Below are 72089 nucleotides of genomic sequence, written 5' to 3'. Positions count from 1 at the left end.
TGTATGCTCGTTCTCAACCAGGATGTAATGATGATTATTGATGTATAAAAGTTGTTATTAACGTTTATGTTTTAGGGATGTTGCTTGAGATGCCATCGGTATACTTAAAGAGATCGCCGTAGGGATCTCTTCTAGCCATAGTTTAATGTGAATAGGTTGAAGTAGAGGTCTCATCTGGCCATGGCTTGACGTTGAGAATTAGAGCAGTGAATGTTCATTCTCAACTAAGATTCAGGTTTCAGATACATTAGTTTAAAAGGTTTTAAGTACACGTTTGCTTGGTGTATTTTAAGTTCCAGTATTATGTTTACAAGCTTTCAGTTTAAGCATGAGTTTTACGTTTTATTAAGTCACTCACTAGGCTTCTAGCTCACGCTGTCGAATGTTTTCCTTTCTAGGTAGCGGTTAGTTCCCAGAAGACTTTTCAGCTGTTGCTCTGCCACTCAAAGAAACAGGTTGGGGGAAGCGTAATTGAAGACCTGTATTAGCTAGTACACATGTGTCTGTCTAGTGACTAGTATTCTTGATGAGGCTCACTAGGTGGTAATATCCATGTATAATCAATGTTGCAGAACCCTGTAGTGTAAATGTATTAAGTTCTGAGTTAATATGTATGTATTCAGGGTTTGAGTATTAGTTAACAAGTAAAATAGGCAGTAAGTGCCAACAAAAGGGTTGGTAACTGTTGCAGTCATTATTCCGTCCAGATTAGGAGGGTAATCTGGTGCAAGGTGTGACATATACTAACTCCGATTTTCATATCGCTATAGACTCTAAGAGATCTACTTCAGGATCAATGTTCACTTTAAATAGAGGAGCAGTAGTATGGAGAAGTATTAAATAGATCTATATTGCAAACTCCACGATGGAAGCAGAATATGTGGTAAGGAAGCAGTATAGCTTAAGAAGTTCCTAAATTATTTGGAAGTTATTCTAGACATGCGTCTGCCAGTCACTTTGTATTGCGATAATAGTGGGCCAGTAGTGAACTCCAAAGAACCTAGAAGCCGTAAGCGCGGAAAACATATTGAGCACAAATATCATCTCATCAGAGAGATCATGCTAAGAGGAGACATTATTGTGAGACAAGTAACGTTTGAGGACAATATTGCTGATCCATTTACAAAGGCCCTCTCGACTAAGATTTTCGAGGGTCACCTGAAGAGTTTAGAACTACAGGTAGAATAAATAGGGCAAGTGGGAGAAATTGTGGGTATGGGATGACCTAGTTTATTGTATTTAATTTTCTCTCACAACACTCAACTTTGTTGTAACCCACTAGGAGTTTTAGTCCAAGTGGGAGTTTGTTGGGTTGTATGTCCTAAAACTCATTGTTTTGTAAATAGTAAACATATATTAAGTTTATTTAGACAAGTGTTGTTGATTGTTTAATAACTCTAAATCCAATAAACTGTGAACCCTTGGCTATTGTCATGAATACTTGGACTTTATGTAGAAACATAAACTTGATCAAGTTCGAGTAAACTAGCCTAAACTGTCTATAGTACTTGGATTAGGTTGGATACTTATTTCTAGAGATACTATCGAATAAGGCCTGCTTTATGATTGTTACTAACGTTGTAAAGTGTCATAAACGATGTGATCAGTTCGTTCATGTAGAGACATGTGAGTGGGGGTGTTCTACACGATGAGATTGTGTAAGACAGACCACGAAATAATCACTGTTACATATTAACACCATTTATTGTTAACACTAATTAATTTAACTTATTGATGACCTAGATAACTTGATCTGAATCCCGAGCTGTCTATGAACTCCTATTTATTCGCAATTGTCCCTTGATCTGCATAGGTGTAGGTAAGCTCAACATCGCTGCACAATGTGCCTCCCATTTCAGGGATAAGACCGGGTAGATGGCTAGGGACATAGAATTTGCAAAATGGAATTCGCTCCTACCCATTTTAGGGATTGTAGAAAGGTTGTTCCCTTAAGAGCTGATCATGAGTCTTGAACAAGAAGCCCCATCCTCTCAATGGCCTAAGAGGGAATGGATTTAATGATTATGATCTTAAATCAATTGTTCATTAGAAGGGCAGTAGTCCTTAAGGAGAAAAGATATAACTTAGGGGTATTTCAGTATTTGACCTAGCTGAGGTTACGAATAACCTGTGAAGGATCAACTTATTGATGATGGTTATATCAAATGGATACATAATATATCTACAGTGAGGGGAGCGCAACTACAGGCTATAGTGGCCAGTCATGTTAGTTAACGAATGTTGATTTACTATTAAAGAGATTGCCCAGTTAGTCTTGAAAACACCAGTTTCTTCTATATTTTGGACCTTAGATCCATGGGATCGTTGGAGCTCATGATCTATAGGTTCATCGGGTCTCATTGCTTGCTCAATACGGACAAAATTGAAGAACTAGGTGAAGTAAGAATTTGAAATGTTCAAATTCGTGTTTTAAGGAAAATTATATTTTATATGAGATATAATTTACAATTGAATAATTGAATAATTAATTAATTATTTTTTAGAGTATACTTGACCATTAGCATGAAAGTGTTTTCTAAAACTTGATTAATATGATTAATCAAAGCTAGGTGTCAAAGACAATTTAATATTTGATATTAAATTTACTTATTTTATTTAATTTGTTTTAATTAAAATAATTTTTAGAATTTGAAAATTGTATTTCATTTTTTTAATAAAAAATTAGTTAGTGGAAAAATCCAATGGTTGGATTTTCCCACTTACTAAGTGGACTTTGAAGTGGCACTTCTCAAGCTTGACATCTAGAGATTACATGCTAGTGGAGTTTGAGGTGGAAGACATGCAAGATGAGATTTTGCATGTGTTTTCTCTATAAATGGCTTTGTTTTTTAAATTTGCAAGACTAATGCTTCAACAACTTTTGACCTAAACTTTTCCACCTCAACTCTCATTTACTCTCCTTCTTTCTATAGTGAAATTCCCTTATTTTCACTAACAAAATGGTCCTACAATCGTGTTCTTAAACCAAAGAATAACGGGAATTTACCGTTGGTGGTGTCGTTCGTGCACGGGAGAGGAAGTTTGCAGTGGAGTCTCCAAAGGTTCTATTTTCTACCCTTTTGCATGTTTATTCTTGTTTTTATTACAATTAGAACGTTGTCGATTTCATCACTTCCGCTGTGCATGCGTTCTTTATGTTCCATCAAGTTGTCCATTAGAGAAGCACTGATACTTAAGAAGTTAGAGGTAACCTAAGGTAAAATAGTAATTTGATTCATTTGGAGTTATGAACACTTGTAAAGGACCAACTTGCTATTATTAGTCTTTATCCATGGACACAGAAATATATTTGTGGTGAGAAGAGTGCAGCTGTGGGTCTTTAGTGGAGTGTATCCACAGTTAACGAATATTAATTAATTTGGTTAATGAGTTTAGCCAATTAATCTCATATCGTTGGAGCTTCTGATCTACAGGTCCACCAGGTCCCTTTGTTAGCTCACTAAAGGAAATTAAAGAGGGATGATTTGAATTGTTCAAATCAATTTGAGGAAATTGTATATTAGTATGATTAGTATGTAATTAATTATGGATATGATCTATAATTCAAATTAAATTGGAAAGAAGCAAGTGAATAAGATTCAAATAATTAATTCAAGTGAATTAAATTCATAAAGAATTAATTAATAGAGAGGTGTTTGATGAAGTGGGAAATGGAGTTAAATAAATATGCATTTATCGTGCGTTCTCCATGCGTTATTGGTCATGTGTTGCATATGCAATATTTGTTTAAGAATGTATGCAATGACCATGCGTTCCTACCACAAGTTTTCTTGCTCTCTCGCCAAGTATAATGAGATCGCAAGTTTCTTGGGTGATCCGAGGTCGAACTCAAAGACTTGTAGTTAAATGTTATGAAGTAAAGTGTTTGCGACGAAGAATAAAAGAATATTGAAAGCTATGGGCTATGCACTACTCCTACTCATAACTAACAGATTAAGCAGTGGAAGTATGATTGTGAGAGATAGAGACACGACACCGTTAACATGTAATAAAATGCATGGAAAAATAGATAAAATGGCGGGGATGACTTCACCGCAACACTAAGCTTGATTACAAGGGTAACCCCAGCCAGCGCAAGCTATGCGATTATGCTATACACACTTAACGAAGATGCATGCGATGTATATGCGATAGTGTTGAGAGGCCTTATTTCTAAGTCTCTATTCCTACTCACGTGCTCTCACACCTAAACAAGATGACCACATACCACCATATTCTACTTCTAGACGCATGTAATGCATTGATCACAAAATGTATTGATCTCTTAAGCCACAATGTAATACAATAAAAAGATAGAAGAGATATGGAGGGCCAGATGGGCAATGTCTTGCTTCCATCAGATGTGTGTCAAGGCTGCCGGTGGTGCCATGGATGGGCCGTGGAGTAGTCTCTCTTGAGATCTATCTCCGGTGGGGCTCCGGTCGTCACTCGGAATGGTTCGAGGAATGAAGAACTCTCAAGAATATCTTCTCACACTTTCGTCTGGATCACAAGGATCTGCACGAAAGTAGAAGCTCGGATGATTTGAAGTTGGGCTCTAAGGCTTCTATTTATAGAGTTTGATTGCCGACAACATTAATGATCCTCTCTGAAATTCTGCAGCTAACGGCGTGATGAACCTACTCTGAATCTCTGCTGCTAACGGCGTGGTAGGTGAAATGTCAACATCACCTTTTGATGCTCCTGAGGTATGCTTTCATGCTTGGGTTCCGAAGTATCATCGCATTCCACCACCCTTGTGGTCATCCTTCTATTATGGTTATACTCTGTAGCCACAACCTCTATGCGATGGACGCATGCGGTTAATGGCCGCAACATCCATGCGTCGAGCGTATGCGATGCCTCTGCGATGGTGAGATTCACCGCAGCGATTGATTCCTGCGTTAGCTACAAAATTAGACAATTGGACGCAAAATAAAGCATAATAGTGGGTTAGCCGAGATTTTCATTGCTGACCGATGCAAGCTCACTTTCTCATGAATTCTTAGTACAATCACCGCATATTCTACTTAACAACCCTCATAATTCTAAATAAAAAGCCTATAATAACGTACATTTCTACCCGTCATCACACCCCTCAAATTAGAATCATGCTTGTCCTCAAGCATGCCTTATACTCAAGAAATTCATAATTCACCCTCTGACTTTCCTTTGCGATGACCAGCCTCTCAAAATATAATTTACTCATACCTCTAACCATGGTAGCAGCGCTCTCCTCAACTTCGGCTACTTCTTCAAAGAGATCTTTTCTAAGCTTAAATTTGGCAAGCCTCTACTAAAAAACTTTTTACTCATGCTCTGCAACTTTGCTTTTAGCTTTTAACAATGCGTTCATTCAAAACAATTTAAGCTCTGCGATTTATATTAGAATATGGCATTGAAACTGGTTACGCTCTTCGTTTTGGCTTGGCCCCACAGGTGTCATGCGGATAGCCAACCTCGGTTGCGTGCCATATTCAACTCAACTCTTGCCTTGGCTTAATTTGGGCTTGCGCCCGACAGAGGAGTTACTCTTATGCATTGATCATGGCCACTTACTTTCGTTTTGGCTTACCTGCACGGGTGTCATGTGAAGTATCCAACTATGGGTAAGTGCCTTTCATAACTTAACTCTTATCAGCTTGAGTTTTCTTTTTGCGCTGACAGTGGAGTTCTTATTCCCAAACATTTTTTTATCTCTTCTTTTTTTTTAAAAAAAAAAGCATCGCAATGTAGTGAACGCATTTTCCGGGACCACTGCCACCCCCAAACTTAGAGAGCAGCAACGCTCTCATCGAAAAGCTAAAGACAAAGTCATTAGGAATGCAGTAACAAATGTTTGAGTAGAGATTTACACACAACAAAACTTAGGATTGTCAAACCTTGAAGAAACTATTAAAAATAAGGTGAGCCTTGCGAGGTTTAGTTAGTAGATGTAGTGAATTATACATACCATCATAGATGCATCGCAAAGGAACGCAATCAGACAAGGAGAATTTCACAAGGATAATGCATAAAAGATAACAAGAAAAGAACCTTCGAGTAGAATAACACTTGCGACCACGCCTTAGAATTCATGCAGTAAAAAGCCATGCGTTGATTGATGGAGAGGATTCTTCCGCTGTAACTTCGTACCGAGGAGAATTATTGTCGCATCTACAAGGAGCAAACGCACCGCATCCAAGAAAGCAACTGCATATCCAAAATAACATTAAAAATAAACTAACTAAGAAAGCAAGGTAAAGATAGAATAGAAGACGTCCTTGGAGAATTTTGAGTGAGGTCATCGCAAGGAGTCACCTATGTAGGATATTGCTCTCAACTGCTTAGGTTAAGAGGCTAGCCCTGACCATTGGAACTTTCGGCAATTGTTGGGCACATACTGGTTGCTACGTGCTTATAACTGCCTTCAGCTCATGCGACTGATTGCCTTCCTATGTTGAGGTCAATACTGGCTTTCGGTGCATCGCTTACACTTCAAATATTGTTTGTAGCTTGATTGCACAAGCTACAATACTCCCAAGGTAAAAAGGTTGCCTACAAAAACACAAAACTCAACAAACTATTAGCTGCCAAGTCCCTGGCAACGACGCCAAAAACTTCATAAAGTGGGAAATGGAGTTAAATAAATATGTGTTTATCATGCGTTCTCCATGCTAGTCATGCGTTGGATATGCAATATGTGTCTAAGAATGTATGCAATGACCATGCGTTCCTGCCACAAGTTTTCTTGCTCTCTTGCCAAGTATAACGAGATCGCAAGTTTATCGGGTCATCCGAGGTCAAACTCAAGGACTTGTAGCTAAATGTTATGAAGTAAAGTGTTTACGACGAAGAATAAAAGAATATTGAAGGTTATGGGCTATGCACTACTCCTACTTCTAACTAACAGATTAAGCAGTGGAAGTATGACTGTGAGAGATAGAGACACGACACAGTTAACGTGTAATAAAATGCATGGAAAAATAGATAAAATGGTGGGGATGACTTCATCGCAACACTAAGCTTGATCGCAAGGGCAACCCCAGCCAGCGCAAGCTATGTGATTATACTATACACACTTAACGAAGACGCATGGGATGTATATGTGATAGTGTTGAGAGGCCTTAGTTTTAAGTCTCTATTCCTGCTCACGTGCTCTCATACCTAACAAGATGACCGCATACCATTATATCCTACTTCTGGACACATGCAATGTGACCGCATACTTTCATATCCTATCTATAGGGTGCATGCGCTGTGTAATAGCAAACGGAGCTTATTCCTAAGTCTTCATTCTTGCTTATACGATCCAATCTGACTCTCCCAAGCCTAGATTTGGTTTTTAGACTACTCTCCCAAGTATGCCTAAATGATGAATGATGCGCTCATAAGACAAGGTAATCACATAAAGCTTGGTTGACATAAGATTATTCCTATCTCTAGGAACACTACTTATTTTGCTTAATGCGTTCCACCACTTACTCTTCCGGGCAGTTAGTTATCGCTGATCAGCTCATAGATAAGCGTTGCTACAGTATCGCACTAAGCAAATAGGATTTTCTCACAACACTCGCGCAATGCACACCTCTCGGTGGTTTGCTACATGCTTCATATGTCTATGCCATATGATTAAGTATGCGATACTCTAGCAGTCTTACTTAGTTGTGCAATGAAAGTAAAGAATGATAAGAAAATGAAGATGAAATCGAAGGAAGTAGAGAAATGCATTGATCACAAAATGTATTAATCTCTTAAGCCACAATGTAAACCAATTACAAAGATAGAAGAAATATGGAGGGCCAGATAGGCAATGTCTTGCTTCCATCAAATGTGCGTCAAGGCTGTTGGTGGTGCCATGGATGGGTGGTGGAGTAGTCTCTCTCGAGATCTATCTCCGACGGGGCTCCGGTCGTCACTCGGAATGGTTGAAGGAACGAAGAGCTCTCAAGAATATATTCTCATGCTTTTGTCTGGATCACAAGGATCTACCCGAAGGTAGAAGCTCGAATGATTTGAAGTTGGGCTCTAAGGCTTCTATTTATAGAGCTTGATCGCCGAAAACATTAATGGTCCTCTCTGAAATTTCTGTAGCTAACAGCGTGATGGACCTGCTCTGAATCTCTGGTGCTAATGGCGTGGTAGGTTGAAATGTCAACATCACCTTTTAATACTCCCGAGGTATGCGTTCATGCTTGGGTTTCAGAGTATCATCGCATTCCACCACCCTTGCGGTCATCCCTCTATTATGGTTATACTCTGTAGCCGCAACCTCTATGCGATGGACGCATGCGGTTAATGGCCGGAACATCCATGCATCAAGTGTATGCGATGCCTCTGCGATGGCGAGAATCTCCACAGCGATCGATTCCTGCATTAGCTATAAAAATAGACAATTGGACTTAAAATAACGCATAATAGTGGGTTAGCGAGGTTTCCATTGCTAACCGACACAAGCTCACTTTCTCATGAATTCTTAATACAATCACCGCATATTCTACTTAACAACCCTCATAATTCTAAATAAAAGGCCTATAATAACGTATATTTCTACCTGTCATCAGTGTTGCACATACACATATGATGTTTATGTTAATTAAATATATATAAATTGGATTTAATATATAAATAGGTGCTAATTAATTAAATAAGTGTTATTTAATTAATCGTGCTAATTAATTGAATAAATGTTATTTAATTAATTGTGCATAAGAAAAAATTGGTAAAAAGCTAGAAGAAGGGGTTGTTATTTAATATATAAATTGTACAATTTTATGCATCTTCGTTCTTCGTATTTTTCGAAAAAAAAAATCAGTTTATATGTGAATTATTAAATATGCATTTTGAATAAAGGTTTGCAAGATTGAATGTTTTTTTATTTTGGCACTTAAATTACTTCTAGTATGATTAAAATGTAAGGCCCATTATAATTTTTTGGCAATTTAATTCTTGCTTCGATGTAAGTTTGTGTCGATCCAAAGAGCAACGATTGTTGAAGAGATGGAAAGAAAACGGAGGTGTTTGGGGCAAGTTTGGAGACGAAACGAGCAGAACAGAAGTATTCAGCCATTCAGTGTTGCGACGCTACTATCGCAGCGTTGCAACGCTGAAAAGTCAGGTGCCACGCATCAGTTTTGTCGTAGCGTCGCGACACTGAAAAGTTAGGCGCAACGCATCAGTTTTGTAGTGTTGCATCACTCTGAAGTTTGACGGAGTCCTAGCAGCATGCGCACGAGAGAAGGCAGCAGCTGAAGTCCTCTTTTGACCTAGTTTTGTTTTTGTTAATTAAGTTGATATAATAGTTATATTAATTTAATTAATTAATTTTGCATTTTAGTGCCAAAATCGGTCCAATTTTTGCTGTTTAAATTAATTTATTTATGCATTGGATGTATGTTTAGATTAATATTTGAATTCATATTACATATTATATATATCATATAGATTAAAAAATACCCACCTTAGGATAAACATGTATATGCATCATAATTAAATATAAGGGTTATATTTTATGAATGCATGATTAAATTAGCATGCTCATGTATCATGATATAAGTATTATGTTATAATGATGTATGATTACACTAAGCATATCCATGCATCATGCTATATATTAAAATTTTTATAATAAATAATGGAATAATGTATATGAATGCTTGTTTTTCATGTATGATTTATATAAGTGTTATATTTATCAAATGAAAATGGAATTTGCATTTAGCATGACACTACTTAGATAACATAATTGTTATATTTAATCGATGTCATTAGATGCAAATTTTATAGGTTTTAGTAAAGCATTAAAACATAAGTGCTATAGTTTTAATGAGATAGATTAAAATCTATAATCAAGAGTTGCATGCAAACATAGGTCCAAATTAATTTTAAATAGTTTAAAATTGATCAACCTAGACTTATGATATTTCTAATGGGATTAGGAATAGGTTAATCTTTTTAATCTGTTGGACTAAAACGAGTTTAACCAAAGATTAAATTTATAAAAGAATTGCCTATAAGGGACCTTTGTCTGAGAAATGTGTTGTCTAGGAAGGAGTATTTAAGATGACGAAAACAGAACACCTCCACGTGAAAACCGACCTGGAAGGTGAATTGGACAAATATTTTATAAGCATGCAACAAATGATTGATTTTATTAAAGATTTTAATAATTGAAATCAAGTATTGTTAAATCATTCAATATAAATGTTATATTCAACAAATTAAAATGACTTGGATAAATTCATTAGTCGGGTTTTAACATCACTCATGTTAACATCATTAAATAGCATACTTTCAAATTTACAGGAATCAATGGATGACTCATTTAAATGCTAAGCCTTGACATGAAAACTCAAGTAAAACGCATATAGATTTCATTTAAAAATTGTCTTTAGAAGCATCAATCATGCATTAAACTCAATTTCCATTACTAAAAGCATGTGTTGAACATTGAAGTAAGAGCAATTATGCGTTGAACATTCATAAATAAAACACTTAGAAAATATTTTTAAACTAGTCACTCACAGTACTTTGGGTTACCTCCTTAAAGGATTGTAGGCCTCCTTATATGCATCTGCCATGTAAGAATAACAAGAGTTTTAGTTAATGCCTTAGCTTCCTCTCAAGCTTATCTTATTATTGAAAATAACACATGTTGAACTTCAACACTAGTTTGACGCATCATTTCCTTCCTTTACTATGTAATGTATCCTTAGTATATTGTATTTAACGCATAATCTCACTTAACCAATTTTTACCTTACGACCAACTAGTGTGTGTGGCAGTTTACATAAGATAGCCTTATGCATCAAAATTTGCTAACTTTGTGTATGTAACAATGGCTTGTTCACACTTAACGTTTGCTGGTCAACTGCTTGCTTATGCGTGGATTGTAGCTGCCTGCCTGTTCATCCAATCAAAATTTTGGATTTTCACTTCCAGCTTGAATAAATTAAATTCCAAATGCAATCTCATGAAACTTCCTTCTAAGAACTTATTTCTAAACATCTCCACTACCTTACCTTCTGATTCTTTTCCCCCAAGTTTGGAATTCACCAATTTTTACAACTTGACCGCGTGACATTAGATTCTCGAACACTTGAAGAAATTCTTCAACCTTCAGCTCAATTTCATGGAGAACTTCTTCCAACAGCTTTGAATTAGCTTCCTCACAGCTTAAGCTTCAAATCAGGGACAACTCTCCTCCCTTAGCACACTCAAAATGCCCAAATCGAGCTCTTCAACTTCAAACTCCCTTTATACTAAGGTTGCATGCTCATGGAGTTCCTCAAATTGACAAATTGCATACTTAACTTATTAAGGCCTCTAAGAATGTCACATTGGTTACTCTAAAGAAATGAGAGGTGGTTTGTTCTATGACCCTCAAGAAAATAAGATGTTTGCATCGAAAAATGCTACGTTTTTAGAGGAAGACACATGAAAGATCATAAACCATGAAGCAAAATAGTATTAAGTGAAGCTACTGAAGGATCAACAAGGATTGTTGATGTAGTTAGTCATTGATCAAGAGGTACTGAAAAGGCAACATTTCATGTCAGTCTCGTCTTTCTTAATCATTGAGAGTACCTCAATGCAGTGGAAGGGTTGTAATACAACCTGATCGTTACTTGGGTTTAACTAAAACTCAGGTTTTCATACCAGATAATGGTGTTGAAGATCCATTATCCTATAAATAGGCAATAAATGGTGTAGACAAGAACCAATGGGTCAAAGCCATGGACCTTGAAATGGAGGCTATGTACTCCAATTTAGTATAGGAGCTTGTAGATCCACCTGAAGGGGTTAAACCCATAGGGTGTAAATGGATCTATAAAGAAAGAGAAATGTGGCTGGAAAGGTGCAGACCTTCAAAGCTAGACTTGTAGCAAAGGGTTATAATAAAAGGGAAGGGGTTGACTATGAGGGAACTTTTTCCCTTGTTGCTATGCTTAAGCCTATAAGACTTCTCTTGTCCATAGCCACATATTATGACTATGAGCTATGACAAATGAATGTTAAAACTGCTTTTCTGAATGACAATCTTGAACAGAATATCTTTTATATCTTAGCCCGAGGGGTTCATAGCCAAAGGTCAGGAGAAAAAAGTTTGCAAGTTGAATCGATCTATTTATGGGTTGAAATAGGCATCCAGATCTTGCATTAGATTTAATACAACGATTAAATCCTTTAGTTTTGATCAAAACATTGATGAATCTTGTATCTACAAGAAAATTATCAACGATAAATTAGCTTTCTTAGTACTTTATGTGGACGATATCGTACTCATTGGGAATGATGTAGGGTACATTACTGACATTAAGGAATGGCTAGCAGCTGAATTCTAAATGAAAGATTTGGAAGAGGCGCAGTATGTATTTAGGATCCAAATTATTAGGGATCGTAAGAAAAAATGTTGGCTCTGTTCTCAGCAACTTATATCGACAAAATATTGACTCGATATTCAATGCAGAACTCTAAGAAGGGTTTATTACCTTTCAGGAAAAGGGTTCACTTGTCTAAGGAATAGTGTCCAAGAAGTTGAGGATATGAGACATATTCCCTATGCCTCAGCTATGGGCAACTTAATGTATCCTATGCTCTGCACTAGGTTAGACATTTGTTATATAGTGGGAATAGTTAGTAGATACCAGTCCAATACAGGGTTAGACCATTGAACTACGGTTAAGAACATCCTCAAGTATCTTAGAAGAACGAAGGACTATAAGCTGATTTATGGAGCTAAGAATTTGATCCTTGAAGGATACATTGACTCTGATTTCAAAACTGACAAGGATTCTAGGAAATCCACATCAGGATCAGTATTTTCCCTGAACAAGGGAGTTGTAGTATGGCTTAGCATCAAGCAAGGATGAATTGTAGATTCCACTATGGAAGCTGAGTATGTAGTTGCTTATGAAGCAATAAAGGAAGTAGTTTGACTTAGGAAGTTTCTAAGCAATTTGGAAGTGGTTCCAAATATGGAATTACCCATCACTTTATACTGTGACAACAACGATGCAGTAGCCAACTCTAAAGAACCTGGCAGTCACAAACAAGGAAAGCATATTGAGAGGAAGTATCACCTGATATGGGAGATTGTGCAACGAGGAGATGTGATCGTCATGAAGATTGCCTCAGAGCACAACATTGCTTATCCATTTACGAAGGCTCCCTCAGCTAAAGTGTTTGAGTGTCATCTAGAGAATCTAGGTCACGAGACATGTACATTGTATAATCTAAGGCAAGTGGGAGATGTGTAATAGGTATATGGATCCCCTAGTTTATTGTATTTATTTAGCATTATTCCACCTTTCGGATTATGATATTATGTACAACCCACTAACTAGAGTTTTAGTTAAAGTGGGAGTTTGTTAGGTTTTATGCCCTAAAACTCGTGGATAGTAAGTGTTATTACTTAACCGTCATCAATAAATAGTTATAGATGTTAATTCAATAATTGTCATTGTGTTTTTTTTTTTCTATTTTGTCTAAATAACCCTAAATCCAATAAACTAACATCCAAAAGGCTGCCATATGAATCTTAAACTGTATATGGAAACAGACTGGGATCAATGTTCAAGATACAACCTAAATAATTTATAGTAGGGATAAGGCTTGGTACCTTATCCCAATAACACTATGGATACGACCCATTTTGTATTTGATACAAATGCAATTATCCAACGTGTTCGTGTAGGTGACACGCGAATAGGGTATCCTATGCAATGAGTTTGCATAAGACCGGACCACGAAATAATAACCACTAGATGTAACACCGTTAATTAGTTAGGTTTCTATTTTAATAGAATGACCTAGGCAACTTAGTCTTAATCCTGAGTATATTATGAACTTCTATTCAAGAGAGATTGTCCTTTGATTTGTATAGGTGAGGATGGCTAGTTCGCCAACTCAATATGCTTACCATTTTAGGGAAAAGATCGAGTATGGAGCTGGTAACATAATAATACAAGATGGAATTTACTTTTTCCTATCTCCAGAGTAAGTAGATGAGTGTTTCCTTAAGTGGTGTCTCTGGAACTTGAACAAAAGGGCTCTACCCTCTCATTGGCCCAAGAGGGGTTTCTGTTTATTGGTTAGACCATAAACAGGTTGTTCATTAGAGGAACACTGATACTTAAGGAGTCAGAGGTAACCCAAGGGTAATATGATAATTTGACCCAATTGGAGTTTTGAACACTCGTGAAGGACTAACTTGCTGTTATTGGTCAATATCCTTGGACACAGAAATATATCTATAGTGAGAAGAGCGCAGTTGTGGGTCTTTAATGAAGTGTACCCACAATTAACGAATATTGATTAACTTGGTTTATGAGTTTAGCCAATTAATCTCATATCGTTGGAGCTTTTGATCTACAAGTCCACTAGGTCCTCTTGTTAGCTCACTAAAGGATATTAAAGAGGGATGATTTAAATTGTTCAAATCAATTTTAGGAAATTGTATATTAATATGATTAATATGTAATTGATTATAGATATGATCTATAAATCAAGTTAAATTGAAAAGAAACATTTGAATAATATTCAAATAATTAATTCAAGTGAACTAAATTCACAAGTAATTAATTAATAGAGAGGTGTTGCACATGTACATATGATGTTTACAATGATTAAATATATATACGTTAAATTGGATTTAATATATAAATAGTTATTTAATTAATGTGCTAATTAGTTAATAAGTGTTATTTAATTAATTGTGTTAATTAATTAAATAAATATTATTTAATTAATTATGCACACACATGCTCATTATATCTTTCATATTATTTCAATTATTTTCTAACATTTTAGCTATATGTTTACAAGAATTAAAAACATGATTAGGTGGACTTAACATGATTAACTAGTAAAATAGGTTAAGGGGTTTACAATTGGTCTTCCCCTTTGAGAAATTTTGTCCTAAAAATTTTCCTTAAGCTTAATCATGTGAACATGTGTGAATATTTGCTTTTCATTTGCTCCTTATCTTCCCATGTGGCTTCCTATATTTCATGGTTCCTCCATATGACTTTAATCAATGTGATAGTTTTATTCCTTAACACCTGTTCATTCTTGTCTAGAATATGAACTTGTTCCTCTCCATATGATAAGTTTTACTTCAACTATACTGGCTGATCATGAAAAATATGAGTAGGATCTGGTACATACTTCATGAACATAGATACATGGAAAACATCATGTATTTTTAATAACTAGTAGGTAAACTAATTTGTAAGTTGTTGCCCCGATTCGTTCAACTATCTCATAAGGTCCTATATTTCTTGGGCTCAACTACCTTTCCTGTCAAACCTGGGTATCCCCTTCTATGGTGATAGCTTAAGAAATACTCGGTCTTTAATCTCAAATTTGAACTCTCTTCTTCGTTTGTCTGTATAACTTTTATGTCTTTCTCGAGCTATTCTCAAATTTTTCTCTTATTAACTCAACACTATACGAAGTCATTTGTATCAACTCTGGCCATAATAATTGTCTTCCATCAACCTCATTCCAACAAACTAGTGTTCCACCAACCTCATTACAACAAATGCGAGTAATTAATACTTTTAAAGAGATTTCCTTTTGCTTATGAAGCATATTTTTTAAATTCTCTCCATGATGGTGGAAGCTTATCAATTATGTCGGCAACAATAAGATTGTCTCCAATCTTAATCCCTTCAGATTCTTCTTTAGCCATTATCATCTGAAACTCTTATGCATGATCTACTACAGACTTTCCATCTACCATTTGAAAGTGAAAGAAGCGACTTACTGCATATTTTTTTCGCGCGTGCTTCTTCAATATCATATTTACTCTGCAAAGCTTTCCATATTTTTTTGACAGATGTGAATGTATATCATAATAATCATAAAAATGATCAATAAAAAAATTTAAAAGACAATGCCGACATTTGTATTCATCTTTCTCATACTTATCAATTTTCTCTTGGTATCCCATGAACTCTTTAAGATCCATGCTTTCAGTATTAATCTTCTTGGGTTTTATTTTTCCTTTCTGAGAGGACATAAACCAGTTTGAGAAGATTAAGGTAGAACAACATTTTCCCTTTCCATCTCTTAAAGTGTGCTCCTTAAATCGAAATGCTTGTTGAGATCTCCGACATTCTCATTTGATTTCTCAATAGTAGACTCCATCTCTAAATCTCCTTAAAATTAATGGGGAAATTTCAAATAACAGAGAAAAATGAAGAAAATATTGAGAAAACAAATACGTTAACAATTAGGTTCAGGCACGAATATCTTACTCTTTTTAAGGAGATTCAAATTCTCTATAAGATATAATATCAACTACCGATGTAATAAATTATTCTCTGGCCTGTCCTCTCCAAGTTACAATAACTCATCTTAAAAGTTGTGTACTTCAAACGACTCTACATTGAAAGGTTGAGCTCAAAGCTCTACAACTAAGAATATCCTTTCAACTAAGAATACCCTTCTTCTGATCAATTATTCAAAAGCTTTTCTTGTTGAAGTTGTATATCTTAGGAATAGATGGTACCACTACGTGCACTCCAAAAGAAAGTCCAAAAGAAAAAATACTAAAAATGTAACAGTTTCTTTTAATAAAAGATGATCATATTGAAAATGTAACAACAGTTTCTTCGATTTTTCTTCAACATTAAAAACCTATATAAACTTAGATAATGTTCTTTTATTAGTAGAGATAAAGTCAAATTTGATAAATATTTGAGATAAATGTAGTAAATATATGTCATGTGTACGCTCTTTTACAAAAAGTTAAATTATCGACGTAGAATTAAAAATTGAAGTAAAAACCCTTAACTATGGCCGTAGGAAATTCTCTAAGAAGAGAAAATCCTCCAAAAATAGGCGTATGCCGGTGCATGCGACGAACACACGGTATTCTTTAGTAAAAGGCGAGAGAATAGTTCGCCTTGTGTTCACTGCCCGGCTAAATAGACAAATTTCTTAATAGCTTAACAGATCAAAGTACCCTTATGTAATAAACTTTAAAAAAAAAGTTGTAAAACCAAATTGTATTTTGTGGCTAATTTAAATATTAGATCTAATTTTTTTAATAATGGTTCTTTTTGTGTTTAGCATACACAAGTTTTACGATATAAATTTTGTATATCCGTTTTAGAGGACTCAAAGTTGGGAAAGGAAGGCAGCACAAAGATCCAAGAAAAGAAACTGGGGGCCTTGAACCCTCTGTAGATCAAGAAATACTTTTCTTTGCGTGTTTTGTACAACTGACAACAAGACCAAAGCAAAAACGAATGAGAAAGAAGCTTGAGATTATTATCGAGAAAATGATGTGACAATCGCTGAACATTAATTCAATAAATGTTATTGTACTGTTTTCTATTTTGTCTTAATAACCTTAAAATCGAATAAACTAACATCCAAGGTTGCCTTATGAGTCTTAAATTGTATGCGAAGATATATAGGGACCAATGTTCAAGATACAGCCTAAAAGGTCTATGGTATAGGGATAAGGCTGGGTACCTTATCCTGGTGACACTATGGATACGATCCCCTTTGTATTTGATACAAACACAATGATCCAATGCATTCGTGTAGGTGACGCCCGAGTGGGGATATCCTATGCAATGAGTTTTCATATGACCGGATCGCGAAATAGTAACCACTAGATGTAACATCGTTAACTAGTTAGGTTCCTATTTCAATAGGATGACCTAGGCAACTTAGTCTTAATCCTGAGTATATTATGAACTCCTGTTCATGAGGGATTGTCCTTTGATTTGTATGGGTGAGTGATAACTGGTAGAAATACAAGTTATTGTAGCCTTTTATTTAGAATTATGAGGACTAACAAGTAGAATATGCGGTGATTATACTAAGAATTCATGTGAAAAGTGAGCTTGCATCGATGAGCATTGAAAATCTCGACTAACCCAATATTATGCGTTATTTTGCATCAAAATGTCTATTTTTTGTAGCTATCGCAGGAACCGATCGCATGTGGTGAATCCCAAACCATCACAAGGGTGATCACGTACATTCATCGCATGGATGTTGCAGCTATTAATCGCATGCGTCCACCGCATAGAGGTTGCGGCTACAGAGTAATAACCATGATAGAAGGGTGATCGCAAGGGTGGTGAAATGCGCTGGTACTTCGAAAACCAAGCATGAACGCATACCTTGGGAGTATAAAAAAGATGATGTTGACATTTCACCTAAAACACCGTTAGTAGTAGAGATTCAGAGTAGGTCCATCACGCCGTTAGTGGCAGAGACTCAGAGTAGAACCATTAATGCTGTCAACGATTTAGCTCTATAAATAGAGCCTTAGAGCCCAAATTCAAGGCATCCAAGTTTCTGCCTTAAGGCAGATACTTGTGATCACAGATGAAAGCGTGAGAAGACATTCTTTGAGAGTTCTTCATTCTTTCACCCATTTCGAGTGACAATCGGAGCTTTTCCAGAGATAGATCTCAAGAGAGACTATTCCACCGCCCTTCCATGGCACCACCGGCAGCCTTGACACACATCTGATGGAAGCAAGATATTGCCTACATCTTGCCCTCCATCTCTCTTCTATCTCTGTATTGTATTAAATTTTGGCTCAAGACATTAATACATTTTGTAATCAATGCATCTCTTTATTTCCTTCAACTCCATCTTCATTAACTTCTTCTTTATCATCCCTTACTTTCATTGCAACGAACTAAATAAGATTGCAAGAGTATCGCATACTTAATCATGCGATATAGACATATGAAACATGTAGCAAACCACTGAGAGGTGTGTGTTGCGCGAGTATAGTGAGTAAATCCTCTTTACTTAGTGTGAGGTTGTAGCAACGCTTGTCTATGAGTTAATCAGCGGCAACTAACTGCCCGAGAGGGTAAGTAGTAGTGGAACGCATTAAACAAAGTAAGTAGTATTCCTAGAGATAGGAATAATCTTATGTCAACCATACTTTATGTGATTATCTTGTCTTATATATGCATCATTCACCCTTTGGATATACTTGAGAGAATAGTCTAAAGATAGAATCTAGGTTTGAGAGATTCGGATTAGAATCGCATAAGCAAGAAGTATAATCTTAGACATAAGTTCTATCTGTTATTTACACATCGCATGTGCTATAGAAATAGGTTATGGTGGTATGTGGTCATCTTGTCTAATGAAAGCAAGAATGGAAACTTAGAAATAAGTTCTATCGACATTTTCGTATATGCATCGCGTGCGTATATTTATGTATAGCATGATCGCATAGCTTATGTTGGTTGGGGTTACCCTTGCGATCAAGCTTAATGATGCTGTGAAGTCTTCCCCTCCACTATTTTATCTATTTTTCCATGCATCTTATTACGCGTTAACAGTTGTCGCGTCTTTACCAACTCTCATAGTCAGACTTCCATTGCTTAATTTGTTTAATTAGGAGTAGGAGTAGCGTATAGTCTCGTTATACTTGGGAGAAAGCAAGAAAACTTGTGGCAGAAACGCATGGTCATTGCATACACTTTTAAACGCATCTTGCATATTTCTTAGTCCAACGCATGACCATCGATGCATGGAAATCAACGCACATCATAAGACGCACGCATATTTNATACATTTTGTAATCAATGCATCTCTTTATTTCCTTCAACTCCATCTTCATTAACTTCTTCTTTATCATCCCTTACTTTCATTGCAACGAACTAAATAAGATTGCAAGAGTATCGCATACTTAATCATGCGATATAGACATATGAAACATGTAGCAAACCACTGAGAGGTGTGTGTTGCGCGAGTATAGTGAGTAAATCCTCTTTACTTAGTGTGAGGTTGTAGCAACGCTTGTCTATGAGTTAATCAGCGGCAACTAACTGCCCGAGAGGGTAAGTAGTAGTGGAACGCATTAAACAAAGTAAGTAGTATTCCTAGAGATAGGAATAATCTTATGTCAACCATACTTTATGTGATTATCTTGTCTTATATATGCATCATTCACCCTTTGGATATACTTGAGAGAATAGTCTAAAGATAGAATCTAGGTTTGAGAGATTCGGATTAGAATCGCATAAGCAAGAAGTATAATCTTAGACATAAGTTCTATCTGTTATTTACACATCGCATGTGCTATAGAAATAGGTTATGGTGGTATGTGGTCATCTTGTCTAATGAAAGCAAGAATGGAAACTTAGAAATAAGTTCTATCGACATTTTCGTATATGCATCGCGTGCGTATATTTATGTATATCTTGCATATTTCTTAGTCCAACGCATGACCATCGATGCATGGAAATCAACGCACATCATAAGACGCACGCATATTTACTCTCCATTTTCCATGCATCAGTGAGAGTCGCTAGTTTGCCGACTCAATATGCCTACCATTTTGAGGACAATACCTAGTGGGGAGCTGGGAACATAATAATACAAGACAGAATTCGGTCCTTCTTATCTTCAGGGTAAGTAGATGAATGTTTCCTTAAGTAATGTCCGTGGGACTTGAACAAAGAGCCCTACCCTCTCATTGGCCCGAGAGGGCTTTTTTGTTTATTGGTTGGGCCATAAATAGGTTGTTCATTAGAGGAGCACTGGTACTTAAGGAGTCAGAGGTAACCCAAGGGTAAAACGGTAATTTGATCCAGTTGGAGTTACAAACACTCGTGAAGGACCAACTTGTTGTTATTGGTCTATATCCGTGGACACAGAAATATATCTGTAGTGAGTAGAGTGCAACTGTGGGTCTTTAGTGAAGTGAACGAATATTTGATTAACTTGCTTAATGAGTTTAACCAATTAATCTCATATCGTTGGAGCTTTTGATGTCCACGAAATCCCATTGTTAGCTCACTAAAGGATACTAAAGAGGGATTATTTGAATTTTTCAAATCAATTTGACAAAATATTATATCAATATGATTAATATACAATTGATTATGGATATGATCTATAATTCAAATTAAATTAGAAAGAAACATTTGAATAAGATCCAAATAACTATTCAAGTGAATTGAATTAAAAAAGAATTAATTAATAGAAAGGTATTGCACATATACATATGATATTTATGATAATTAAATATATATACGTTAAATTGGATTTATTGTATAAATAGTTATTTAATTAATGTGCTAATTAATTAAATAAGTGTTATTTAATTAATTGTGCACAAGGAAACAATTGGTAAAAGACTAGGAGATGGGGGTGATCCTTTTCTATATAAAATCTTCTTTATGGCCCTTTTGGGGACACACAGAACACAACAGAATTGCAAGCATTCATTGTACAATTTTTTCCCTAGGCCACAAAAGAAATCCTCTCCACTCTCCCAAAAAGTGTTCCTTCTCACTCTTTTCCAATAGTTGGATACCACCTATCATTTTGTTGGAATCTTTCAGAATAACAAGGTTACTCTCGCGGTCGTGTTCAAGATTGTTCGAGGAAACGTTCATGTTCAAGATCGTTGGAGGATTCGTTTTTTGGAACATCGAGAGGATTGTTCTAGGAGCTTGGGAATCTACAAAGGTAAGAATGGTTCTATTCTTTCCCTACACCATGCTATTTACATGTTTGTTCTATGTATATTATATTTTAGTTTACTATTTTGTTTATGTAAAAATTGATTTGTGGGATACAAGGCGTTCACCACACTTCCACTTGGGTCCGATTTAAAATATTTGATTCAAAATATTCAATCAAACTCATTTAAATGTTAAGTCATGACATGAAAACTCAAGTAAACACATGGAGATTTCATATTAAAACTGTCTTTAGAAACATTAATCATGCTTTAAACTCAATTTCCATTACTAAAAGTATGTGTTGAACATCTAAGAAAGAGAAACTATGCGTTGAACATTCATAAATAAAACACTTAGAAAATATTTTGAAACTAGTCACTCACAGTACTTTGGGTTACTTTCTTAAAGGATTGTAAACCTCCCTATGTGTGTCTACCCTGTAAGAATAACAAGAGTCTTTGTTTAATGCCTTAGCTTCCTTTCAAGCTTATCTTATTATTTAAAATAACGCATCTTCAACTTCAACCCTAGTTTGACGCATCGTTTCCTTCTTTTACTATGCAATGTATCCTTAGTATATTGTATTTAACGCATAACCACACTTAAGCAAATTTTTACCTTGCAACTAACTAGTATGTGTGGTAGCTTACACAAGATATCCTTATGCATCAAAATGTGTTGGCTTCGCCTATGCGACAATGGCTTGTCCACACTTAACATTTGCTAGTTAGCTGCTTGCTTATGCCTGGATTGCAACTGCCTACTTGTTCATCCAATAAAAATTATAGATTTTCACTTTAAGCTTGAATAACTTAAATTCCAAGTACAATCTCATGAAACTTCATTTTAAGAACTCATTTCTAAACATCTCCACTACCTTACCTTAGAATTACAGCTTCTAATTCTTTACCCACAAGCTTGGAATTCACCAATTTGTACAACTCGACTGCGTGGCCTTAGATTCTTGAACACTTGAAGAAATTCTTCAACCTTCAGCTCAATTCCATGGAGATCTTCTTCCAATAGCCTTCAATTAGCTTCCTCACGGCTCAAGCTTCAAATTAGTGGTAACTCTCCTCCCTTAGCACGCTCAAAATACCAAAACCGAGCTCTTCAACTTTAAACTCCCTTTTATACTAAGGTTGCATGCTCATGGAGTTCCTCAAATTGGCAACTGGCATACTTAACTCATTTTTAAGGTCTCTAAGCACGCCACCTAGCTCACTAATTAAATGTTTAAGCTGAAGACTTAAGTCTCTTACCAACACCTAAGTTTATGTTCTTGCTAGCATTCTGCCTAGGCCAACGCATACCACGGCTAACGCCGCATCCCCTTTTGCTCATGCATCACCATTCAACACATATATGATGGAGTTAACATGCAATTAGCGGAAGAAATACGGATTATGCATAAGCCTTCTTCAAAGTAATTAAGACAACATGCTCATAGAATAATAAAAAGGGTTTCTGTCATACCTTTGTAAAACTCTTTAATTCAGCAAATCCAGCTCAAATCTCCTCAACAAATCCTTATAGGCCACCATTTGATCTTCCTTACTATTCTCGTGGACCTTAGATTGATTTTTAGGAATCAAAATGAGTTCTAATTTGAGGGAAATTTGGAGGAAAAATGACTGTTTTTCAGCTTCAATAGTTGAATAAGCCTTCTTCAAAGCAAAACCAGAAAAATTTATTTGCATGTCTCATTTCTCAGCCAACAACACTTAGTTTTGTTCAGTCTCTTCATGCAATCACATTGCATAATTTGAAGACAACACCTCCTTGTTTGAATTAGTGGAATAGTGAGTAATTTGAAAGCCAAAAGTGGGGAAAACCCATTAAAGCTCATATTTCCAATATTTTCAATTTTTATTTTATTAAAAATAAATTCTTAAAATTGAATTTTCATTTTCAATTTTAGTTGATTTTTCATCAATAAATTAATATCAAATCAAATTTCAATTTTGGAAAAAATTGTAAAATTAATTTTAACCAAAATTAATGCTAATAATTAATTTTAATAAAATTAATTCTAAAAAATTATTAATTAAACTATTTAATTAACTAAATTAATTTAATATTAAATATTAAATTAATTAAACACCAATTCCATGGACATGAATCTCTATTTATGTAATCAATATTTAAATGAAATTTAAATATTGTTCATTTCTCCAATTTCGTTTAATTCAATAACTAAACATGTAATTATTGAAGGAACTCCGTTTATAGAGGACCTTTGAGCGGAAGCGGATCATCCAAATCCCATTGTGATTGAACGCATATATTTACAGTCATAGAAAAACAGATTATGCATAAATCTTAAATTACAACATGATTTGAAAATAAAAACAAAGGATTAAGAGATTATACTTTTGAAGAGCCGTTCTTCAAGATCATCCCTCCAACTTACTTTTTCACGAACGCGTCGAATAACTCAAACACTCCTCGAACCAATAAGACACTACCACTTGGTGACCTTAGTATTCTCGGTGTGAGAATCCAGGAGTGGTGGGCTCTGGCTAATTTTGGTTAGAGGGGAAGTTTTGAGTTTGAGGAGAAAGACGAACGAGTAGACGAATAATACTATCGTATAAATGAACAAGTCTATCGCATAGACAAGTCTCTCAATCGTGTAGATATAAGGCTATCGTATAGTCTCTCAAGCAATCGTGTAGTTACTCGATTGTTAACTCGATAGTATTTCTTGTCTTACGGAATAATTAGAAAAACATTTTCTTTTATTCCATTTTTTTCCATAAAACCAAATAACTACCCACTAAGGGTGGTTATAAGTTAATTATCAAATAATTAATAAATATAAATAAATATGATAACTAGCCTATCATATTATATTCATAACCTATAGTCTTAATATTGAATCATATACAATATATAAACCATAGTTTTTTTTCTCTATTTTATGACATTTAATATAAATCATATTATATTAAATTTAATAGCTATGAATCTAATTCATAGAAAATATATTTGCATCATATTCAAACATTAGTTCCTCCAATCAAACTATAATGTATCATATACATTATGTCAATTATATCATATATAATTAAATTAATTTAACTATATCATATGCAATCAAATTCCCTCTTATTAATTTGAACATTTCAAATTAACCCAAAAACTGATTCCTAACTTAAATCCATTGAGTTACCAAGGGGTCCTTATGAACCTGTAGTTTGAAGCTCCAACGGTACGTGAATAACAGATTAAACTCTTTAATCACATTATCCACCATCTGTTAACTATCGGGCACTCTACTAAAGACCGACAACTGCACTCTTATTGGATATAACCAATCAACAGTACAATGACCCTTCACAAATCACTCGTAAGTACAACTAGGCCAAATTATCGTTTTGCCCATGTAGTTACATCTAACTCCTTAAGTACCACTGATCTCTCGGGCTAAGAGAGGGTGTGGCGCCACATTGTTCAAGACCTGGGATCAACCCTTAAGGGACCAATTTATCTACTTACCCCTACTTCGGGGAAGAAGTGAATTCCATCTTGTATAGCTGAGTTCCCAGCTCCCCAATTAGACGAATCCCCAAAATGGTAGATGTGTTGAGTCGGCGATCTGGCCACTCTTACCTATGCAACCAAAGGACCACCCTCATAGGCAAGAGTTCACAACTCACTCAGGATTAAGGTCATATTACCTATAGTCATCCTAGTGAAATGAAAGTCTCAATTATGAACGGTGTTATATAACAAGACTAAACATTTCGTGGTCTAGTTTTATACAAACTTCTTTGTATAAAATATCCCCGCTAGCATGTCTAGTACATGAATGATCAGGATCAGATCATTTGTAGCACTTTACAACATTTGTAACACCTACAAAGCAGGTCATACTCGTAGTGTCACAAGAATAAGGTATCCAACCTTATCCACATACTACAGACCATTTAGGTTATCACTTAAACACGATCCACTTGTATGTCTTCACATACATGTTTAAGTTACAATGACAACCATGGATCTTATTTTATTGGTTTGTGGTTAATACAACTAAAATATCACATATTTCATAGATAGAAGTGAATAAAATATCATATATTATTAATCACAGAATGTTTGTTCATACAAGTATTTACAAACTATAAGACCCTACGAGATTTAGGGCATCAACCCCAAAAATTATATCGTATATAATTACTTATTTTCTTAACTCAAATTTGAACGTTTCAAATTAACTCATCACTCTACTCTAAGGTTTAATCCATTTGTGAGCTAGTATAGGGACGTAATGGACCTATAGATCATGGGCTCTAGCGATCCAAGATTAATTGGCTAAATTCTTTAAATCGAATTAATCAACATTCGTTAACTACGGGACACTTCACTAAAGTCCAGTAGTTGCACTCCCCTCACTGTAGATATATTTTTGTCCACTTGATTTTATCATAATCAGTAAGTTGACCTTTCACAGGTTGTTCGTAATAACGGCTGGGTCAAATGCTATTTTACCTTCAAAATTACATCTTACTTTTTAAGTCCCACCGATCTTCTAATGAACAATTGGTTTGTGATCCAATCACCAAACCGGGTTCTCGGGCCAATAAGAGGGTGGGGCCCCTTGTTCAAGACCCTGAATCAGTACTTAAGAGAACAACCTCTCTGCTATCCCTAAAAACGGCAAGGAGTGAATTCCATCTTGCACCCTATGTCCCCAGTTATCTACTCGGTCTTACCTCTCAAAGAGGAGGCTTATTGAGACGGTGCTGTTGAGCCAACCCTCACTTATGCAAATCTAAGGAAAATCCCGAATAAACAAGAGCTCATAGTTAGCTCAGGATTAAGGTCTAGTTATCTAGGTAATCGATTTGAAATAGTCAGTCTTAAATAGTAAATAACGTTATAAAGTAAGAGTGACTTATTTCTTGGTCTTGGTCTTATACAAACTCTTTGTATAGGACACCTCTACTCGCATGTCTTCACATAAATAATTTAGGATCACATCATTTTTATTAAATACAAAGTGGGCCGTAGACGATAGTGTTACCAGAATAAGGTACTCAACTTTATTTGTATGCTATAGACCATTTTGGCTATTTACTCGAACTTGATCTATTTTATGTCTCCACATAAAGTCTAAATACTCATGTAATAGCCATGGATCTTAGTTCATTGGATTTAGTCTTTACAAGTGCAATATACATATTCAATAACAATTTTATTGAATAAATGTCAATAACATCTTTATTGCAAATAACATATGTTTAATATTACAAACTACGAGTTTTAGGACTTACAACCCAACAATATGCTGGTTTTACCCTTAGATAGTCATGTTTAGGCCTATTGCTCATAAACGCGTCCCTTACCTTTAACACGCCTCAACACTTCTCATCTACCATGCGTTCACTTAGGCAAACCCAAATGCCCGCATACTATCCATCCTAGGTCTTCATTGACCTCTAAAGGCCCTTGATGCATACCTCCAGTTACACTTAGTCAACTTTCCATCCTTAGGTTCTTAAGCCCACGTGTTCCTCACATGTCTTAGCTTTCTAAAATTTGTCTAAGTGTTGGCTGCTCTTTTCTACCTAAGAGCACCCCATTTCAAGACTTAGAAAATTTTCCTCATCTTCACCTCATATGCATAGCCATTATAGCTTTTATAATCTTCAACTACTACAAACATTATAATCAGATACTTACAAGAACTTATACCTATAATTAGGATAATTAACACATAATTAAGAGAATTTAAACTTAATTAACTAGTAACAAGTTGAGGGGTTTACAATTTACCTTCCCCTTAAAGAAATTTCATCCTCAAAATTTGCTCAAACTCCTCATGTGAACAAGTGTGGATATCTGTTTTTCATCTTTTCTTCAGCTTCCTATGTAGCTTCTTCAACTTCATGATTTCTCCACAAGACTTTTGTTAGTAGAATAGTCTTGTTTCTCAACACCTACTCTTTCTTGTCTAAAATATGAACTGGTTCCTCTTCATAAGACAAATTTTCCTTCAATTGCACTAGCTAGTCTTGGAGAATATAAGTAGGGTCGAGTACATATTTCCTTAACATAGATACATAGAAAACATCATGTATCTTAGATAACTCAGTAGGTAATGCTAACCTGTAAGCTACAAGCCCCATGCGTTCTATTATCTCGTAGGGTCCTATATATCTTAGACTCAACTTACCTTTCTTACCAAATCTGAGTATCCTCTTCCATGAAGACAATTTTAGGAATACTCGATCTCCAATTTCGAACTCTAACTCTTTTCTTCTCTAATCTACATAGCTCTTTTGTTTGTCACGAGCTATTTTAGATTTTCTCTTATTAACTTAACATTTCCTGATGTCGTCTGAACAATTTCTTGTCCTATAATCTATCTTTCACAAACCTCATTCTAGCACACTGGAGTTCTACAAGTCTTCCATACAAAGCCTCATATGATGCCATACCAATGCTGGAATTGTAACTATTTTTATAAGAAAATCCCCCAATGGTAAATGTGTATCCAAGCTACCTTTAAACTGCAATGCACAAGCTCTCAGCATATCTTCCAGGGTCTGAGTCGTTCTTTCTGACTGTCCATCCATCTGTGGATGAAAGACTGTACTAAAATGTAGCTTAGTACAAAGTGCCTTTTGCAAACTAAGCCAGAAAATTTAGCTTAGTACCAAGTGCCTTTCTCAAGTGTTACTGACAAATCTTAAGAGTTGGAACCTCGTTCAAGATTATGCCAATTTGTTTGTTACCCTAAGGAAACGAGAGGTGGTCTGTTCTATGACCCTCAAGAAAATAAGATGTTTGTATCGACAAACTACAGTTTTAGAGGAAGAGCACATGAGCGACCATAAACTATGAAGCAAAATAGTATTAAGTGAAGTTACTGAAGAATCATCAAGGGTTATTGATGCAGTTAGACCTTGATCAAGAGGTACTAAAAAGCCAACACTTCAGGTCAGCCTCGTCTTTCTTAATCATTGAGAGTACCTCGGTGCAGTGGGAGGGTTGTGATACAATCTGATCGTTACTTGGGTTTAACGGAAACTCAGATTGTCATACCAAATGATGGTGTTGAGGATCCAGTGTCCTATAAATAGACAATGAATGATGTATACAAGGACCAACGGGTCAAAGTCATGGATCTTGAAATGGAGTCTATGTACTCCAATACAGTATGAGAGCTTGTAGATCCACTTGAAAGAGTTAAACCCATAGGGTGTAAATTAAAACAAAAAGAAATATAGATGGAAAAGTACAAACCTTCAGAGCTAGACTTGTAGCAAAGGGTTATACTAAGAGAGAAGGGGTTGACAATGAGGAAACTTTCTCCTCTGTTACTATGTTTAAGTCTATAAGAATTCTCTTGTCCATAGCCATATGTTATGACTATGAGATATGAAAAATGGATGTCAAGACTACTTTTCTGAATGGCAATCTCAGGAGTATATCTTTATGTCTCAGCCCGAGGGGTTCATAGCCCAAAGTCAAAAGAAAAAAGTTTTCAAGTTGAATCAATCCATTTATGGGTTGAAACAGGCATCCAAATCTTGAAACATTATATTTGATACAATGATCAAATCCTTTGGTTTTGATCAAAACATCAATGAACCTTGTATCTACAAGAAAATAGTCAACGATAAAGTAGCTTTGTTAGTACTTTATGTGGATGATATTCTACTCACTGGGAATGATATAGGGTACCTTATTGAAATTAAGGAATGGATGGCAGCTGGACTTCAAATGAAAGATTTGGGAGAGGCGCACTATGTACTTAGGATCCAAATTATTAGAGATCACAAGAACAAAACACTGGCTCTGTCTCAAGCAACTTATATCGATAAAATGTTGACTTGATATTCGATGCAGAACTCTATAAAGGGTTTATTATCTTTCAGGCATAGGGTTCACTTGTCTAAGGAACAGTGTCCTAAGACACCTCAATATGTATAGAATATGAGACGTATTTCCTATACCTCAGTTGTGGGCAGCTTAATGTACGCTTTGCACGGCACTAGGTCAGACATTTGTTATGCAGTGGGAATAGTCAGTAGGTACAAGTCTAATACAGGGTTAGACCGATGGACTGTAGTTAAGAACATCCTCATGTTTCTGAAGAGAATGAAGAACTATAAGCTGATGTATGAAGCTAAGAATTTGATCCTTGTAGGATACACCAATTCTGATTTCAAAACTAACAAGGATTATAGGAAATCCATGTCCAGATCAGTGTTTACCCTGAACAGGGGAGCTGTAGTATGGTATAGCATCAAGCAAGGATGAATTGTAGATTTCACTATGGAAGCTGAGTATGTAGTTGCTTATGAAGCAGGAAATGAAGATGTTTGGCTCAGGAAGTTCCTAAGCGATTTGGAAGCAGTTCCAAATATGGACTTACCCATCACCTTATACTCTGACAACAATGGTGTAATAGCCAACTCTAAGGAACCTCGTAGTCACAAACGAAAAGCATATTGAGAGAAAGTATCACCAGATACGGGAGATTGTGCGACGAGGAGATGTGATCGTCACAAAGATTGCCTTAGAGCACAACATTTCTCATGCATTTACGAAGACTCACTCGGCTAAAGTGTTCGAGTGTCATCTAGAGAATCTAGGTCATGAGACATGTACATTGTATAATCTAGAGTAAGTGGGAGATGTGTAATGGGTATATGGATGTCCTAGTTTATTGTATTTATTTAGCATTATCTCGCCTTTTGGATTCTAATATTATGTACAACCACTGACTAGAGTTTTAGTTCAAGTGGGAGTTTGTTAGGTTTTATGCCCTAGAACTTGTAGATAATAAGTGTTAATAATTTATCTAGTTTGTCTTAATAACCCTAAAGCAAAAAAACTAACATTCAAGGCCGCCTTATGTGTCTTAAACTGTATGTGGAGACATACAGGGATCAATGTTCAAGATACAGCCTAAAGGGTCTATAGTATAGGGATAAGGGTGGGTACCTTATCCTGGTGACACTTTGGATACAACCCACTTTGTATTTGATACAAACACAATGATCCAATGCGTTCTTGTAGGTGACACGCGATGCAATAAGTTTGTATAGGACCGAACCACGAAATAGTAACCACTAGATATAATACTGTAAACTATTTAGGTTTCTATTTTAATAGGATGACTTTGGCAACTTAGTCATATTCCTGAGTATATTAAGAACTTCTGTTCACGAGAGATTGTCCTTTGATTTGTATGAGTGAGGGTGACCAGTTCGTCGACTCAATATGCCTACCATTTTGGGGACAAGATCGAGCGGGGAGCTAGGAACATAATAATATAAGATGGAATTCACTTCTTCCCGTCTTTAGGGTAAGTAGATGAGTGTTCCCTTAAGTTGTGTCTCAGGGACTTGAACAAATGGCCCTAGCCTCTCATTGGCCCGACAAGGGTTTCTGTTTATTAGTTGGACCATAAACAAGATGTTCATTAGAGGAACACTGATACTTAAGAAGTTGGAGGTAACCCAAGGGTAAAATGCTAATTTGGCCCAATTGGAGTTATGAACACTCGTGAAGGACTAGCTTGCTGATATTGGTCTATATCCATGGACACAAAAATATATCTGTAGTGAGAAGAGTGTAGTTGTGGGTATTTAATGGAGTGTACCCACTGTTAATGAATATTGATTAACTTGGTTAATGAGTTTACCAATTAATCTCATATCGTTCGAGCTTTTAATCTCCACCAGGTCCCCTTGTTAGCTCACTAAAGGATATTAAAAAGGGATGATTTGAATGGTTCAAATCAATTTGAGGAAATTGTATATTAATATGATTAATATGTAATTGATTATGGCTATGATCTATAATTCAAATTAAATTGGAAAGAAACATTTGAATAAGATTCAAATAATTAATTCAAGTGAATTAAATTCATAAAGAATTAATTAATAGAGAGGTGTTGGACATATACATATGATGTTTACGATAATGGAATATAAATACGTTAAATTGGATTTAATATATAAATAGTTATTTAATTAATGTGCTAATTAATTAAATAAGTGTTATTTAATTAATTGTGTTAATTAATGAAATAAATATTATTTAATCAATTTTGCATAAGAAGAAAATAGAAAAAGACTAGGAGAAGTGGATAACTCTTCCAATAGTTGGATACCACATATCCTTCAATTGGAATCTTTGAGAATAACAAGATTACTCTCATGGTCACGTTCAAGATTGTTCGAGGAAACGTTTGTGTTCAGGATCGTTGGAGGAGTCGTTCATTGGAACATCAAAATGATCGTTCTAGGTGCATGGGAATCTACGAAGGTAAGAATGGTTCTATCATTTCCCTACAACATGCTATTTACATGTTTGTTCTACGTATATTCTATTTTAGTTTACTATTTTTATTTATGTAAAAATTGATTTGCAGGATGCAAGGCGTTTACAACGCTTCCATTGCGCGATCCAATCACTTCAAAAGAGATATGAATTACGAAAATGTATTTAAATTACAACAATTCATAAGAATGTAAATATATCGTTTTCTTTTTTTGTTGGTAACGAAGAATGGTAGAGTAACAGGCATCACCAATCAATATTGAACACCGATATCATAAACATCTACTACCGAAAATCAGATTTACACAAGGCTGAATTATCCATCTAAAGAGGGAAGGGGAAGAAGAACTAAAATTCTGTAAGATGATAAATAATTTATGCATGTGAAATTTTCATTCACAAGCCCATTATCCCATGATTTGAAATTATATGCCTTTTAGAGGACTTAGAGCTGGGCAAGGAAGGCAGCACAAAGATACAGGAAAAGAAACTGGGGACCTTGAACCCTATGTAGATCAAGCAAATACTTTTCTTTGCGTGTTTTGTATAGCTGACAGCAAAACCAAAGCAAAAACGAATGATAATGAAGCTTGAGATTGTTATAGAGAAAGTGACGTGACACGTGCTGAACATTATCTTTGGTATTAAACATGAAATAACAACAACTCATTTATGAAACAAGTCAAGAAACTGGGGACCTTGAACCCTAATTGCATTTAATTTGAGTTACAAGCATGCTAAAACACAAGTTACAAACAAAAGGATTTTAGAATTTACAACCTTTGTAGAAATCCTTTTTTTCCTTGCAAATCTCTACGAATTTGACCTTCAAATCTTCAGTAGACTACCAAGAGAATATTTTCTACTATTCTTTGAAATTGAGTGGTAGAACTCTGAATTATAAAAGAATTTAGAGTGGAGTGGGGAGGGTTTGAGAAAAAATTTTGAGCTGAATTTTCTTTCTCAAAAATTCAAATTACATTGCTCCAAATTTTGATAATTCAAGTATTTATTTAGATTACTCAGGCAAGCATTAAGTAATTCAACATTTTAGTACTTCAAAATGCATTATAGAACTGGGCTAGGTGTTTATTTAGAGAGAAATCCACTAAGAAGTTCAAAAATTGGATAGTTCCACTAACTATCCAAAATTCAATTTCAACTTTTCAATTATATTTCATTTATAATTAAATTAGACATAATTTAAAATTCAATTTCTGAAATTGAATTTAAGAAAAAGAAATTTGATTTGATTTTAGATAATTAATTAAACACCTATTCATGTAAATAATTAATTAAACAAACCTAAATCCTATTCATGTAATCAATATTTAAATATATTGAACACTCTAAATACGTTTAATTTCAATAAATTTAAACGTTAATTATATCGAATATAATTATCCAAACCCTAAATTGAATTTGAACATTTCAAATCCAAATCCTAAAATTTTAATCCAAGGTTTAATCTTTTACGAGCTAGTGGAGGGACCTTATGAATCTACATATTATGAGCTCCTTAATCGGTTAAAATCTTTAATCTGAATTAATCAATATTCGTTAACTACCGAGACATACCATTATAGGTCGATAGTTGAACTCTGCTCACTGTAGATATATTTCTATCCACTTGATTTAACCATGATCAGTAAGTCGATCCTTCACATGTCCTTCATATTTACAGCTAGGTCAGTCAACGGCTTGCTTATGCATGGATGGTAGTTGCCTGCTTGTTCATCCAACCAAGAATTCTAGATTTAAATTCCAGCTTGAATAACTAAAATTCCATACTTTATCTCATGAAACTTCCTTCTAAGAACTTATTCTCAGACATCTTAGCTAGCTTACCTTAATATTCCAGCCTCTAATTCCTCTCCGCGAGCTAGAAATTTATCAACCATTACAACTTGTTTGAGTAGCCTAAGAATCTCGAACACTTGAGGAAATTCTTCAACTTTCAGCTCAATTTCATTAGAATTTTCTTTGTATAACCCTGGATTACCTTCTTCACTATTCAAGCTTCAAGTTGGTAGCAATTCCCGCTTCTTTAGCATGAGTGAAATGCCCAAACCGCTCCACAATTCGAACTTCCTTTTATAACAAGGCTGCATGATCAGATAGCTTCCTTAAGATGACATTTGGTGCACTAAACACTTATTTATGGCCTCTAATCACACCATTAAGTCCACTAACTCAGTGATTAAGCTAAATGCTCAAGTCTTCCACCAACGCCCAGGTTGGCATCTAAGCTAGTCTTCTTCCTCGGCAAACGCACATCTCAGCTAACATCGCACACCCTTGTTCATTGCATCGTTAGCCAAAACATACACTGGCTTTGTCTTAGATGCTCGTGCTTAGGCCTGCCGCTCATCAACGCCCCTCTTAACCTGTAATATGCCTCAACACTCTTTGTCATTGCATAGCCTTTTGGTAATCACATGCTTAGTCCTTTAAGGCCTCCAGCCATCACACGCCTTGTGACCTCTTAGTCCTTGCCTCGAACCAAGCCTATTAATTCTTCTTAATCATCACTCTGAGCCTACCATGCATTTACTTAGGAAGATTTAGTTGCCCGTATACCCTCTATCTTTGGCCTTTACTAGCCTTCAAATGGCCATTGACACATACCTCCTATTAGACTTTTCCAATTTCCTCCCATATACACTTAAGCCTATAGAAGATCATGTGTTCCTCATATCTAGGTTTGTTATTCCCATCTAAGTGTTAGTTCCCTTATCTCACCCGAGAGCACAACTACTAAAACTTAGGAAAAATTCTTACCTCCCTTTAACTTGACTTCATGCATACCTCCATTTGCCTTAGCCTTTCCAATTTTTTTTCTAAGTATTGGCTGCCATTTACTATCCAAGAGCACTCCATTCAACACTTGAGTGATTTTTCCTCATTTCTACCTACACACACATACTCATTAAATCTTCCATACTATTTCAACTATTTCTAACATTATAGCTACATACTTACAAGAATTAAAAACATGATTAGGGGGGCTTGACATGATTAACTTAACATGTGTTCCTCATATCTAGGTTTGTTATTCGTTTGTCTGCATAATTTTTATGTTTGTCTTGAGTTCTCAAATTTTTCTCTTATTAACTTAACATTGTACGAAGTCATTTATACCAACTTCGGCCCTAATAATTGTCTTCCACCAACCTCATTCCAGCAAACTAGTGTTCCATCAACCTCATTCCAGCAAATGCGAGTAGTTAATACTTTTAGAGAGATTTCTTTTGCTTATGATGCTTATTTTTTGAAATTATCTCCATGATGGTGGAAGCTTATCAATTATGTTGGCAACAATAAGATTGTCTTTGATCTTAATCCCTTCAGATTCTTCTTCACCCATTATCATCTGAAACTCTTCTACATGCTCTACTATAGACTTTCCATCTACCATTTGAAAGCGAAAGAAGCGACTTGCTACATTTTTTTTTTCACGTCTGCTTCTTCAATATCATATTTGCTCTGCAAAGCTTTCCATATTTTCTTGACATATGTGAATGTATATCATAATAATCATAAAAATGATTAATAAGAAATTTTAAAAGACAATATGAACATTTGTACTCATCTTTCTCATACTTATCAATTTTCTCTTGGTGTACCATGAACTCTTTAAGATCCATGCTTTCAGTATTAATCTGTTTTTTTTTTTTTTTTTTTTTTTTTCCTTTCTGAGAGGATATAGGCCACTTTGAGAAGATTAAGGTAGAACAACATTTTCCAACATTTTCCCTTTTTATCTCTTAAAGTGTGCTCTTTAAATCAAAATTGCTTATTGAGATCTCTGACATTCTCATTTGGTTTCTCAATAGTAGACTCCATCTATGAATCTCCTTAAAATTGATGGGAGAATTTAAAATAACAGAGGAAAATGAAGTTAATATTGAGAAAACAAATACAGGTTGAGGCATGAATATCTAGGAAATTCAAACTCTCTGTTGTATGTTGTATCAATGGTGCAACAAATATTTCTCTCAACTATTTTTTTTTGAAGTTGTATATCTTGAGTGCAGAGTATATAAATCAACTACATGATTGGAGACATCTACTTTAGTAATGAATCCAAGATTTTTCTTGAACATTGAAAGAGCTATATAAACTTAGATAATATTTTTTTATTACTAAAGATAAAATCAAATTTGATAAATATTTGAGATAAATGTAGAAAATATATGCCATTTGTATAGGCTCTTTTGCCAAAGAGTCAAATTATCAACGTAGATTTTAAAAATTGAAGTACAAAAGCTTAAACTACAGCCATAGTACCTCGATGCAGTGGGATTTTTATGATATAATATGACCATTACTTGGGTTTAACTGAAACTCGAGTTGTCTTACTAGATGATGGTGTTGAGACTCCATTGTCCTATAAATAGGCAATGAATGATGCAGACAAGGACCAATGGGTCAAAGTCATGGACCATGAAATGGAGTCTATATACTTCAATTTAGTATAGGAGCTTGTAGATCCACCTAAGGGGTTAAACCCATAGGGTGTAAACGGATCAATAAAAGAAAGAGAAATGTAGCTGGAAAAGTATAGACCTTCAGAGCTAGACTTGTGCAAAGAGTTAGTTAGAGGGAAAGGGTTGACTATAAGGAAACTTTTTCCCTGTTGCTTGCTTTAGTCTATAAGATTTCTCTTGTCCATAACCACATATTATGACTATGAGATATGACAAATGGATGTCAAGACGCTTTTCTTAATGGCAATCTTGAAGAGAATATCTTTATGTCTCAGTCGGTTCATATCCCAAGGTTAGAAGAAAAAGGTTTAAAAACTGAGTCGATCCATTTATGGGTTGAAACAAGCATCTAGATCATGGAACACTATATTTGATACAACGATCAAATCCTTTGGTTTTGATCAAAACATCGATGAACCTTGTATCTACAAGAAAATCATCAACAAAATGTAGCTTTCTTAGTACTTTATGTGGATGATATCCTACTCATTGGAAATGATGTAGGATACCTTACTGACATCAAGGAATAGCTGGTAGCTAAACTCCAAATGAAAAATTTGGGAGAGCCACAGTATGTACTTGGGATCCAAATTATTAGGGAGTGCAAGGACAAAATGTTGGCTTTATCTCAAGCAACTTATATTGACAAAATGTTGACTCGATATTCGAAGCAGAACTCTATGAAGGGTTTATTATCTTTCGGACACAGGGTAACTTGTCTAAGGAACAGTATCCTAAGACATCTCAAGAAGTTGAGGATTTGAGACATATTCCCTATACTCAGCTGTGAGCAGCTTAATGTATGCTACTCTCACACTAGGTCAAACATATATTATTCAGTTGGAATAGTCAGTAGGTACTAGTCCAATACAGGGTTAGACCATTGGGTTGCAGTTAACAACATCTTCAAGTATCTTAAGAGAACGAAGGACTAGAAGCGGGTTTATAGAGCTAAGAATTTGATCCTTGTAGGATACATAACCTTTGATTTCAAAACTAACAAGGATTCTAGGAAACCCATGTCAAGATCTGTTAGAGTATACCAGCATGCAGCAGAAGCAACAAGGACCAATAAGCATTCTAATTCATTAATTTTGGCTATAAATTAAGCATGCTCATAAACTAATAAAAGGGTTTCATGACATACCTTTGTAAAACCACTTGAATCTCGAATTCAGCTGCAAGTCTTCTCCAAATCTACTAGTAAACCACCTCAAGGTCTTCCCTACTATTTTCTTAGAGCCTTATATTGAGCTGTGAGACTCAAAATAAGCTTGAATGAAGGGAATTTGGAAAACAAGCATACTACTGCAACTTGAAGAACACTTTTTTCAACCTCTCAAGCTTTTGAGCAAAAACTCATGAAGTACATCAGTTTGCATGCCCGATTTCCACTTCAATCTTCCTTATTTATTGCAGGACTATCATGCAATGAAGATTGTTGCATGAAGAGCAACTCATGCTTGGAAATTTGACTCAAGGATTTGGTGGAAAATGAGTGAGCTACTACAAAGAAGAAAATGGAGATTTCCCACTTTTTCCATTTTGTTGTTTTCAATTTTTGTTTTACAAATTTGATTTCCAAAATCAATTTTGTTTTCAAAATTGATAACTTTTATTAATTTTACAAATTAATTAATTAAATAATTTAATTAATTCTAATTAATTTAATATCAAATATTAAATTAATTTTACACAAATTCCACCATCATGAATTCCTATTCATGAATTTAATATTTAAATCATATTTAAATATTAATTTATTCTCCAATTCTATTTAATTCAAAATTAAACGCATAATTATATCACATATAATTACTAATTCCTTAAATTCTAATTTGAACGTTTCAAATTAACTTATTACGCTACTCTAAGGCTAATCCATTTATAAGCTAGTAAGGGGACCTTGTGAGCCTACAGATTAGAATTTAGGGAATTAGTAATTATATGTGATATAATTATGCGTTTAATTTTGGAATTAACTATTTCCTAAGCTAAACTCTTTACACCAAATTAACACCCATTCGTTAACTAATGGGTCATCCATTAAAGCCCATAGCTGCAGTCCCCTCATTATAGATATATTATGTCCACTCGATATAACCATGATTAGTAAGTTAACCCTTCACAGGTTGTTCATAATAACGGCTAGGTCAAATGTCTGTTTTACCCTCAAAATTACCTTTTGTTCCTTAAGTCCCACTGATCCTCTAATGAATAATTGGTTTGTGATCCGATCAATAAACTGAGTCCTTCACGAGCCAATGAGAAGGTGGGGCCCTTTGTTTAAGACCCGGAATCAACACTTAAGGGAACAATCTCTCTACTATCCCTGAAAGCGAGTAGGAGTGAATTCCATCTAGCACCCTATGTCCCCAGCTATCTACTGGTTCTTACCCCTGAAATAGAGGTTTATTAAGCCGGCGCTGTTGAGTCAACCCTCACCTGTGCAAATCTAAGGATAATCCCGAATAAACAGGAGTTCATATTTAGCTCAGGATTAAGGTCAAGTTACCTAATTGAAATAGTTAGTCTTAAACAATAAACAACGTTATAAAGTAAGAATGACTTATTTCGTGGTATTAGGATCACATCGTCTGCAGCACATTACAACTCCTTATAACAATTATAGAGTGAGTCGCATCCACTAGTGTTATCAAAATAAGGCACCCATCCTTATCCATATACTATAGATCATTTTGACTATTTACTCGAACCCGATCCACTTTTATGTATCCACATAAAGTTCAAGTACTCATGCAATAGTCATGGATCTTTTAGTTTATTGGATTTATTTCTAAAACGAAATAAACAATTCATATATTCAATAATAACTTGTTGAATTTTCAGAATAAGTTTTATTGTTTATAAACCACGAGTTTTAGGACATAAAATCCAACATGATCAATGTTTACCCTTTGGAGAGCTGTAATATGGCGTAGCATCAAACAAGGATAAATTGCAGATTCTATTATGGAAACTGAGTATGTAGTTGCTTGTGTAGTAGCAAAGGAAGTAGTTTGGCTCAAGAAGTTCCTAAGAGATTTGGATGTGGTTCCAAATATGGACTTTCCCATCAAGTTATATTGTGACAACAGTGGTGTAGTAGCCAACTGCTGTCACACCCCTTCTGAGACTACTCTCTTACCCAGGCAAGGACATGACTGCAGTAGTTATCAACCCTTTTATGACACTTACTGCCTACTAACTCTTGTTAAATAATCTAATAACAACATGCAATCTCAAACACTGCGACTGCCACTAAGGCCAAACAAACATTAACCATTAAACTCAAAACATATACAGAATTTACAACACAAGTCTCATAAGTCCCAACTCCCAAACTTAGTCCCTACATGTAACAACTACAAGATGTGTATAAATATTTACAGTAACCACCTAGCTGACGGGATACTAGAACTCCTGACTGTAAGTGGCAGAGCAGATGTAGAGCTATCTTCAGAGGATTTGACTCTTGCTACCTAGCTATAGGTTAAGTACTTAGAAATTTCCTTGAGACTTTGGCTCTTGCTATGCGGACAACACACTTCACCAACGCATGCCCACTATGCAACCAACGGTTGCTCTAAGTGTTCCTTCAGCCACACATGGTCATTCACATAGGCATATATGCGTCCAAGACTTCAACGCAACCTCCTCAACCCAAATAGTAGGTCAAACGCATAGGAGTGCTCAACCTTTAGTCTGCCCGAGCACCTACTGTGAGCTGCCAACTTACTCAATCCAAGCAGCTGCCTATTTGTTCATAGAATTCCAGATTCGATTTACTTCATTAATAACTAAAATTCTAAGGCCCATCTCAAGAAATTTCCTTCTACAAACTTTTACAATTGTCATAGAAAGCTTACCTTAAAATTTCAGCTTCAAACTCTTTGTGGTTTGTTTTAGAGCCTCAATTCTTCATCGACGGCCCGGATTCACCAATGAACTGAACCTCTTGTCACTTATTTCCTTCTCCAATCTTTCTAGTGAGATCTTCTTCCAAAAACACTACCTCTGAAACTAGACTCTCAGTGTTTTTCAACGACACTAAGAACTCTCAATTTGCACGAACGAATTGTTCAAACTGACTTTTTGAAGTTTGTCCTCCCTTTTATACTGCCTCCCACCGTTTGTCATAAATGCTTAGCATGACACTTCCAGTTCAAGTGGGGTAAATTTTGAAGCTTAGGACAACTGGTTCCTCTTAATCTATGGTTAAGAACGATTGATTCACCTACTATCGCATACTTTCAATTAGGTTCAATTCACACCATAGTTCTCATGCAAACCTATTCCAACGCATGTACTTTATGCTTTGGCCTCCTCTCGGCTTCAATCATCACAACTCCAGCCTTTTCAGCTTTGCAAAGCCTGACCAACGCAAGCTCTACTCATCGCATGCCAAGCTTGACCAACGCACAGCCAGCCATACTCCAGTGCATAGCTCTAACGCACACTGAGTAGCCAGCGCCATGTACTCAACGCCTAGACTGGTCCGCATGCACGCAAAGCCTCAATCGTCTAGCTTTGCATCCGCTCATCCTCCCGCTCATCATGTAGCGCTTACGCCCATTTTCTAGCACATCACGACCATCGTCTAGCGCTTACGCCTATCGTGTAGCGCTATCGTCAAACTCATCGTCTAGCGCATCGCCTAGCTTATCGTCTAGCGTCATAAGAAGCTATACGATCATCTGTGCGCAACGCTCCAATTCCTAGCGCCCATGCTCGTGCACATCCGATCCTGACACACGATACTAACCTCACAAGACTTGGTTTTTGCATGCCTTGCCCACGCATAGGATTGCTTGCTCTCATACTACTCTTCTTGGCATGCACAACCAACGCATGGCTTCTCCTCACTCAGCCACACTTGGCTTTCTTAAGAGCCCAACTAACCTCAACAAATAGGTAAGGCCAATGCCCATGGCTCAACTCCCACACCTAACACAAAGCCAACGCATGGGCTACACTCTTAGCCAATTTTCTAGTGTCACCCAAGAGTCAAGCTTCCAAACTTACACATTTCTTCTAACTCTTCACCCTTTTCCCTACTACTAAATATTAGTTCTCATATTAACCTACTCACCATACTAGTCTCAGTAGTGAACATACACAAGTAGGGAAATTAGGGTTCAGGGTTTACATTTTACCTCCCCTTAAGAAAATTTCGTCCTCGAAATTTTGCTATAAGTCCGTCAATTAAACAACTGAAGATACTTATTATTCATTTGCTCCTCAGTTTCTCATGTAGCTTCTTCAGTGCTATGGTTTAACACCCCCCAAATATTTTTTTAATATTTTTTATGTAATTTTAGTATTTCCTTTTATTTTTGAGGGTATTTTTGGAATTTTGGAAGTTAAGTGTAGTTGCGGAATATAATTATTGGCATGAAATTATTCAATTTGAAAATTAATGGTAGGAATTAATTTTCTTTTAAAAAGGAAAGGAATTTAATAGCATAAAGTGGAATAAGGAAAAAGATAAGTATAATTATATTTTTCCTTTTTTAGTTTTTATTATTATTATTATTATATAAAAAAATCAAACCCCCTTTTTCTTCCTCAGCATCCGGCGCCCCCCTCCAATTTCTTTTTCCTTCCAGCCGCCATCGACGCCTCACCGCACCGGTCACTCCCGCTGCGACCTCTTCCAGCAGCCGATCTTCTCAACCCATCGTCCAGACACCGTCAGTCTGACCCTAGCACTCGCCTGCCAGGTTTTTTTTAGCCGACACCTGTCGTTCGTCGACGCCTGATCGCTTCAAGCCCTACCCTTCGATCTGCACGTCTGCCGCTCGATCTGTTTGCCCAGCCCTCACGCCAGGTCGTCCGTCAGTGGAGTTGTCGCCGTCACTTAACGCCGACCAGCCACGTGCCTCGCTTGTCTTAGCCTCCGTGAGGCCATTCAACACCCCAGGCAGCTGTCCACATTCAGCCATCAAGTTTTTTTTCGTTGTCGACAGCCTCAACCATAGTTAGGTTCACTCGCCGCCACTGCGTGATCTCAAGGGAATCTTGGATTTGGGTAAGATCTTTTCTTGTTGGGTTGGGTTTCTTAAAGGATTTGTGGATGCCCATTAAGTTTGGAATGAGAGTTAACCTTGGTTGCATTATTTGACTTTAGATTGGAGTTGGAAATTGTTGAAGCGACCATCCACCGGATTCAAGGTTGTTCGATAGGTGTTTTGTCTAAGGTTTGTGATTCTTGTGGTTACTCTTGAACACCAATCAGTTTGAGGATGGTTAGATTAAATTTTATATGTTTTGATTTTGGGTTAAAATTTTTAACATCTCCTTGGTTTGGATTTTAAATTAAAGACTTGAGACATTTAGGGTGTTGCTCATCAAAGTAAAGGCCAATTATCTTTTGAAGTTTGGTAAGTTTGGAGTAAGTTGTTGGATGGTTATTTTGAATTAAGATTAATTGTGGAGAATTAAGTTATTAATTTTGAACTTTATGTATGTTCAGGTAACCAACAGGAGTGGGTTTTGGAATTAAGTTTAGACCGAGCTATAGTTTAGGTAAAGTAAAATTGGAGGTCTTTGAATAATTTGGTTAATTGAAGTTAGACTCAAAATATTGATTTAAATATTGGATTTTTCTTAGGTGTTGCTTGTCTTGAAAAGGATAAACTTGCTTGGCTTCTTTTGATTTAACTTTGAGGTAAGTAATCTTACTACTGGAACTGCCCATAGGCTAGGCATTAGATGTATGCTAGTATGATAAATGAATTTTATGGCAGAATGACAGCATGATAGACTGATAGTATAATATGATCAAAGTATATTCTGGTACAAGATCGGAATTATTTATTTATGCATATAGACACTTGAATGCTAGTATGAGATGGTATGTGCTTCCATGTGGTTGTATTTGATCTGATGATGTTAAGGTATACATGTATGTTGTAGAACCATGATGTTGAGGTATATGTGTATGTTGTAGAGCCATGATATTGAGGTTTATATGTATGTCATAGATTCGTACAGTGATGATTATGATGATGAGACTGTGCAAATGTCCTTACTGATTAGTTAGATGCCCATTAGATTTTGTGTTTTCTTCGGGATTCACCAGTTTGTGTTTCCTTGGGGATTCACCAGTTGTGTTTCCTTCGGGATTCACCAGTTTGTGTTTTCTTTGGGATTCACCAGTTTGTGTTTCCTTTGGGATTCACCAGTTTGTGTCTCCTTCGGGATTCACCAGTTTGTGTCTCCTTCGGGATTCACCAGTTTGTGTCTCCTTCGGGATTCACCAGTTTGTGTCTCCTTTGGGATTCACTATAGGTAGTGGGCATACTTAACTACAGTAGAATAGAACTCAGTCTTCTTCTTGTTTCATGTGCATATGTGTCCCATGAGGACTAGAGCAGTTTATATGTTTCACCAAAGGTGGGTATCTAGAGGACATAGACGCCCAGCCTGACCTCAGTAGTGGGGTTACTTACTGAGTATTTTATACTCATTCTTTCTCATGTTGTTGTTTCAGGTAAGGGTAGAGATGCACCAGCGATGGACAAGCAAAATTCGTGATCGAACCACTGGGACTAGTTTTTACACTTCTGCATCATGAAATTTAGAGTTCTTTTCATGTTTCTCTGAACTTTTAGTTTTGATGTTTAAAACTTACTTTTAAGAATCGTTTTTCAGACTTAATTACTATCTTTTATGATTTCTGGGTACCCTACTATTGTTTTAATATTTGAATTTAATGAAAGTCTTTTGAACTTATCTTATTTAATTAGCATTTATTTCACCATAACAAAGTGTCGTTTTGAGTTTCATGCATGCATGTATTTAGTAACAGCCTAACTTAAGTGTTATGGGGTCGGGTCATTACAGTTGGTATTAGAGCCCATGTTTTGGTTCTGTAGACTGATTTACTACGTCAGTCTAGATAGTCCCTGTGGCTCAGTAAGGATCTCTCATCATCGCCAGGTACGTCCTACTAATGAAAGTTTCAATGCATAAATGAGAACAATGATGTAATGTTTTAAATGCGTGATTTCTGAGAAAGACCCAGAAATAGGTAGTTAACGTATGAATTTATGACAGGACATGACACCTAAACCTAGAACAAGAAAGACAGTTAGAGAAGAAATGCAAGCAGAGAGAGCTGAGAGTAGCCAGAATGTTTCGACAGCTCCAAATCCGTCTGTGACCCAATTGATGAAAAGGCGATGGAAGCTAGAATTAGTGAAGTTGTTGCATCTTCTCTAATGGGAAAGCTGTAGGAGCTGATTCGTAGCACGATGGTAGGACAGACTGTCCAGACCCAGGCTCAGAAGGAACCAGTGCCACCCGAGCAGTTACAACAGACCCGACCGCAGGATAGAGACATGTAGGGCCTATCTCTTGAGGGATTTCTGGAAGTATGACCCTCACCCCTTTGTTGGATTGTTGGGGGACCCCACCAAACAGAGACGTGGTTGTCATTTATTGAGAGAATATTCTGTTTTATGAGGCCGAGAAGTCAGGCACAGTGGTGACAGGTACACTTCCCATTTTGGGGCACCATGCTTTAGTTTTATTTGACTCTGGCTCTTTGCATTCGTTTATATCTGCTGTATTTGTGAGGCATGCCATGTGAGATTCAGAACCTTTGCCATTTTCATTATCCATTTCCACTCCATAAGGAGAGATCATGTTAGCTACAGAAAAGATAAAAGCATGTCAGGTAGAGGTAGCCAATCACGCATTATATGTAACCTTGATAATTTTAGATATGCGCAATTTTGATGTGATATTGGGCATGGATTGATTAGCTGCTAATCATGCCAGCATAGATTTCTCCCGTAAGAATGTCATCTTTAACCCTCCTACAGGAGCCAGTTTTAAGTTTAAAAGGGTTGGGACCGTAGTCCTACCCAAAGCGATTTTCACATCGAAGGCCAGTAGACTATTCAACCAAGGAGCCTGGGGCTTTATGGCCAGTGTGGTGGACACTAAAGAGACTGAAGTCACCTTGACTTCAGAGCCAGTAGTAAGGGATTTTCCAGACGTTTTCCCAGAGGATCTTCCCGGACTTCCCCCGCAGCGGGAGATAGATTTTACTATTGAGTTGGAGCTAGGCATAACCCTTATTTCGAAGGCTCTATACAGGATGGCTCCGGCTGAGTTGAAGGAACTAAAGGTCCAATTACATGAGTTGTTAGACAAGGGTTTCATACGCCCTAGCGTGTCACCATGGGGTGCACCTGTTTTGTTTGTGAAAAAAAAGGATGGATCGTTACGTCTGTACATTGATTACAGAGAGCTGAACAAGGTGACCGTCAAGAACAAGTATCCCTTTCCTGGGACTGATGATTTGTTTGACCAATTGCAAGGAGCTACAGTATTCTCTATGATTGATCTTCGGTCAGGATACCACCAGCTGAGAATAAAGGACAGTGACATACCCAAGACAACTTTTCGTTCGAGGTATGGACATTATGAGTTCATAGTGATGTCGTTCGGTCTAACGAATGCACCAACAGTGTTCATGGATTTGATGAATAGGGTGTTCAAGGAATTCCTCGACACCTTGTGATTGTTTTTATTGATGAAATCTTGGTTTATTCCAAGATAGAGGCCGAACATGAGAAGCATTTGCGAAAAGTTTTGGAGACGTTGAGAGCCAATAAGCTGTATACTAAGTTTTCTAAATGTGAATTTTGGTTGAGGCAGGTGGCTTTTCTAGGGCATGTAGTATCGAAGGAAGGTGTCTTTGTGGATCCTGCAAAGATTGAGGCAGTTACGAGTTGGGCTCGTCCAACCACAGTTAGTGAGGTGCGTAGTTTCTTGGGGTTAGCAGGCTACTATAGATGATTTGTAAACGACTTCTCTCGCATAGCTGCCCCATTGACTCAGTTGACTCGGAAGGGAACAACATTTGTTTGGAATGAGGCTTATGAAAACAGTTTCCAGGACCTCAAGCAGTGGTTGGTTTCAGCCCCAGTTCTTACAGTACCAGATGGATCAGGTGGTTTTATCATTTACAGTGATGCGTCCAAGAAGGGGTTGGGATGTGTATTGATGCAGCAAGGCAGAGTAGTTGCTTACGCCTCACGTCAGCTAAAGAAGCATGGACAAAATTATCCCACACACGACTTGGAGTTAGCAGTAGTGGTTTTTGCTTTCAAGATCTGGAGGCATTACTTATATGGAGAGAAGATACAGATCTTCACCGACCACAAGAGTTTGAAGTACTTTTTCACTCAAAAGAAGTTAAACATGAGGCAAAGAAGGTGGTTGGAGCTGGTGAAGGATTATGACTGTGAAATTTTTTACCACCCGGGAAAAGAAAATGTAGTGGCAAATGCTCTAAGCAGAAAGGTGGCTCATTCAGCAGCCCTCATTACCAGACATACTTGTGCAGGGAACTGAAGAGGGCAAAGATTGCAGTGGCTGTGGGAAAGGTCACAGCACAGTTAGCATAGTTGTCGGTGCAATCGAGTCTAAGGCAGAAGATTATTGATGCGTAGTAAGATGACCCTTATTTGGAAGAGAGAGTTCGTAGAGTGAAGTCAGGCCAGGATGGCAAATTCTTAGTATCAGTGGAAGGTGGCCTCCTTTATCAGGGACGTTTGTGCGTGCCAGCAGTTAGTGATATTAAAGATGAGTTATTGTCAGAGGCTCATAGTTCCTTATTTTCGATTCACCCCGGCAGCACCAAGATGTATCGGGACTTGAAACATTACTACTAGTGGAATGATATGAAAAGAGAGGTTGCAGAGTTCGTCAGTAAGTGCTTGGTGTGCCAGCAGGTGAAAGACCTGAGGCAAAAACCAGCAAGCTTGTTACAGCCATTCAGTGTACCAGAATGGAAGTGGGAGCATGTGTCTATGGACTTCATCATGGGGTTGCCTTGGACAATCAAAGGTTTCATTGTGATATGGGTGTGGTAAACAGACTTATGAAGTTAGCACATTTTATACCTGGAAAGTCCACCTTTTCAGTGAATAAGTGGGCACAGATATACATGAAGAAAGTGGTGAGATTGCATGGAGTGCCCGTGTCCATCGTGTCAGACAAAGACCCTTGTTTCACGTCTAACTTCTGGAAAAGTCTTCAGGCAACTTTAGGGACCCATTAGACTTCAATATAGCTTTCCATCCTTAGACTGATGGGTAGACAGAGAGATTGAATCAGATATTGGAAGACATGTTGCGTGCCTGTGCCATAGAGTTTTTGGGAAGCTGGGATGCTCACTTGCATTTAATGGAGTTTGCTTATAATAACAGTTACCAGTCCACTATTGAGATGTCACCATTTGAGGCCCTATATGGAAAGAGTTGCAGGTCCCCTATGTGTTGGGATGAGGGAGGAGAGAGGAAATTGTTAGGACCTGAATTAGTTAAGGCCACAAATGAGGCAATATAGAAGATTAGGGCTCGTATGAAAACAGCTCAGATTAGACAGAAGAGCTATGTCGATGTAAGACGTAAGGACCTGGAATTTGAGACTGGTGTGAAAGTGTTCTTAAAAGTGGCACCAATGAAAGGTATTCTGAGGTTTGGCAAGAAGGGGAAGTTGAGTCTGAGATTCATTGGACCTTTCGAGGTCTTGGAGCGAGTTGGCCCCGTAGCTTACCGTATGACACTGCCTCCAGCACTATCTTCAGTTCATAATGTCTTCCATGTTTTGATGCTAAGGACGTATGTGACAGACCCGTCCCATGTAGTTGACTACGAGCCCTTACAGTTGAATGACAACTTGAGCTACAAGGAGAAGCCTATGGAGATCCTCGCCAGAGAGGTAAAGACATTGTGCTGCTGGAAAATTGCATTCGTGAAGGTCCTATGGCAGAATCACCAGTTCAGGGAGGCTACCTAGGAGTGGGAGGACGAGATGAAGACCCAGTACCCAAAACTTTTTCAGGATTGAACTTTCGAGGACGAAAGTTCTTTGAGGAGGGAAGAATGTAACACCCCCCAAATATTTTTTTATATTTTTATGTAATTTCAGTATTTTCTTTTATTGTTGAGCACATTTTTAGAATTTTGGAAGTCAAGTGTAGTTGCAAAATTTAATTGTTGGCGTGAAATTATTCAATTTGGAAATTAATGGCAGGAACTAATTTTTTTTTTTTTTTTGAAAAGGAAAGGAATTAATAGTATAAAGTGGAAAAAGGAAAAAGAATAAAGTATAATTATACTTATTTCGTTTTTTAGTTGTTATTATTATTATTATTTATTAAAAAAAAAAAATCAAACCCCTCTTTCTTTTTCCTCTAGCTGCCATCGATGCCTCATCGTACCGCATCACTCCCGTTGCCGACCTCGACCAGCAGCCGATCTCCTCAGCCTGTCATCCAGATGCTGCCAATCCGACCCTAGCCACTTGCCGCCGAGGTTTTTCCCAGCCGACGCCCATCGTTCGTCGACTCCTGACCGCATTCGAAGCCCTACCCTTCGGATCCGCACGTCTGCCGCTCGAACTGTTTGCCCAGCCCTCACGCCAGGTTGCCCATCGAGTGGAGTTGTTCGACCGTCACTTAACGCTGACCTGCCACGCGCCTCGCTCTCGTCTTAGCCTCCGTGAGGCCATTCAACACCCCAGGCAGCTGTCCACATTCAGCCATCGAAGTTTTTTTCGTTGTCGAAGCCTCAACCATCGCTTAGGTTCACTCCTGTCTCTTATACACATCTAGATGTGTATAAGAGACAGCCCATTAAGTTTGGAATGAGATTTAACCTTGGTTGCATTATTTGACTTTAGATTGGAGTTGGAAATTGTTGAAGCGACCATCCACCGGATTCAAGGTTGTTCGATAGGTGTTTTGTATAAGGTTTGTGATTCTTGTGGTTACTTTTGAACACCAATCAGTTTGAGGATGGATAGATTAAATTTTATATGTTTTGATTTTGGGTTAAAATTGTTAACATCTCCTTGGTTTGGATTTTAAATTAAAGACTTGAGACGTTTAGGGTGTTGCTCATCAAAGTAAAGGCCAATTATCTTTTGAAGTTTGGTAAGTTTGGAGTAAGTTGTTGGATGGTTATTTTGAATTAAGATTAATTGTGGAGAATTAAGTTATTAATTTTGAACTTTATGTATGTTCAGGTAACCAACAGAAGTGGGTTTTGGAATTAAGTTTAGACCGAGCTATAGTTTAGGTAAAGTAAAATTGGAGGTCTTTGAATAATTTGGTTAATTGAAGTTAGACTCAAAATATTGATTTAAATATTGGATTTATCTTAGGTGTTGCTTGTCTTGAAAAGGATAAACTTGCTTGGCTTCTTTTGATTTAACTTTGAGGTAAGTAATCTTACTACTGGAACTGCCCACGGGCTAGGCATTAGATGTATGCTAGTATGATAAATGAATGTTATGGCAGAATGACAGCATGATAGACTGATAGTATAATATGATCAAAGTATGTTCTGGTACGAGATCGGAATTATTTATTTATGCATATAGACACTTGAATGCTAGTATGAGATGGTATGTGCTTCCATGTGGTTGTATTTGATCTGATGATGTTAAGGTATAGATGTATGTTGTAGAAACATGATGTTGAGGTATATGTGTATGTTGTAGAACCATGATATTGAGGTTTATATGTATGTCATAGATTCGTACAGTGATGATTATGATGATAAGACTGTGCAAATGTCCTTACTGATTAGTTAGATGCCCATTAGATTTTGTGTTTCCTTCGGGATTCACCAGTTTGTGTTTCCTTGGGGATTCACCAGCTTGTGTTTCCTTCTGGATTCACCAGTTTGTGTTTTCTTTGGGATTCACCAGTTTTTGTCTCCTTCGGGATTCACCAGAGGTAATGGGCATACTTAACTACAGTAGGATAGGACTCAGACACCTTCTTGTTTCATGTGCATATGTGTCCCATAAGGACTAGAGCAATTTATATGTTTCACTAGAGGTGGGCATCTAGAGGACATAGATGCCAGCCTGACCCCAGTAGTGGGGTTACTTACTGAGTATTTTATACTCATTCTTTCTCATGTTGTTGTTTCAAGTAAGGGTAGAGATACACCAGCGATGGATAAGCTGAATTCGTGATTGAGCCACTGGGACTAGTTTTTACGCTTCCGCATCATGAAATTTAGAGTTCTTTTCATGTTTCTCTTAACTTTTAGTTTTGATGTTTAAAATTTACTTTTAAGAATCGTTTTTCAGACTTAATTACTATCCTTTATGATTTTTTGGTACCCTACTATTGTTTTAATATTTGAATTTAATGAACGTCTTTTAAACTTACCTTATTTAATTAGCATTTATTTTGCCATAATAGAGTGTCGTTTTGAGTTCCATGCATGCATGTTTTTAGTAACGGCCTAACTTAAGTCCTAGGGGGTCGAGTCGTTAAATATGGTTTCTCTATAATACCTTTACTAAAGGTATGGTCTTGTTCCTCAAGAACTACTCTTTCCTGTCAAGAATCTTCACTGGTTCCTCTTCGTATGACAAATTTTCTTTCAACTGCACTGGTTGTTCAGGTAACACATGGGTAGGATCTGGCACATACTTTCTTAGCATCTCCACATGAAACATATCGTGTATACGAGATAACTCTGGAGGTAACTCTAACCTGTACGCCGCTGGGCCAACTTGCTCTATTATCTCGTAAGGTCCAATGTATCTCGGGCTTAACTTCCCTTTCCTACCTAAGTATTTCTTTCCACGGGGACAACTTAAGAAATACCTTATCACCAACTTCGAATTCTAATTCTCTTCTCCGCTTATCTGTATAACTCTTTTGTTTGTCTTGAGCTGTTTTAAGATTTTCTCTTATAATCTTAACACTATTTTGACATTTGCTGAACAAGTTCTAGGCCTAATAGTTTCCTTTCTCCCACTTCATTCCAACATACCGGAGTCCTACATAGTTTCCCGTACAAAGCCTCATATGGAGCCAGTCCAATACTCAAATAATAACTGTTGTTATGCAAATTCGATCAACGATAGATGCGTATCCCAACTTTCCTTGAACTGCAATACACATGCCCTCAACATGTCCTCTAGTGTCTATATCGTCTGCTCAGATTGACCACTCATCTGTGGATGAAAAGCTGTACTGAAGTATATCTTGGTACCCATAGTTTTCTGCAAGCTAGACCAGAACTTCGATGTAAACCTAGAATCTCGGTCAGATAAAATTGAAACTAGAGCTCCAAACTGACTCACAATTCTGTCAACATACAGCTTAGCTAACCTGTCTAGGGTAAAAGTAACCGTAACGAGTAAACTTAGCTGTCTTTGTCAATCAAACAATTACCCATATATCATCATAACTTGCTGTGTCTTAGGTAAACCAAACAAGAAATCCATCGTAACATGCTCTCACTTCCACTCTGGCACTAGGAGTGGATTAAGCAATCCCGCTGCCCTTTGTCGTTCAAGATTAACTTGCTAACACACTAAACATCTATCAACATACTTTGCTATCTCTCTTTTCATACCAGGCCACTAGTACGACTTCTTTAAAGTTCTATACATCTTCGTACTGCCTGGATGCATAACATAAGTTGAACTATGTGCCTTTTCCAAAATAGCCTACTTAAGTGCTAAGGCATTAGGTACACATATTCTACCTTCCTTTAGTAGCACTCCATCTGCTCTTAATTATAGTCCATTCTCAGGCCTTTGATTTGTATGGGTGAGGTGGCCAGTTCGCTGACTCAATATTTTAGGGACAAGATGGAGTGAGGAGCTGGGAACATAATAATACAAGATAGAATTCACTTCTTCCCGTCTTCGGGGTAAGTAGATGAGTGTTCTCTTAAGTGGTGTCTCGGGGACTTGAATAAAGGGCTCTACCCTTTCATTGGCCTAAGAGGGGTAAGTAGATGAGTGTCCACCAGGTCCCCTTGTTAGCTCACTAAATGATATTAAAGATGGATGATTTGAAATGCTCAAATCAATTTAAGGAAACTTTATATTAGTATGATTAATATGTAATTGATTATAGATATGATCTATAATTCAAATTAAATTGGAAAGAAACATTTGAATAAGATTCATATAATTAATTCAAGTGAATTAAATTCACAAATAATTAATTAATAGAGAGGTATTGCACATATACATATGATGTTTATGATAAATAAATATATAGACGTTAAGTTGGATTTAATGTATAAATAGTTATTCATGTGCTAATTAATTAAATAAGTTTACTTAATTAATTGTGCACAAGGAAAAATTGGAAAAAGACAAGGAGAAGGGATTAACTGTTCTCTATATAAAGTCTTCTTTATGGCCTTTTTGGGACACACAGAACACAATGGAATTGGCAAGCATTCATTGTGCAATTTTTCCCTAAGCCACAAAGAAATGCTCTCTACTCTCCCAAAAGGTTTTCCTCCTCACCCTCTTCTAATAGTTGGATACCATTTAACCTTCTATTGGAATCTTTGAGAATAACAATGTTACTTTCATGGCTATATTCAAGATTATTCGAAGAAACGTTCGTGTTCAAGATCGTTGGAGGAGTCATTCGTTAGAACATCTAGAGGATCATTCTAGGAGCTTGGAATCTACAAAGGTAAGAATGGTTACATCATTTTCCTACAGCATGCTATTTACATGTTTTGTTCTACGTATATTCTGTTTTAATTTGTTGTTTTTGTTCATGTAAAAATTGATTTGCGAGATGCAAGGGTTTCACAATGCTTCCGCTATGGGATCTGATCCTTTTAAAAGAAATATGAAATACAAAAATTCCTTTAAATTACAACACTTCATAAGAAGTTAAATAGATTGTTCTCTTTTTGTTGGTAATGAAGAAGGATAGAGTAATAGGCATCACCAATAAATATTGGACATCAAGATCGATGACTTCTACAATCGAAAATCAGATTTACACAAGGCTGAGCTATCCATCTAAAGAGGGAAAAGGAAGAAGAACTAAAATTCTGTAAGATGATAAATAAGTTATGCCTGTGAAATTTTCATTCACAAGCCCATTATCTAATGATTTGAAATTATGTGCTTTTTAGAGGACTCAAAGTTGGGCAATGAAGGTAGCACAAAGATCCAAGAAAAGAAATTGGGGGCTCTATAGATCAAGCAAATACTTTTCTTTGCGTGTTTTGTACAGCTGACAACAAAACCAAAACAAAAATGAATGAGAATGAAATTTGAGTTTGTTATCGAGAAAGTGATGTGACATGGGTTGAACATTATCTTCTATATTAAACATGAAATAACAACTCATTTATGAAACAAGTCGAGAATAAATCAAGCTTAGGAAATGTATTAATCAAAGGTCTTAGTCTCTACAGGTGTAGTGGGTTCAGGAATGGATGGAAGTTTCTATTGAAAAATATGAAATGCATTTCAATCGACGCGAGAAGATGGAACAGTCTGATAAATTGGTAAATTTCTTTCAATGGCCCAATAGAAAGAAAAATTCATGCGCTTGACACTTAATAACATTTGGTAATTTTACACCACCGTCATTTTTAATGATGGTCAATTCATCCCCGAAGTAATGATTACTATGCACAGGGTTGTTAATCATGCCTTCATGTTGGCTTGGAATTATAGGTAACCATCTACATTTCATATTATAGTGTCTAATTCTCTTTTAAGCCACATTGAGCTCTCGTAGGGCTTTAAGAACTTCAGTCTTAATTTCACAAGGATGAACTCGAGACTGCTAAGTTAGATCAAAGAGTACAATCATATTCCATATATTTGGTAGCATCAGTTTCTAGGTTACATCTTTTGACATTATAGAAAAAGCAAGAAACCAACAGTTACTAGGTTACTTATTTTCTTTTGCTCCTCAACATCTTCAGCAAGATGCACTCTGGAGGGTGGTTGGGTAGTTTTTTCTAATAGTATAAAATGGAAATACGTGTTTCTCAGACTAGAAATTTAAAGTAGGGACAAGAAACAAGAATACCGTAGTCTCCTAAAACTCAGCTCCAAGATAAGTCACTAGAAACATGGAATCGGTTGTCCAAGAACAAATAATAAGCAACAGTAGCCTTGAATATATTCTCAATAACAATGATGCACCTCATTTTGAATTAATGATGCACCTCATTGTGAATTCGGTTACAAAGAGATTCCACCAGCTGATTCCTGTCAAATCCCATCTTTACAACTTCCTGAAGATTGTCTTCATCGATCTAAAAAAGAATAAAATAAAATAATCAAAGGAAAAAGTTTAATTGCTTGGGAGGAGAAACTAACAATTAAGAATCTATATTGAAAAACTGGAAAAGACCTTACTTATCTTATGAAGCAAGATAGATGTCGAGTATATAGGATAGTTATATGGGTAACTGGTTCTACTCTTTGTTACATAATAAACCCTTACTAATGAAGCAAGGCAATGCCCAACTAATAACTGCCTAGTAAAAAAAAAAAAAATTGTGAACAGTAAAATTGTTCCTATTTTCTTAATTGTGAACAGTAAAATATTGTTTCCAAAAAAATCCCTAATTCTTTAAAATAATAATATATAAAAAAAATACTAGTACACAAACTTATCTTTTCAAAGAAAAAAAATATTATCAAATGCATCTTGAATCGACATATATTTTTTTAATCAATCTTAATTTTAAGTGAGAACTGAATTACAATACAGAGAAAAGGAACCCCTATGATTTTGACTATGTTGAGCAGAAAAGGCAAGAATACGAGGATACATTCAGATTAAAAAAAATCCTAAGATTTAGAAAAGAAATACAAAACCATAAAAAACATTAATAGTAGTTTTCCTGCCTATAATCCAAAACAGTGAATTGAGTGGTTTTCTTTATGCTGCTCTAAAAATGTTCTCAAGATCAGAGAAATTTCATAAAAGAAGGAAAAATTTCCTAAGTAACTTAGGTCATATTTGATTAACCATTTCGTTTTTGTTTTTATTTTTTGAAAATTAAGCTTATTTCTTCCCAATTTATAATGATATGATGCATCGTTCTTAGGTACAATGATTGAGAATTCTTTAGTCAAATTCAGAACAAAAATAAAATTTTAAAAGCTACTTTTTTTATGTTTTCAAAATTTAGCTTGGTTTTTAAACTATTGATAAAAAATAGATAACAAATGAAGAAATTCAGAAGTGAAAACTGATTATAGGTTTAATTTTTTAAAAACAATAAAAATCAAATGTAGTTAGTCAAATGGGTCTTAATGAAATAGTTTTATGCTTCGTAAAAAAAAAAAGTTTTGATAAATATCAATTTATACCCCTAAACTTTCGGGTTGTATCAATTTAAATCCTAATGTAAGATGTATCAATTTAAAAACCCTGAACTTTAGGGATTGTATCAATTTAAATCCTATGTTAAGAATTGTATCAATTTAAACCTTGAACTTTAAGGATTGTATCAATTTAGACCTGAATTTTGGGAGTTGTATCAATTTAAACTTCAAACTAATAATTGTATCAATTTAAACCCTAAATTTTCTTCTGTGTATCAATTTAAACCCTGAACTTTCATAAATATATTAATTTAAACCTTAAATTTTCATAAATCTATCCAAATAAAACATAATGGAGGGTTTAAGTGATATAATTATGAAAGTTCAAGATTTAAATTGATACACTTATCGAAATTCAGTGTTTAAATTGATATAATTATTAATTTGGGGTTTAAATTGATACAACTCAAAAGTTTACTGTTTAAATTGATACAATTCTTAGTTCAGGGTTTAAATTCACACAATACCCAAATTTTAGGGGATATAAATTGATATTTTCCTAAAAAGTGATAAATAAATAAATCTAATGAACCAAGATTACGAAGTTTGACCAGAGATAAAATCTATGAACTGATAAATTGTCTCCCAATAAAATCATGAAAAACAGAGTTGTAAATAACAAGTAGAACTCGGTGTGTTTTAAAGCACAAGTGCACTGATGAGAAAAATCCTATCAAGCTTCAAAAAGTGCATAAAATGTTGTTAGTCATCGTCAATTTTGGATCTCAATCATTGTTGTGCCGTAGAAGATCTATTGTCTTGAAAGAAAAATCGACGCGACCTTGGTGCTAAATTACAAAAAATCGGTTGCTCCTCAAGGTTAACACAATACCCTTCTCAGATGTGCACTCGTCGAAAAAGGAATGGAATCGAGTGAAAACTTTGCTCAAAATTAAATCACTAAAATAGAGAGAAATAAGTCAAGACTCAAATTGTACCTCAAGGACAAAAACAACCATTTTTTACTACTATAAAATTGGACTTTAAGTCGTTTAAAACATACATTATAGGGGTATAATGTTGGTTAAAATTCGACATCGAAGATCGTGTAATAAAAGGTCTTTAATTTCGATTTAAAAACCGACATTATAGATGACCAAGATTTCAATATCAATTATCTTCAATGTCATGTCAGTTTTCAACCGACATTGAATACTATCTTCAATGTCGATTTTCATCCGACATTGAAAATCATCTTTAATGTCGGTTTTCACATACTTTTTATTAGTAACTGTCTATTATTAAATATCTGCCATGGTTTTGTTATTGAAAAATAAAAATACATGTACCTTCTTTTTTTTTTTTTACTTATGCACATGCAAATCAATAATAATTTTCTTTTTTTCGGTACATACACAAAATAAAATCATAATTGTTATATATACAACTCAATTTTAAACAAATACAAAAATTAACTAATTCACAACAAAGAAAGTGACAGATGGTTTAACTACCCATCAACAAGTTATATTGACCAATTATTGAAAAAACTCTAAAGTCTAAAGATTTATAGAGTTTGTTGTCTACTTTGAAGGATCATATAGATGACATCTAGCAAAAAAAGAACAAAACAATCCAACCTAAAGAGTAAGTGGTACTTTCATTCTCAAAACAACTTAAAAAGTTCATAAGAAGTGTCAAAGAGACTTGTTGACTCTCAAAACAACCTATAAATTGTTCCTAGATATCATTTTGATCTTCAAAACTAACTACAAATTACCTAAAAAGTACCTAAATGACACTTCAAATCTAAAAATAGCTTATAAATGTGTGAGTGAAACTTTTCACTGAACCTAAAAAGTGTCTAAGTGACACTTTAACTCTAAAAAAAACCTTAAAAATGCTTAAATGTGACTTTCAATGTCAAAACCAACCTATAAAGTTTCCAAAAAGTGATTAAGTGAGACTTCAATTCTCAAAACAACTTAAAATATTTAAGGGTAATTTGATAATCAAAACCCACTAGAAATTCTCTAAAAAAATGTCTTAGTATTAATTTGGTAATCAAAACCAACTAGAAATTTCCTAATAAGTGTCTAAGATATATTTTAACTCTAAAAAACCTCAAAATGCCTAAGTGTGGCTTTCAATCTCGAATGAAAATGTTTTGGCCATGATTCCAAAACCAAAACTCGGGATGTGAACCCTCAATCAAATACTAGGTAACACGAAATCACAATATACTATATCCATAATATAATTTCAAGGACAAAATTGAAATGATTTACACAAGTCCAATAAGAAACAAGTATTAACTCCAATTAATTTGCAAGAATCAAAAGTAACAGGCATTACAAACGAAAGACATATGTGGATCATAAGAACGTAGAAACGATGGAGACAAAGATGATAAAAAGCTTTCAAGTCTAGTGTCGAATGAAACATAAAGAGAGATTGAGATTTTGCTCACCATTTCAGTGAAATTGAGTTGACATATGAGAGAAAGTGCAGAGGCGAGCGAACTGACGTTGGTTGTGCATAGTGGCGAGCGAGTGGAACGTGGGTTGTGTGAGAACGAAGAGGGAAAGGAATGGGAGATAAAAAGCTGTCTCTTATACACATCTAGATGTGTATAAGAGACAGAGCATGACCGTGACACAGTGCAGACGCGAGCGAGCTGACATTAGTTGTGCGTAGCGGCGAGCGAATGGAACGTGGGTTGTGTGAGAGTTTGCGTGAGAATGGTGAGAGAAAAAGGAAATAGGGCGGAGAGTGAAGAGAAAAAGGAATGGGGGGATAAAAAGTGTGGGGAAAATGAAAGTGGGGTAGGTTTTTAAGAAATTGTGGAGAAAAAATAAAATTTGGGATTTAAAAGGATTATGTCCACATACACTTTTTGTCGATAGATACTAAAATTATATGTCCATGCAAGTTGTATAGGCAAAAATTAAAACTCGCATATGGAACCACATAAATTTCTCCCACAAATATATTTTCGTCTGCCCACGCATGAAAAATTGTCATCGAAAATTATATTTGTCAAAGAAATAGTTGTATTAAGTAGAAGAAATGGTCGACATAGCACACGGTATTCTTTAGTAAAAGGCGAAAGAATAGTTTGCCTTGCGCTGAATGCCCAACTTCAATATTAATATATGAAATAGTTTGCCTTGCGCTGAATGCTCAACTCCAATGTTAATATATTAATATATTAATATATGCTACAGAATTCATTTTCATATATAACAATTGGTGTATATTTCTCAAACTTAACCGGTGTGGGAAATAGAATGAAGTTAGTGTCTGCATCACACCACTCTAAAATTGAAATTCATTATGTAATTATCAAGCTAATTATCATTTAAAAATTTGTATATAATTATAAAAAAAAATGACCTTTGTGAGTTAACATAGTCTTGTTGGCCTAAACCATCATCATATAAATTATTGTTTGGTTATAATCAATTTAGTGAGCCCACATTTCATTATGATACGAAACATAGATCAACAATAACAAACATAATCAAATGGTACCCACTTTTCAGATTGGCACTAATGAATTATGTTTCCTTGAAATAAAATTGGCCTAAATTCTTTCATGTTAATTAGTAGATAATGTTCATTTATATGATTTACTAGTTTTGATTAAAAAAAATCACTTATCAACGCCATAATTTGGCTTATAACCTATGAAATGTATAATACGGTTTACATTATCAAGATTTCTAATTTGCAACTTGATATCACTTCAAATGCACTTTTCATGGTCTCTTGACGTACATAGTTCTCCCTTTGTAGAGTGATGACTTTTTTATTATTTTACATTTGTGATTGTAACGACCTGACTTTTCAACATTTACTAACAAGACGTTACTACAAGCATGCATAAATCGTAGATAAAAATTTTAACACTTTAATATATATTTAACTCTCCACCAGTTATAAAATAATTTGTTATGCTTCAATGATGTAAGGATTGTGTGGGCGTTCTGGTAATCTATGAGCTATGTTGTTATGGACATGACACGAGATCTTATGTTTGCATTTTTCATGTTGGATTGATAACTATGATAATATGATTAGGATTTATGGAATGTGGCTTATTGGTTGAATGATGCATGCTAGATTAGATGATGATTGTTAGCTTTCCTATCGGGCTATGGAATGCAGTCTATACTTATGTTTATGCCTACGTTATATTATGAACTCTTGTGACTGGATAAGAAGACTAACAAGTTCACCTAGTGGGCCCAATAGTGGGTAACTTACTGAATATTATATACTCAACCTTTCCTCTGATATGTTTTTTAGGTAAGGGCAAAGACAGACCGACGAATGACAAGAATAATCTATAATCATGCAATTGGGATCAGATAAAAACTTCTGTGCATGTTTTCATATTTTCATGTTTGAAAAGAGTCTTAGTATTTGAAATTATAAAACTTTTTATGTTAAACATTTAAATTCTTAAAGGTTTTCTAGTTTTATCTTAGGGAAACCCCTGATAAAGTAAATATGCATAAAAATGAAGCTATGAAGTTAACAGAATTATTAAGTACCCTAATTGCATTTAATTTGAGTTACAAACATGCTAAAACACAAGTTACAAATAAAAGGGTTTTAGAATTTACAACCTTTGTAGAAATCCTCTTGTTCCTTGTAAATCTCTATGAATTTCACCTTCAAATCTTCAGTAGACCACCAAAAGAATCTTCTCTGATATTCTCAACCTTGAAATTGAGTGGTGAAACTCTGAATTATAAAGGAATTTAGAGTGTATTGGGGAGGGTTTGAGAGAAAATTTTGAGCTAAATTTTCTTTCTCGAAAATTCAAATTACATTGCTCCAAATGTTGATAATTCAAGTATTTATTTAGATTACTCATGCAAGCACTAAGTAATTCAATATTTTAGTACTTCAAAATGCATTATAGAACTGGTCTCGGTGTTGATTTAGAGAGAAATGAATTAAGAAGTTCAAAAATGGGATAGTTCCACTAACTATCCAAAATTCAATTTCAACTTTTCAATTATATTTAATTTATAATTAGATTAGACATAATTTAAAATTCAATTTAAGAAATGAAATTTGATTTGATTTTAAATAAATAAATAATTAATAATAATTTAATATATAATATTAAATTAATAAAACACCTATTCATATAAACAATTAATTAAACAAACATGAATCCTATTCATGTAATCAATATTTAAATATATTGGACACTCCAAATACGTTTAATTTTAATAAATTTAAACGTTAATTATATCGAATATAATTATTCAAACCCTAAAATTGAATTTGAACATTTCAAATCCAAACCCTAAAATTTTAATCCAAGGTTTAATCTTTTACGAGCTAATAGAGGGATCTTATAGACCTACAAATAGTGAGCTCCAACGATTTGAGATTAATCGGTTAAAATCTTTAATCCGAGTTAATCAATATTCGTTAACTACCGAGACATACCATTATAGCTCGATAGTTGCACTCTCCTCACTGTAGATATATTTCTATCCACTTGATTTAACCATGATCAGTAAGTCGATCCTTCACAGGTTGTTCATATTTACAGCTAGGTCAGTCAGCAGCTTGCTTATGCATGGATGGCAGCTGCCTGCTTGTTCATCCAACAAAGAATTCCAGATTTAAATTCCAACTTGAATAACTCAAATTCCATACTTTATCTCATGAAACTTCCTTCTAAGAACTTATTCTCAGACATCTTAGCTAGCTTACCTTAATATTCCAGCCTCTAATTCCTCTCCACGAGCTAGAAATTTATCAATCATTACAACTTGTCTGAGTAGCCTAACAATCTCGAACACTTGAGACAAATTTTCAACTTTCAGCTCAATTCCATCATAATTTTCTTCCTACAGCCCTGGATTACCTTCTTCCTATTCAAGCTTCAAGTTGGTAGCAATTCCCTCTTCTTTAGCACGAGTGAATTGCCCAAACTGCTCCACAATTCAAACTTCCTTTTATAACAAGGTTGCATGATTAGATAGCTTCCTTAAGATGATATTTGGCGCATTAAACACTTACTTATGACCTCTAATCACGCCACTAAGTCCACTAACTAAGTGATTAAGCTGAATGCTTAAGCCTTCCACCAACGCCCAAGTTGGCATCCAAGCTAGTCTTCTTCCTCGTCCAACGCATATCTCAGCTCACGTCGCACACCCTTGTTCATCGCATCGTTAGCGAAAACATACATTGGCTTGTCTTAGATGCTCGTGCTTAGGCTTGCCGCTCATCAACACCTTTCTTAACCTCTAATACACCTCAACACTCTTTGTCATTGCATAGCCCTTTGGTAGCCACACGCTTAGTCCTTTAAGGCCTCCAGCCATCGCACACCTTGTGACCTCTTAGTCCTTGCCTCAAACCAAGCCTACTAATTATTCTTAATCATCACTCCGAGCCTACCATGCATTTACCTAGGCAGATTTAGCTGCCTATATACCCTCTATCTTAGGCCTTTATTAGCCTCCAAATTGCCGTTGACACATACCTCCTATTAGACTTTTCCAATTTCCTCCTTTAGACACTTAAGCCTATAGAAGATCATGTGTTCCTCATATCTAGGTTTGTTATTCTCATCGAAGTGTTAGTTCTCTTATCTCACCCGAGAGCACAACTACTAACACTTAGAAAAATTTCTACCTCCCTTTAACTTGAATTCATGCATACCTCCATTTGCCTTAGCTTTTCCAATTTTTTTTTCTAAGTATTGGCTGCCATTTACTATCCAAGAGCACTCCCTTCAACACTTGAATGATTTTTCCTCATTTCTACCTACACACATACTCATTAAATCTTCCATACTATTTCAACTATTTCTAACATTATAGCAACATACTTACAAGAATTAAAAACATGATTAGGGGGACTTGACATGATTAACTTAACATGTGTTCCTCATATCTAGGTTTGTTATTCGTTTGTCTGCATAACTTTTATGTCTGTCTTGAGTTGTTCTCAAATTTTTCTCTTATTAACTTAACATCGTACGAACTCATCTGTACCAACTCCGACCCTATAATTGTCTTCCACCAACCCCATTCCAGCAAACTAGTGTTCCACCAACCTCATTCCAGCAAATGTGAGTAACTAATACTTTTAGAGAGATTTTCTTTTGCTTATGATGCATAGTTTTTAAAATTATCTCCATGATGGTGGAAGCTTATCAATTATGTCGGCAACAATAAAATTGTCTCTGATCTTAATCCCTTCTAATTCTTCTTCAGCCACTATCATCTGAAACTCTTCTACATGCTCTACTATAAACTTTCCATCTACCATTTGAAAGAGAAAGAAGCAACTTGCTACATTTTTTTTTTTTTTTTTTGCGCTTGTTTCTTCAGTATCATATTTGCTTTGCAAAGCTTTCCATATTTTCTTGACAAATGTGAATGTATATCATAATAATCATAAAATGATCAATAAAAAATTTTAAAAGGCAATACCAACATTTGTACTCATCTTTCTCATACTTATCAATTTTCTCTTGGTGTCCCATGAACTCTTTAAGATCCATGCTTTCAGTATTAATCTTCTTTAGTTTTTTTTCTTTTCTTTTCTTTTCTAAGAGGACATAGGCCACTTTGAGAAGATTAAGGTAGAACTATATTTTCCCTTTCCATCTCTTAAAGTATGCTCTTTAAATCAAAATTGCATGTTGAGATCTCCAACATTCTCATTTGGTTTCTCAATAATAGACTTCATCTATGAATCCCCTTAAAATTGATAGGAGAATTTCAAATAACAAAGAAAAATGAAGTTAATATTGAGAAAACAAATACGTTAACGATTAGGTTGATACACGAATATATCGAGAAAATAAATACGTCATCAGTCTAGTGGAACATATATTGCAGAGTATATAAATCAACTTCAATAGACCTATATAAACATAGTTAATATTTTTTTATTAGTAAAGATAAAATCAAATTTGATAAATATTTGAGATAAATGTAGAAAATATGTCATCTGTGTAGGCACTTTTGCCAGAAAGTCAAATTATCAACGTAGAATTAAAGATTGAAGTACAAAAGCTTGAACTATGGCTGTAGGAATTTCTCTACGAAGAGAAAATCCTCCAAAAATAGGCGTATGCCGGTGTATGCGACGAACACACGGTATTCTTTAGTAAAAGGCGAAAGAATAGTTCGCTCTGTGTTCACCGCCCGGCTCCGTGATTTCGACAATTCCACTGCAACGGCATTTTATACCGTCCAACGCGTGTCCCATTTTTACAACTTTGCCGATGTGGGAACTACTTGGCTTACTACTGTTAACGGGCCAACCACTTTGATGGCCCAAAACAGAATTCCACTTTCCCCTTTTATACTATTTCCTACAATTTTAAGGAAAATTGGAATAGATAGCTAAAAATATCATGTATATTTTTTTTGATACAGCTAATTACTTTATGTTAATGAATTAGTTTTATTTTCCCATTTATCTTCAAGACACATAAACTTTTTTTTTTCTTTTTAGTTCTTCCAAATTTTTGAAATCTCGTGATTTCATTTTGTTTAGTTCATTTTTAAATTACTTCTTATCTTTTTTAAGTTTGTTAAGTAGGAGAACTTTTATGTGTTAACATATATACTAAAATAAGCATATCCAATTATCGAATTGATTATGCGGTCTACTTGTTTATCTAGCAATTGCAAAATTTCGAATTAGAAAGAGCAACTCTTTCTCCACCAACCATCTCTCTGATTCTCATTCATCATCCTCTCTACCTGTCTCTTATACACATCTAGATGTGTATAAGAGACAGCACCGATATCATAAACATCTACTACCGAAAATCAGATTTACACAAGATGAACAATCCATCTAAAGAGGGAAGGGGAAGAAGAACCAAAATTCTGTAAGATGATAAATAAGTTATGCATGTGAAATTTTCATTCACAAGCCCATAATCCCATGATTTGAAATTATGTTCTTTTTAGGGGATTCAAAGTTGGGCAAGGGAAATACTTTTCTTCGCGTGTTTTATACAGCTGACAACAAGGCCAAAGCAAAAACTAATGAGAATGAAGCTTGAGATTATTATCGAGAAAGTGACGTGACACATGTTGAAAATTAATTCAATAAATGTTATTGTATTATTTTCTATTTTGTCTTAATAACCTTAAAATCCAATAAACTCACATCCAAGGTTGCCTAATGAGTCTTAAATTATATGTGAAGACATTTAAGGACCAATGTTTAAGATACCGGTTAAAAGGTCTACAGTATAGGGATAACGCTGGGTACCTTATCCTGGTGACACTATGGATACGATCCACTTTGTATTTGATACAAACACAATGATCCAACGCATTCATGTAGGTGATATGCAAGTGAGGGTATCCCATGCAATGAGTTTGCATATGACCGGATGGCGAAATAGTAACCACTAGAGGTTAACTAGTTAGGTTCCTATTTCAATAGGGTGACTTAGGCAACTTAGTCTTAATCCTGAGTATATTATGAACTCTTGTTCACGAGGGATTGTCTTTTGATTTGTATGGGTGAGGGTGGTCAGTTCGCCGACTCAATATGCCTACCATTTTGAGGACAAGATCTAGTGGGAAGCTGGGAACTTAATAATACAAGACGAAATTCACTCATTCTCATCTTTAGGGTAATTAGATGAATGTTCCCTTAAGTGATGTCTCTAGGACTTGAACAAAGGACCCTACCCTCTCATTGGCTCGAGAGGGATTTTTGTTTATTAGTTGGACCATAAATAGGTTGTTTATTAGAGGAGCACTGGTACTTAAGGAGTTAGAAGTAACCCAAAGGTAAAACGGTAATTTAATCCAGTTGGAGTTAAGAACACTCGTGAATGACTAACTTGTTGTAATTGGTCTATATCCGTTGACATAGAAATATATATGTAGTGAGAAGAGTGCAGCTGTCGGTCTCTAGTGGAGTGTACCCACAGTTAACGAATATTTGATTAACTTGGTTAATGAGTTTAGCCAATTAATCTCATATCGTTAGAGTTTTTTTTTATCTCCACAAGGTCTCCTTGTTAGCTCACTAAACGGTATTAAAGAGGAATGATTTGAATTCTTCAAATCAATTTGAGTAAATCGTATATTAATGTGATTAATATGTAATTGATTATGGATATGATCTATAATTCAAATTAAATTGGAAAGAAACATTTGAATAAGATTTAAATAAATAATTCAAGTGAATTAAATTCACAAAGAATATTAATAGAGAGGTATTTCACATATATATATGATGTTTATGATAATTAAATATATATATACGTTAAATTGGATTTATTGTGTAAATAGTTATTAAATTAATGTGTTAATTAATTATTAATGTGCTAATTAATTAAATAAATGTCATTTAATTAATTGTGCTAATTAATTAAATAAATGTTATTTTAATTGTGCACAAGAAAAAAATGGTAAAATACTAGAAAAAGAAGTGACCATTCTTTATATAAAATCTTTCTTATGACCCTTTTGGGGACGCACAGAACACAACAGAATTGCAAGCATTCATTGTGCAATTTTTTGTCTAAGTCATAAAAGAAATCCCCTGTACTCTCCCAAAAAGTTTTCCTCCTCACCCTCTTCCAATAGTTGGATTCCACTTATCATTCTATTGGAATCTATGAGAATAACAAGGTTACCCTCGTGATCGTGTTCAAGATTGTTCGAGGAAACGTTCGTGTTCAAGATTGTTCGAGGAGTCGTTTTTTGGAACATCGAGAGGATTGTTCTAGGAGCTTAGGAATTCCAGTTTAGAATTCTAGCTTTTGATTCTTTTCCCACAAGCTTGGAATTCACTAATTTGTACAACTCGACCGCGTGACCTTAGATTCTCAACACTTGAAATTCTTGAACCTTCAGCTCAATTCGATGGAGATCTTTTTCCAACATCCTTGAATTAGCTTCCTCATAGCTCAAGCTTCAAATCAGTGGTAACTCTCCTCCCTTAGCACGCTCAAAATACCCAAACTGAGCTCTTCAACTTCAAACTCCCTTTTATACTATGGTCGCATGCTCATGGAACTCCTCAAATTGACAACTGGCATACTTAACTCATTTTTAAGGCCTCTTAGCATGTCACCTAGCTCACTAATTAAATGTTTAAGCTGAAGACTTAAGTCTCTTACCAACGCCTAAGTTTACATTCCTCCTAGTCTTCTACCTCGGCGAACACATACCACGGCTAACGTTGCATCCCCATTTCTCACGCATCATCGTTCAACACATATGTGATGGAGATAGCATGCAATTAGCAGAAGAAATACGGATCATTAAGCACTCTAATTCATTAATTTTAGTAATTAAGACAACATGCTCATAGAATAATAAAAATGGTTTCTGTCATACCTTTGTAGAACTCTTTAATGCAGCAAATCTAGCTCAAATCTCCTCAGTAAATCCTTATAGACCACCACTTGATCTCTATTATTCTCTTGGACCTTAGATTGATTTGTGGGAATCAAGATGAGTTCTAATTTGAGGGAAATTTGGAGGAAAAAGATCTGTTTTTCAGCTTCAATAGTTGAAGAAGCCTTCTTTAAAGTAAAACCAGAAAAATTTATTTGCATGTCTCATTACTCAGCCAACAACACTTAGTTTTGTTCAATTTTTTCATGCAATCACGTTGCCTAATTTGAAGACGACACCTCCTTGTTTGAATTAGTGGAATAGTGAGTAATTTGAAAGCTAAAAGTGGGAAAAACCCACTAAAGCTCATATTTCCAATATTTTCAATTTTTATTTAATTTAAAATAAATTCTTAAAAATTCCATTTCAATTTTAATTAATTTTTCATCAATAAATTAATATGAAATCAAATTTCAAATTTTTTGCGAAAAATGTTTAAATTAATTTTAACAATATAATTCTAATAATTAATTTTAATAAAATTAATTCTAAATAAATAATTAATTAAACTATTTAATTAACTAAATTGATTTAATATCTAATATTAAATTACTAAACACCAATTCCATGGACATGAATCTCTATTCATGTAATCAATATTTAAATCAAATTTAAATTTTGTTTAATTCTCCTATTTCGTTTAATTCAATAATTAAACATATAATTATATCATATATAATTACTTATTTTCTTAATTCAAATTTGAACGTTTCAAATTAACTCATCAATCTATTCGAAGGTTTAATCCGTTTGTGAGCTAATAGAGGGAAGTAATGGACCTACAAATCATGGGCTCTAGCGATAACAAGATTAATTGGCTAAACTCTTTAAACCGAATTAATAACATTCATTAACTACCGGTCACTCCATTAAAGCCTAGCAGTTGCACTCCCCTCACTGTAGATATATTTTGTCCACTTGATATAACCATAATCAGTAAGTTGACCCTTCACAAGTTGTTCGTAATAACAGTTGGGTCAAATGCTATTTTACCCCGAAAATTACATCATACTCTTTAAGTCCTATTGATCCTCTAATGAACAATTGGTTTGTAATCCAATCACCAAATCGAGTTCTCTGGCCAATGAGAGGGTAGGATGTGACATGAAATTTGCCACCAAAAACTTGATGGCTAATATCATGTGGACGCAATATGCGATGCATGTCTTAAGGTATGCGTTCATACTCATGCGTCTGTGGTCATGCATTAGAATGAAAATATGTGTTAATCTTATATGCGATGACCATGCGTTCCTATCACAAGTTTTCTTGCCCTCACGCCAAGTATAACGTGAACGCAAGTTTCTCGGGTGATCTAAGGTCGAACTCAGGGACTTGTAGCTAAATGTATGCGGTGATGTGTTTGCGGCGGTTGAATAAAAGAATGATGGGGGTTTTAAGCTACAAACTACTCCTACTCCAACTAACAGACAAAGCAGTGGGAATGTGAATGAGACGTAGAGACATGACAACTGTTGACGCGTAGTAAAATGCATGGAAAAACAAATAAAATGTGAGGATGTCTTCATCACAACCCTAAACTTGACCGCAAGGGCAACCCCAGCCAACGCAAATTAATGCGATCATGCCATACACGCCCGCCGCAAATGCACGTGATTTATAATAGCAAACGAAACTTAATCCTAAGTCTCCATTCTTGCCTATGCGATCTTAATCTAGCTCTCCCGATCCTCGATTCTAACCTAGCGCTCTCAAGTCTTAGGTTCTTTCTTTAGACTCTCTCCCGAGTAGCTCTAAAGGTGTGTTGGACGCATGCATAAGACAAGGTAACCGCAAAAGCCTGGTTAACGTAAGATTATTCCTATTCCTAGTGAACACTTACTTACATTGCTTAATCTATGCGATCTTAATCTAGCTCTCCCGATCCACTTACCCTCTGGGGCAGTTAGTTTCTACTGATTTTACTCATAGACAAGCATTGCATCCGCCTATAGACAGGCGTTGCTACAGCTTCACACTAAGCAAATAAGGTTTTCTCACAACACTCATGCAACGCACACCTTCTAATAGTTTACTACATATTTCATATTCCTATGCCACATGACTAAGTATGCGATACTCTAGCAATCTTACTCAATGATGCGATAAAAGTTAAGGATGCTAAATAAAGGAAGATGGAGATGGAATCAAAGGAAATATAGAAATGCATTGATCACAAAATGTATTAATCCCTTAAGCCAAAATGTAATATAATACAATATAAGAAAAGAAGAGAAAATGAAAGGGCCAGCTGGAAGCAATGTCTTACTTCCAGCAGATGTGTGTCAAGGCTACCGATGGTGCCATGGATGGGCGATGGAGTAGATTCTCTCGAGCTCTAACTCCGACGAAGGCTCCGGTTGTCACTTGGAATGGATGAAGGAGATGAAGAACTCTCAAGCTTTCCTCTCACGCGTTCGTCTGGATCACAAGGATTAGCCCTAAGGCGAGCCTCAGGCGAAAAACCTTGGATTCAATGAAATTCTGCTCATCGGCTTTTATTTATAGAGTTGGATCGCAAACAACATTAATGGACCTACTCTGGTTCTGACATTCGCGGCATGATGGTCCTTTTCTGAATCTCTGCTGCTAACGGCGTAGTAGGTGAAATGTCAACATCATCTTTTGATTTTCTCGAGATATGCGTTAATGTTTCCATTCCACCAACCTTGCATTCATCCCACTATTATGGTCATCATTATGTAGCTGCAATGTTGCAATGGCCGCATTCGCTTGATTACCGCAATTTCTACATGATGACCGCAATCGCTTGATACTCCTATGCGATGGACGCATGCGGTTGATTACCGCAACACCCATGCATTAAACGTATGCGTTCGCCTTTGTGATAGAGAAATTCTCTGCATGTGGTCGTCTTTGCAATAGTCCGGCTTCCGTGTATGCATCCGTTTCCTGCGTTAGCTATAAAGATACACAATTGAACGCATAATAATGCATAATAGTGGGTTAGCCGAGATTCTTAATGTTGATGGTCGCAAACTCATTTTCTCATGAATTCCTAACATAATCGCTGCATATTCTGCTTAACAACCTTCATAATTCTAAATAAAAGACCTAAGATGACATGCATTTCTGTTATCCCTAAAAGAGAACAACCTCTCTACTATCCCTAAAATCGGGTAGGAGTGAATTCTGTCTTGCACCCTATGTCCCCAGCTATCTACCTAGTCTTACTCTTGGAAGAGGAGGCTTATTGAGCTGACACTGTTGAGCCAACCCTCACCTATGCAAATCTAAGGATAATCTCGAATAAACAGGAGTTCATAGTTAGCTCAGATTAAGGTCGAGTTATCTAGGTCATCGATTTGAATTAGTCAGTCTTAAACAGTAAACAACGTTATTAAGTAAAAATGATTTATTTCTTGGTCCTGGTCTTTTACAAACTCTTTTTATAGGACGCCTCCACTCGCATGTCTTCACATGAATAATTCAGGTTCACATCGTTTGTATTAAATACAAAGTGGACCGCAGCCGATAGTGTTACCAGAATTAAAACCCCCAACTTTATTTGTATACTATAGATCGTTTTGGCTATTTACTCGAACTTGATCCATTTTATGTCTCCACATAAAGTCTAAATACTCATGTAATAGCCATGGATCTTAGTTTATTGAATTTAGTCTTTATAAGTGCAATATACATATTCAATAATAGTTTTATTGAATAAACGTCAATAATATCTTTATTGCAAATAGCATATGCTTAATATTACAAACTGCGAGTTTTAGAACATACAACCCAATAACATGTTGGTTTTACCCTTAGACAGTCATGCTTAGGCCTACTGCTCATAAACGCGTCCCTTACCTTTAACACGCCTCAACACTTCTCTTCTACCATGCGTTCACTTAGGCAAACTCAAATGCCTGCATACTCTCCATCCTAGGTCTTCATTGACCTTTAAAGGCCTTTGACGCATACCTCCAGTTACACTTAGTCAATTTTCCATCCTTAGGTTCTTAAGCCCACAAGCGCCCACACGTTCCTCACTTGTCTTAGCTTTCTAAAATTTGCCTAAGTGTTGGCTGCTCTTTTCAACCCGAGAGCTCTGAAGGAACTCTATCTGAAGAGAGATCTGTAAGCAGAAGCAAGATCGTCCTAATATCCATTTTTCATTTAATATAAGTTTTACAGTTAAACAAGAACAAGATATGCATTTACATAAATTATAGCATGCAATACTATAGGAAAACTTAGGGTTTCAGAAACCCTTACCTTTGAAGACTACTCTTCAAGATCTCCCTCGAACAAAGTCACGAACGAATCTCCTTCTCCAAAAAGGACACTGCCACTTGAGAACCCTTTGTATTCTCTTGGGACAAAGGATTCAAGCAGAGTTGTGGGCTTTGCTTGAATCTTTGGAAGAGGGAAGGGAGATGGAGAGGAAGAGAGGGAGGAGAAGAACTTTTATTCTCTGTGAGTTTTTCCTAGTGAGAACTCTTCTCAGAGATAATTGAGGAAGAAGATGAATCTTCACCATTTCATTCTTTCATAACCCATGTTATTAACTGAGAGAATGAGGGGAGGGAGTTATAACTTCCTCCCTTTAATTAATTAATATTAATTTAATAAAATTAAATTAATAATAATTATACATATAATAAGAACCTTATTATATGTATATAAACGATATGTTATATCCCATATAATACATAATCTATAGTCACATATTGTATCAAATACAATATAGTCTATAGATGTATTTTCTCTCGACAATACCTGACATTTAATATAAATCACATTTATATTAAATTCACTTATATGAATTATTGAAGTATATCTACAAGCAACGGAAGCAACAAGGATCAATAAACACTCTAATTCATTAATTTTGGCAGAAACTAAAGCATGTTCATACTAAAACATGAGGGTTTCAAGTCATATCTTTGTAGAACTTCTTCAAATCTCGATTTTCAGCTGCAAATTTCTCCAAATCTTATTATAGACCACCTCAAGATCTTTCCCACTATTTTCTTGGAGCTTTAGATTGAGTTGTGGCACTCAAAATAAGCTTGAATGAAGCGGAAACTTGGAGAAAAACTCACAGCAACAACCCACCTGAAGAACACCATCTTCAACACGAATTTTTTAGCAAAAATTCTATAGATCGCATGTCTCAATTCCACTTCAATCTTCTCAATATTTTGCAGACTATCATGCAATGAAGATGGCTATATGAGATGCAACTCATGTTTAGAGTTATTGAAGCCAAAGTTAGTGGGTTCTGTGTGAGCAAGTTGAAAATGATAATAGAAAAATCTACAATCATTTTTTGCTTTTTAAAACTT

General features: G+C 35.6%; 3 non-coding genes across 3 annotated transcripts; all 3 read right to left on the bottom strand.

Annotated features, from left to right (window-relative positions):
- Positions 1–16794: 16794 nt before the first annotated feature.
- LOC120068698 lies at positions 16795–16911 on the bottom strand. Its single transcript, XR_005479326.1, has one exon. It is a non-coding gene; the product is annotated as a U5 spliceosomal RNA (small nuclear RNA).
- Positions 16912–58374: 41463 nt separating this feature from the next.
- LOC120068704 lies at positions 58375–58494 on the bottom strand. The gene has a single exon (XR_005479331.1). It is a non-coding gene; the product is annotated as a U5 spliceosomal RNA (small nuclear RNA).
- A 4940-nt stretch (positions 58495–63434) lies between these two features.
- On the bottom strand, positions 63435–63552 carry LOC120068696. Its single transcript, XR_005479324.1, has one exon. It is a non-coding gene; the product is annotated as a U5 spliceosomal RNA (small nuclear RNA).
- Between the last annotated feature and the right edge of the window lie 8537 nt (positions 63553–72089).

This window comes from Benincasa hispida, chromosome 12, assembly GCF_009727055.1.
Source record: "Benincasa hispida cultivar B227 chromosome 12, ASM972705v1, whole genome shotgun sequence".
NCBI lineage: Eukaryota > Viridiplantae > Streptophyta > Magnoliopsida > Cucurbitales > Cucurbitaceae > Benincasa > Benincasa hispida.
The sequence above is the reverse complement of the archived record's forward strand: the minus strand, read 5'-3'. Positions and strand labels throughout refer to the sequence as shown.